The following is a 60,948-nucleotide window of genomic DNA, read 5'->3' on the forward strand; positions in this document are numbered from 1 at the left end:
TATGCAAGTTTTGAGTTTATAAATTGGGAAATTACCACAAATGTTTATTAGTAAATTAATCAGCAAAGCTTATCACATCAAATCAGTCATTTGAAAACTTTCTTGTGAGAAATAATTTCAGCAAAAATCTCTAAAAATTAGCAAATTGCTTCTGGTTTCAAAAGACATCGCACCTACACTAAATCAATCGGCATAATCTGATTCAACATTTGAAGTTCGTCTCGGGATGGAGAACGGCTCGGGTTATGTATATAACCCTTGTTCCCTGAGAGGGAACGAGCACTGCGTCAGAACGACGAAATGGGGATGCTCCCTAATCATCAGCGACTCTGAAGTCTGAATAGAAACTAGACCAATCCGATTGGCGTGCGTGATGACGTCATTGTGACGGCGTACCCGGAAGTATAAAAGGGGAGCCGGCGCATAATGGCGGCAGTTTTTTGCTCTGAAGCATGCGCTCCAGGCGTGCCGAGGTGTGGCGGCGCGACGCAGTGCTCGTTCCCTCTCAGGGAACAAGGGTTATATACATAACCCGAGCCGTTCCCTTTATCGAGGGAACTTCACACTGTGTCGGAACGACGAAATGGGGATGAGTACCCACTAGGCCACACCGAGGGTAGCGCCTGCCCTAGTGTGAAGCCGGAGACCGGGCACAACTAGGACTGGAGCACCCTAGCGCCAGGCGTCGCAGGGAGATCCAGGCTGTAAAATCTGATAAAGGTGTGCGGGGTGGCCCACCCAGCCGCCTCACAGATATCCTGCAAGGGGACCCCAGAAAGGAGGGCCACTGAAGAGGCCATGCCTCTGGTGGAATGAGCCCTCACGGCCAAGGGTGAAGGCACGTAGCCCGGCCTAGGATGTAAGATGGCTTTCACTCCACCCGGGGCAAACTCCAGGCAGGTTGGCGTTACCGCCAAGGCCTGGAGATCTCCCACTCTCCTAAGAGAAGTAATGGCGAGGAGAAAAGCCACCTTAAGGGTCAGGTTCCTCGGTTCCGCCAGCTCCAGCGGCTCGAAGGGGGCCTCAGCCAGCCCTCCGAGAACCACTGCCAGATCCCAGGTTGGAACTCTGGACCGAGCCGCAGGCCTCATCCTCCGAACCCCACGGAGGAACTGTACAACCAGCTGGTGCCTACCCAAAGGCACATCACCCAAAGGCGTGTGGAAAGCCGCAATGGCAGCCACGTAGACCTTGAGTGTGGATGGGGTTAGACCCGCAGAGAAGCGATCTTGGAGGAACTCCAGCACTGAAGCCACTGGGCAGTTAACTGGGTCCACCTCACGCTCCCTGCACCAAGTGGAAAAGACATTCCACTTGAGGCTGTACAGTCTCCTTGTAGACGGAGCCCTGGAACTGAGTAAGGTCTCTACCACTTCTGCCGACAGGCCAGCCTCTAGGTACCTGGCCCCCTCAGGGGCCAGACCCAAAGGTTCCAAATCTCTGGCCGGGGATGAAATATCGTGCCCGCCGCCTGAGACAGGAGATCCCTCCTCAGAGGAATCTGCCACGGGTGACCTGCCAGCAGAGCTATGATATCCGAGAACCAAACTCGAGTCGGCCAACGGGGCACCACCAGAAGTGGGCTGACCCCCTGTTGACGAACCCTCTCCAGGACTCCCGGGAGCAGAGCGATCGGGGGAAATGTGTACAGACGCAGCCTCGGCCACGTCTGCACCATGGCATCCAACCCCAGCGGGGCTGGATGCGTGAGGGAAAACCACAGTGGACAGTGGGACGTCTCTCGAGACGCAAACAGGTCCACTTCCACTGAGCCGAACCTCTTGCACATGGCCTCCACCACCTCGGGGTGGAGCCGCCACTCCCCGGGCCTCAGCCCCTGCCTTGACAGGATGTCTGCTCCCTGATTTTGGACCCCCGGGACATACATTGCCCTGATGGACAACAGTTTCCCTTGGGACCACAGGAGAATTAGATGCGCCAATCTGCACAGAGGGCGCGATCTCAACCCTCCCTGGTGATTGAGGTACGCTACGACAGCCGTATTGTCTGTCCGTACCAGGACATGTTGGCCGCGGAGGTCCGGGAAAAAGCTCCTAGAGCTTTGTAGACCGCCATCATCTCCAGGCAGTTTATGTTCCAGGAGGAATGACGGCCCTCCCACGGGCCCCTCGCAAGCGGCCGTCCATGACCGCGCCTCAACCAGTGAGGGAGGCGTCTGTTGAAACGGATTCCCGGCAACAGGACGCTCCAAACACTGGCCCCTGGGCAGAAACCAAGGTTTCCTCCATATGACTGGGGAACGAAGGCATCTGCGCGTTACCCTGATCATACGGAACGAATTCCCTCTGGGGGAATTCCCCTTGGTTTTCAGCCACCACTGGAGGGGTCTCATGTGTAGCAGGCCGAACGGTATCACGTTGGATGCTGCTGCCATGTGCCCCAGCACTCTCTGAAAGTGCTTCACAGTGGTGTGCTTAACAGTGAGGCCGAAGGGAAGAACCCGATATTGGTACGCCTTGCCCCCGAAAGCGAACCTCAGGCCTCCTGTGGGCAGGAAGGATGGAGATATGAAATATGCGTCTTTAGATACATCGTGACGAACCAGTCCTCGAACTGGATCTGACTCACGATGGGATAGTGAGCATCTTGAACCTGAATCTCCTCAGAGAACGGTTCAAGTACCTCCGACACACCCTTCCATCCTCTTTGGGAACCATGAAGTAGCGACCGTAAAGCCGGACTCCCTGTCTGGCGGAGGGATACACTATATAGCCTCCTTACCATCAGGGAGCACACTTCCTGTTCCCTAACCTGCCACTGGGCTGGGCACACCACTATTCAGGCCACACCGATGAACCCCGGTGGTGGAACACTGAACTGCAGTCTCTACCCTTTGCCCAAGGTACACAGGGCCCCAGCAGATATATTCGGGAGCATAACCATGCGCCGAGATATTCTACTAGGGGAACCAGCCTCTCAAGGCTGGTCTCTGGTACCCACCGAACCTCCTGCCCGACCCCCTGAAGCGGCCACCCGGCAGGGCTTAGTCGGGGTGGATTTTCGGTGTGCAAACTCGTTCGCTGCCCAGCCGAAGTCTCCCTAGAGGCGGCTAGAGTAGCATGCGTTCGCAGGAAGTCAATGTGGCCCGAGCGTCATAGACGGCGGATCGCAGCATCGACTTCCAGAAAACTCCACAGAGGAGGCGACCTCGATGGCTCCTCTGGAGAGGGGGCTGGCCAGCAGGCCACTGGGCTGGGCACACCACCATTCAGACCACACCGATGACTTCGGTATTGGAACACTGAACTGCAGTCTGCACCCTTTGCCCATGGTACACAGGGCCCAAGCAGATATATTAGGAGCATAATGACTATGCGCTGATATATCCTACTAGGGGAACCAGCCTCTCAAGGCTGGTCTCTGGTACCCACCGAGTCTCCTGCCCGACCCCCTGAAGCGGCCACCCGGCAGGGCTTAGTCGGGGAGGATTTTCGGTGTGCGAACGCGTTTGCTGCCCAGCTGCAGTCTTTCTAGAGGCGTCTAGAGCAGCATGCGTTCGCTGGAAGCCAATGTGGCCCGAGCGTCGTAGACGGCGGATCGCAGCATCGACTTCCAGAAGACTCCACAGAGGAGGCGACCTCGATTGCTCCCCGGGAGCAATAAATATACAAGCGAACACAATTTGGATGATAGGTTGAAATACCTAACCCCTCAAAGTCAGATAAATCCCATTTAATTGCACAGAATTAAATGCCACCAAAACACCCAAATAGTGAACACAACTGGGATGATAGGCTGATAATCTAACTCCTCAAAGTTAGATAAATCCCATTTAATTCCTCAGAAATAAATGCCACCATAATCACCCATCACGTGAACATGCTGAATGATAGGCTGAATAGACATATCTAACTCCTCAAAGTCAGATAATGTTTAATTTAAATTCCTCAGAATTAAATGCAGCCCTAATCACCAGACCATACTGTTTAAATATGTATTCAACTACTCGTCATCTACACGCTGCCTCAGCAACGCGAGATTCGAATCGTTCCCAACATATTTGGCTTTCATCCCTCGAGATGAAAGACCACAGGCGCGTGGCTGAAACACTCGAAAACGCACGTTTCTGTACGCTACGAGACATTTCTCAACGACCACAGCCAGCACCCTCAGGAGCTGACTGCAAGCCTCGCTAAACAGTATCACATGTACACATATAGCGTGTGTTCACTTCTGTTGCAGACCCTTAATGCACGCGCTGCCTCGGCAACGCGAGATCGAGCCTGCATTATGAGGTGGCGAGCTCTCGTTTGCTTCACTCCGTCGACGCTGAGCACATCTAATTCCTCGGAATCAGATCGCTCAAGCATCTGGTTCTCCCTCCCGGGGAAGAGCCGCATCGCGGGCTTCCGCACGGGAACGGAAAACACCGGGTTACTACAGGCAGCCCCCTCGGGGACTGCCTGAGCACCTTATTTTATGAATGAAGCAGTGTGTATGGTGTTTTAACGTCACCCGCCTCGATGCTGAGCACATCTAATTCCTCAGAATCAGACAGCTCAAGCATCGGACCCTCCAACCCGGGGGAAGATGCCGCCAAGCGGGCTTCCACACGGGGAGGAAGATCGTCGGAACTGTCAGAGGAGGATTGGGAAAGTGCCGCGGCAGTCCCGAAACCCTCTGACAAGTCCCGCTGTGAGCCCCATGATCTGCGACGCCGAGCCGCCTCAGCGACCGCGGGTCCAGAACCACGGGGCTCACGAGGCTGGCCGGTCTCATCGAACACGGCCAGCCGAGAGCGGAGCAGTCTGAGTGTCAGCCGCTCACAGTATTCACAGGCGGCTCCCTCGAGAGCTGCCCGAGCGTGCTGAACATCCAGACACTGCACACAAAGCGTGTGTGTATCCGAGCCCGAGATGTACCGAGGGCAAGGATGCACACACTGCTTGAATTCTCTCTCCATTCTCACTTTATTAAACTAGTCAAACACACTCTCAATCGCAACTGGACAAAACAACAGTAAATAGACAGACAATGTAACACAGAGCGCCTGCTGAAGAGCAAAGACTGCCGCCATTATGCGCCGGCTCCCCTTTTATACTTCCGGGTACGCCGTCACAATGACGTCATCACGCACGCCAATCGGATTGGTCTAGTTTCTATTCAGACTTCAGAGTCGCTGATGCTTAGGGAGCATCCCCATTTCGTCGTTCTGACGCAGTGTGAAGTTCCCTCGATAAAGGGAACGGAAATCATTTGAACATGCAAGCGATTTTATAGCATTTCGTAATAAGGTGATATGAGCTCATAACGACACACACACACGCCTGTCACTAGTCACGCTCGCACATTACACATTAAGTTTCCTTAAACAGTCAAATACACAGATTTATGTACAAATGTCCGTCTTTAGTGAGTATTCACATAAACACAGTCGGTTGTGTCTAACGCGAATGTAAATAGTGCAACGCGTGCAAATATAATGAGATCTAAATGTCATTGGTTGAAACGAACGCTGGAAATTGTGATATTCGATCTTATGTTAGGCTATGTGTGTGCGTTGATCAGTGTAAAAAGAAAATAAATGTCTAAATGAGATGGTTTGAATGATTCACTGACCTGTCGATCTCTTAAGAAGTCTTAAAGTCAGGATAGTGACAGATGCTTGGCTAGGTTTGATGGTTCTTCATCAGTTTTATAAGCAAAGTAATTACAAATTTCACTTCTACTCCTCTCTTTATTGATTCGTTTTGGGCATCTTGAGTGAGATTCAACTGCTTTATCCATTTTGTTCGTCTATGTTGTTGTCACATTTGCCGGTTGTTTCGGGTCAGTTTGGGTAGCGCGCTGCCATCTAGCGGTGAACTTCGGAAAAGCAGCATATACCGAAATGTGCCAAATCATGATATCGTACAGTTTTAAATAAAATATATACCGGTATTTTTCCAGTACCAGGATACCGCGCATCCCTACGTCACATTCTGTGATTCACGCCAAAGCCTCGCTCATTGAATCAAATGCTCGCTGAAGTACCGTTAGTTGGCAACAAGCAACGATGACAGACGCAGAGACACAAAGATAACGGTGTTATGTTTCTGACAGCACTTTGTGTTTTCTGTTCTTAATCCCTCAACAAAACTTAAAGGAAGCTCAATCATGATTTGCATGAATTGCATTTTGCTATCGTACGTTATTGCGCTCTCACTCAGTGAACATCTGTGCTCACCTGCACTGAATGCGGTGATGGACAGCTGTCCTCATTCCACTGGTGTTTGGATGTGTTTTTTTTTTTTGTTTTTTTAACTCACTTTCATTAATTAATTTATTAAAAGTAACTCAATTTTGTAAGATCCTTTTCATCTAAGTAATTCTAAACATCACGAGGCAGATGACATTAATCAAATACAGTCGAGTTATTAACCCGCTCCACAGCACCACCCAGTGGATTTAGTTATAACTGCGAGATTTAGAGGGTAAAATTTTAATTTTATTTTTATTTTTCGAATATTAATTACAAATCGAATATATTCGTGCTCACCCCTATTTTTGGAAGTTGAAGTGTAGTGATATAAAATTTGCAATGCAATATGTAAAATGGCAATGCATTTCAGTATTTAAATTGACATTTTCCATACCATGTGTGCAACATTTGGAACAAAATGATAATTCAAATTAAATAATATAATTTACATTTGCTATTTCCTACACTTGTTTTAACATATAATTTAAACATAAATTGTATATTGTAATACTTTATATAAGTTGCAAAATTAAAATTAAAATGAATTACAGAAATAATTAGATGTGTTTAACATGTTCAAGCAAAAACTGTAGCAAAATGATCATTTAAATGTTATTTTTCTAAATTGCATTTAAACTTCCATTTAAGATACTTGCGATTGCATTTTGATTATATATCCCGCAATGAATGTAGCAAAATTCGATGTGGAATTGAAAATGCAAAACTCCATCTCGCCTAGAGCTAGAGCCGGCCCTGCCGCTGTCATAAAGAGAGGAAAAAATACAACCATACTGATATAGCAAACAAAAATAATAGGCAGTTTGTCTAAGATTCTTTGAGAGTAAAATAATCTCTGTTGTAAACCAAAGCTCATTTCAGCGCGACCATGCTCATGTAAAGGTGCCACCAACCTCTGGGCTGAGGGCCTCAAAACTCTCTCTCTCTCTCTCTCTCACACACACACACACACACATTCTCTCACACACACACACACACACACACACACACACACACACACACACACACACACACACACACACACACACACACACTAATTAAATGCATATTTTTTTTATTTGTACGAATGTGTCATTTTTCATTTCAGACCCCTGTACCCAGCCAAACCCCGTTGCTGCCGCCACATCTCACTCTTAACTCAGTTCAAAACTTGAGAGCCCTGCTAACGTTAGATAACATTTTAAACTATTTGTTCCTCATGACGTTTTCTCATATGAAACTCACACTAACACATTGTTGCCATGCTTTTAAATCTTTTCAGAGCAAAGACGAAGGTGCAATGGCAGCAACATGGCTACAATACTATGAGTACTATGAGTAGAATTAACGTACTCGGTTACTTTCGTAACCTCGGTTCCCTGAGAGAGAGGAACGAGTATTACGTATGGGAAAAACTCCTTTTCTCGAGAATAACTCCTTTTCTCGAGAATGTGAAGCAAAACTTTTAATAAAGGTATCTATGTAAAGCGCAGTGAGCTGCACGGCCATAGCCCAGCGCGAGGAGCGCTCTGATTGGCCGGGCTGCGGCAACTGCAGGAACCTATGGTGAGGCGGCTGAGAGGAACGAACCAATGGGGGGCGTTCCAGAAGCCCGCCGAAAAAGGTGCTTATATTTGCATACAGGAGGCTATATAAGACCCTAATTCGCCATAGGTGTCAGGTTTTAAGATCGACTGAAGCGATACCTGAGAAGCATAAACACGGCACGGAACGTAATACTCGTTCCTCTCTCTCAGGGAACCGAGGTTACGAAAGTAACCGAGTACGTTCCCTTTCGAGAGAGGTTCCTCGTATTACGTATGGGAACACAATGTAAAGCGCTGTGTGTGCTGACTGACCCAGTATACCCAAAGCACATGTTATAAACACCCGAGACACCGACAGAGGCGGCTTATAAGGGGAATGAAGAACCGGAAGAGTCGGTTCGTTTGAACAGCTGATCGGACATAGTCGGATCTATGATGAATGAATAGTGCTTAAGGACTAATGTGTACAGGCCAAAATGTAAGGCAATCTGTTTTCCAGGGTCAAGATAGAGCCTAGATGGAGAGAAGCCCTGCTTGTAGAGCTGGAACCTCCAACTTGTAGAATCTAATAAAAGTGGACGGAGAGGCCCAGCCTGCCGCCGCACAGATATCTTCCAAAGAAATGTCACACGACCAAGCCCAAGATGAGGCCATGCCTCTAGAGGAGTGGGCTTAAATGCCTGTAGGACAGGTTAGGTCCTAGACCTATATGCTAGTGGGACTGCATCCACTATCCAGTGTGAGAGACTGTTTCATGACAGCACAAACTTTAGTGCGGCCACCGAAGCAATGAAGAGCTGATCCGACTGCCTGAAGGGGGCGGAGCGCTCTAGATACAATCTCAATGCTCTGACTGGGCAGAATAGGTTTGCGTCTTATTCTCTCTGAGACGCGGGTTAAGCAGTGCAAAGACCTGCATACTGAAGGGGTTGATAGCACTTTCAGCATAAAACCATGCCTCGGTTTGAGCACAACCTTGAAGTTGCTGGACCCAAACTCAAGACAGGAAGGGCTCACGGAGAGTGCAGGTAAGCCACCCACTCGGTTAACCGAGGCCACAGCCAGCAGAAAAACGGTTTTGAGTGATATGTGCTTCAAGCTCGTGTTCTGAAGTGGTTAGGAGGGGGAACCCTTCACGGCCTCCAAAACCATGGCGAGGTCCCAAATAGGGCCCGAGGTAGGGGCAAGGCGGGCTGAATCTCCTGGCCCCTTTAAGAAAACACACAATAAGATCACTTTTCCCTAGTGAATGTGCCGCGATCGGAGCGTGGCTAGCTGCTATGGCGGAGACACACACCCCGAGTATGGAGGGGGGACGACCCGCATCCATTAGCTCTTGGAGAAAGCGAGCGGTTCCGCCAGTTCGCATGAGTGTGCGCCGATGTTTCGCGTAGCACATTGGTTAGAAAACCACTGACCACTTCAAAGCAGAGCTACCAGATAGCAGGGGCTCTAGCTTCCGAAATAGTGTTCATAACTTGTCAGAGAGGTTCCCGGATACCGTTGATGGGCCATACGTGGAGGGCCCACAGCTCGGGATTGGGATGCCAGACCTTCCCTTTCATTGGCAGAATAGGCATGGGGCTGTGTCTGACAGCTGAAACAGTATGGAGAACCATGTGCGGTTCTTCCAAAGTGGGGCTATTAAAAAGCACAGGCTGCAGCTGGATCGCGATCGGAGGGAACATATAGAGGGAGCCTGGGCCAACATGGGCCAGGGCATCCCGGCGTTTGCAGAAAAAAATATTGGGCAGCGTGTGCTGTGCGAGCTGAATTGTTTGCGGGTAAAGGGACCATCCCCCTGGGGACATGGGTCCTCTGGATAACATGTCCGGACCCTGATTCAGAATACCTGGCACGTAAGCCGCCCTTAGGGAGCTCAGATTGTGCTCTGCCCATAAAAGGAGATGCTTAGCCATGCAGTGAAGAGAGTCTGATCTCGGCTGCCCTAGCGATTTTATGTACATTATCAAGACGTGGTGGTTCTTATGCCGTAAGTCTTGAGTCTATGACAATGACTGTACTGATAAGCCTGCCCCTCGAAGGCGAATCTCAAGAATGGCCTGTAGTGGGGGTGGGGGGTTATCGTAACGTGAAGTATGCGTTTTTCAGATCTATTGAGAAAACCCAATCCCCGGGGCGAATGTGCGCGAGGATTTGTTTCACCGTCAGCACCTTGAAACGAGCGTGTCATAAGTGCTTTGTTCAGATGCCTGGAAAATGGGCCTGAAACCGCCACCCATTTTCGGCATGAGGAATTAGCGACAGTAAAAACCTGACTCGCTAGCGTCGGGTGTACTGTTTCTGCCGCTCTCTCCTTTAACAGTCTCAATGCCTCAGCGAGAAGCACGTGACTGACACTGCTTCTTACAGAGGGCTCGACCACGGCTTGAATCGCGGGGTCTGCGAGCAAAACTGTAGCGAGAACCTCGTTTTATATGTTCAACACCCAATATTATATACCAGGAATGGCCTGCCAGGCCTGGGCTCGTGAAGCCAGGGGTTGAATTAGATTCGGGGGCTGGCCGCTTAGTAATAGGGGCCTGTTAGCCGGGTTGCTTGTGCTGTAACATTGCTTGTAACACTGTGGGGATAGTGTTAGTTTTGGCGGTGCAGGCTTTGCAGTGGGCGCACGCCTCACATTTATATTGTGTGTGCGAGAGTGAACTTTGTGAAAAGTGCTTGGGTGCAGGAGTGCAGACTGTAAAGTGGGCACATTTCCTACATAGAAAGCTCTTTTGTGTGTAGTGTAAACAATGTGCAGTGGCGCACAACCTACGTAGAATACCCACGGTGCAAACCAGTGAGCAAATCCACAGGGGTAAACGCACACAGCATTAGTGTGCAGACGAGCGTGTTTAACACAGGCTAGTTGACTGCAATATTTCATCTCCAGTCACTTAACTTAAGGGAACTGGAAGAATGTAAGGAAGTGCGGGTGGTATGTGAGCCATTCCACAATGCCGTTATGCTCTAGTCTAGACTGAAAGCGCGCATGCAGACAAGCGTGTTTGACCACAGGCTAGTTGACTGCAATAAGGCTAGTTGACTTTATATGGTGTAATCCGGCCGCGGCGGGATTTATTTGTGATTTTGTGAGGCTGAATTAACAGTGCTTATGTAGGGGTGCACACTGTGTAGTGGACACTTTGTCTACAGTGTAAAAGCCTTTCCAGCCGCCTGAATAAAGGGGACTGGAAGTGATAGAGTGAAAAAAGGGCTTAGCTTGGCAGCCATTTTCCGACGCCCTTATGCTCTGACAGTGAGCGCGTGCTATGACGTAAGCCGCGCTCTAGTCAGCAACGCGCTGTGGAAGGGGCGCGCGCTATCATGACAAGGCAGCCATTACAACTTCCTTGGCAGTAAGCGCGCGCTGCAGCGACATTGTTCTTGACATACCCAACAGCCCGAGCTCGCTCGTCTAACTTACTCTAGTATTCTCTGTCCGCAGCGCTTCAGCACGGCGGCGGTAGAATGAGCACGGCGAGAGCTTCGGCTCGAGTTTGTTTATTCACTCTAGTATTCTCTGTCCGCGGCGACAGCGCGACTGAACGAGAATTGGAAGCATGAGGAAAAACTCTGTCCGCGGCGCTTCTAGCACGGCGAGAGCTCCGGCTCGAGTTAGTTTATTCACTCTACTATTCTCTGTCCGCGGCGATAGAGCGACAGGACGAGAGAATTGGAAGCGTGAGGTAAAACTCTGTCCGCGGCGCTTCTAGCACGGCGAGAGCTTCGGCTCGAGTTTGTTTATTCACTCTAGTATTCTCTGTCCGCGGCGATAGAGCGACAGGACGAGAGAATTGGAAGCGTGAGGTAAAACTCTGTCCGCGGCGCTTCTAGCACGGCGAGAGCTCCGGCTCGAGTTAGTTTATTCACTCTAGTATTCTCTGTCCGCGGCGATAGAGCGACAGGACGAGAGAATTGGAAGCGTGAGGTAAAACTCTGTCCGCGGCGCTTCTAGCACGGCGAGAGCTTCGGCTCGAGTTTGTTTATTCACTCTAGTATTCTCTGTCCGCGGCGATAGAGCGACAGGACGAGAGAATTGGAAGCGTGAGGTAAAACTCTGTCCGCGGCGCTTCTAGCACGGCGAGAGCTTCGGCTCGAGTTTGTTTATTCACTCTAGTATTCTCTGTCCGCGGCGATAGAGCGACAGGACGAGAGAATTGGAAGCGTGAGGTAAAACTCTGTCCGCGGCGCTTCTAGCACGGCGAGAGCTTCGGCTCGAGTTTGTTTATTCACTCTAGTATTCTCTGTCCGCGGCGATAGAGCGACAGGACGAGAGAATTGGAAGCGTGAGGTAAAACTCTGTCCGCGGCGCTTCTAGCACGGCGAGAGCTTCGGCTCGAGTTTGTTTATTCACTCTAGTATTCTCTGTCCGCGGCGATAGAGCGACAGGACGAGTGAATTGGAAGCGTGAGGTAAAAACTCTGTCCGCGGCGCTTCTAGCACGGCGAGAGCTTCGGCTCAAGTTTGTTTATTCACTCTAGTATTCTCTGTCCGCGGCGATAGAGCGACAGGACGAGAGAATTGGAAGCGTGAGGTAAAACTCTGTCCGCGGCGCTTCTAGCACGGCGAGAGCTTCGGCTCGAGTTTGTTTATTCACTCTAGTATTCTCAGTCCGCGGCGATAGAGCGACAGGACGAGAGAATTGGAAGCGTGAGGTAAAACTCTGTCCGCGGCGCTTCTAGCACGGCGAGAGCTTCGGCTCGAGTTTGTTTATTCACTCTAGTATTCTCTGTCCGCGGCGATATCGCGACTGAACTAGAGAAGAGGAAGACTGAGGAAAAACTCCGTCTGTCCGCGGCGCCTCCTCAGCGCGACGGTATAGTGACGAGAGCTTCGGCTCGAGTTCGCCTATTCACTCTAGTATTCTCTGTCCGCGGCTGTAGCGCGACGGAATGAGAGAAGAGTGGGAACAACTCTGTGGCAGCGGCGGAAGAAGAGCCGCGGCGGCGGCAGAGTGAAGAGAGCTTCGGCTTGAGTGTGCTCATGTCCTCTAACATTCTCTCTTTCCGCGGCGCTATTCAGCGCGACGGGACGAGAGCAGAGGGAGAGTGAGAAGAGCTCCGTCTTTCCGCGGCGCTTAACGACGCGGCGGAACGAGAGAGTCCTCGAGTAGAACAAGCCTGTAAGCTCTAGAAGTGGCGTTGCAGCGGCAACACACACACAAACACATATAACACTCAACATAGACACAGTTTAAAGGATATATAACGCCGGATGGCGTAGCTGGAACGGCAGAGAAGGCGGAGAGGGAGTCCGTCGTCCTCAGCTGCAGGTTCCGCTGGTGCCTTTTCAACGGCGGTGCTTCTTCCGGAGACCAGCGAAGGTATCGCTGAAGGAGATAAAATCTGACACCTATGGCGAATTAGGGTCTTATATAGCCTCCTGTATGCAAATATAAGCACCTTTTTCGGCGGGCTTCTGGAACGCCCCCCATTGGTTCGTTCCTCTCAGCCGCCTCACCATAGGTTCCTGCAGTTGCCGCAGCCCGGCCAATCAGAGCGCTCCTCGCGCTGGGCTATGGCCGTGCAGCTCACTGCGCTTTACATAGATACCTTTATTAAAAGTTTTGCTTCACATTCTCGAGAAAAGGAGTTATTCTCGAGAAAAGGAGTTTTTCCCATACGTAATACGAGGAACCTCTCTCGAAAGGGAACTATTAATAATGATAACGTTATGAACAGTTACATAACGTTCATACAAATATAAGTTTGTTCTTCAATTTTAATTTTTGAATGAATTGCTATTTTTGCAAACGTAATTATGACCATAAATGTCTTTTAGCACAACTTGTAAGTCTTCTGAAGCAATATGATTTTTTTAAAAGGCTTAAAGTCCAAAGTCCAGTCTGTCTATCATTCAAAGTCATGTTGTATTGCTTCAGGAGAATACTGGTCAAGTCTTGAAAGTTGTGGTTATAGTCGGCTTTCCTAATATAAACAGAAACATTTCCTGTGTGTTATATTTTCACTGGCAGTTATTCTGAAGTTGCCTTGGGTTTGTAAAGGTGTCAGGTAATTGGCAATGCTAGATTTGCAGTGGTTGAAAGAAGTCTTGTCATGAATCATAAAAAGAAATGTCCATAAATGTTGCTTAATTGTGAGTTAAATTACCCTAATAATTTTGTATTTTGTCTTCAAGGACAAAAATGGCATGTATGTCATATGAACTACGATCCTGGCAGGTCTATTACTATTTAAAAGGAAGAGTCAGCAGATGTTTTCAAGACACAAGGTAGGACACATGTCAAAACTACATTACATTTATTTAGAAACATGTTAACCTTTCAGCTGCCATCAGCATAAACGCATGGTGTGGTTACAGTGACTGATAGTTGATCATTCAAGTTGTCTTAAATGGATAGTCCACTTGCCAATAAAAAATCAGTCATGATTCATAAATTACTAACCCTCATATTGGTTCAAACACATAAGAATTTTATTCATCCTCAGAATTATTATTTTTTATTTTTGAAATTCTTAAATTTTTGTCTGTCCATTGAAAATCTAGTCTTCAAAACGTTTAATTTAGGCTTTCATTCACATATACATTGAGCACAGCAAAAGCTTGTTTGACACACAATAAACCAACCTCAGCTCAAGCTTAAAGGAATCGTTCACCTTGATTTACTCCCCCCTCAAGTCCTCCTTGGTGTAAATGACATTCTTCTTTCAGACAAATACAATCAGAGTTATATTAATACATGTCCTGGCTCGTCCAAGCTTTATAATGGCAGTGAATGGCAGCCCAAAATTTGTAGCCCAAAAAAGTGCATCCATCCATTTTAAAAGTGCTCCACACGGCTCCGGGGGAATAATTAAGGCCTTCTGAATTAAATCGATGGGTTTGTGTAAGAAAAATATCCTCTCGTGATTCAAAACGCTTGTGCAACGCCGGACGTCATCGTCGCATCATTTATGTTTTTTACGCTGCGTCCGCCGTCAACGCCGTGGCAGCTATGCTTTTTTACGCTATGTCCAACGTCATTGTTGCGCCGGAATAGTTATTTTCTTTATAACGCGTTAAATATGGATATTTTACATAAACCCATCGATTCACTTCGGAAGTACTTTATTAACCCCCCAGAGTCATGTGGATTACTTTTATAATGAATAGATGCACTTTTTTGGCTTCAAATTTTGGGCAGCCATTTACTGCCATTGTAATGCTTGGATTAAACAGGACATTTATTAATACAGCTCTGATTTTATTCATCTGAAAGAAGAACGTAATTTACACCAAGGATGTCTTGCCATTATCCATTTAAAATTTGTTAATTAAATCTGTCTTGTTTCACCTGGTCTACACCGGATGTGAGCAGTGCGAAAGAACAAAAGAGCCCCTTATAGTCCGTTATGTTGTCTACACTGGATGCGGCGTGATGTGAGCGACAAATCTTCGACAGTAATCTGTTACCTCCTTCTATTTATGACATACTGACATGAAAAACAAATGTTTTGCAATGTGCGCATTATCGCTTGAATTCAATGCAATTCGTCATTCAATTCAAGGTCTAGAACATTCAGCTGATACGCCCCTGAAAATGTTTTTCCCCCAATTAAACCTTGCTGACAAGCAACTTAACCTCTTTACAAAATTGAACTACAGGGTTTTAAATAAGCACATGCCCAATTAAATCAACAATAATCCGTTCCTTATAACAAAATTATTTTTATTTATGAAAATTGGTGTCCTGCCCTGACAAGGGTTATTTTTATATGTGGTGACAAACTAACATATTTTTTTTCAATGCATATAGAAAAATGAGCTTGACCAGGCGCAGAAGGCAACAGTCACCATCCTTACTGTCGAGGAGGAAGAGGGAACGTTACCTTTAAACCCACTGGATGCTTTGATTGTCTTTAAAGATGAGGTGGTAATGTCTGCCAAGTCAGTGCAAGTCAGGACAGTGCAATACACTTAGAGTACATTAAAGATCATACAGTGCTTTTGGTTTTTGAGGAAACGTACCTTTTTACATAAAAACATTTTTATTTTATATGTTTTGTTATTTAAATGTTATGACTTTTTTAAACATGTTTGTGCTGTTTTATTTGGTGAAAAAGTCTGAAAAGATAATTTTAATGTTATATTTTTGAACATATGGCATACTGTATTTATGATGTAAATGTTATATTTCAATAAATTACTTAAGAATACCCTCCTGTTCTGTCATCATTTTGTACCGATGTTTGGTTGTGCTTAGTCTTATGTAACTTAATCACTTTGAGTTTGATGAACTTAAACCATTTGCCGCAATCTGTTTCCTAAAACCATTTAAGTTACCATGTACACTGTAAACCCTAATGTTGTCTTTACTTAAACAAATCAAGTAAACTTGACTAAATATTACTAGTTTAGTCTAAAAACTCAGTCATATAAGTTAGTATAACTTATTAACCTACAAAATGCATAAACTTAAGATTTCAAGTTGTATGAACTCAAAATCATAAGTAATTAAAATAGCTCACTCTGGTCTTGCTTTGATGTGATTGGCCATGCAAGGAGTTCTGTCTAGCAACAAGAGAACTAATTCACTGATTGGAGGACATTTCCAAAAGGCGGTCCTTTTCGCCTCATCTATTGCTTGTTGCTGATTCAAATTAAGATGGAGACTTTTTCATTGTGTGCAATCTTAAATTCGGTAAGTAAAAATTTGTAAGTTACTAAACCTAACAATAATACGTGAACTAACTTATAACCAGATTGACTTTATTTCTGTTTTAATGAACATAATAGTTTTGTTGGAAGTCACCATGATGGAGATAAGTGTTTTCTTTAGTTGGGCTCTTGACAAATGATAATGTAATATTAGTGTTTCTCTGGCTGCTTTGTGTTTGTGAGACACATATGTTAAGTAACAAAGAGCCAAGAGAAAATATCATCAAGTTGTGTTGTTAATTCAATGATGATGATAATAACATCATCAAGTATAGGCAGAATTCCTGATCTTGTGCAGAGTCCAATGCTTTGGATGTCGAAGCAGTTATTAATAGTTTTGAAATATTAATAATACTAGAATCTTCACTATTGTGCTAATATAATTTTTTTTATGTGCACAAAATGTTTAAATCTATGGCACTAGCTAAACACATACACACATCACTAATCTGCGTATGAATCTCTACAATGGTGACAAAAATCTTTTTACAATGGTGAAAAAATTCTGATAAACAGATCAACTCTGAACATAAAACAAGCTACAAAAACATCAGAACAAAACAGCAAAGGTAACAGCAAATAGTAAGAATTCAAAGAAAATGTGTCACAATTCAGACGCATAATTTATTCATGCTGCAATGCAAGTTGGGACCAATGGGGAAGTTTTGATTGGTTGTACCCAGCATGCTGCACTGAACTGGTGTAGCCAGTTTGGTGAACTTAACAATTTAAGTACAGTGAAAGTGAGCACCAAGTTAAGTAAACTTAAATATTCAAGTTTTAGGAGACTCCATTACTCAATTGAATTGAGGGAATCACTTTCCTCAAATCATTTGAGTATTCTCAACTTATTAGGGTTTACAGTGTAGTTGTTAAGACTTAGTTAGAATTGTTACCTGAATTCAAACTGAATTAATAAAATTAACTTAAAATCTTTAAGTTCAGTTTACTCTTAATAATTGAACAACACAACACTAAAATATAAGTTAATTTTACTCAGTGTATATGAGTTTTCAGTACTCATACTTAATGGTTTTAAAACTTAATTGGTTTGAAGCAATCGGTTTCCTCAAATGGTTTGAGTTACCGTAACTTGTTGGGTTTTACAGTGTAGCGATTTAATTTGACTTATAATGCTAGTATTTGGCGCACAGAATATGTGGTGCAGGCACCACCCCGAAGATCATATGTCGTCGAGGATCCAAGGCGATACCCCTGGTGGATGCCTCAACTTGTGAAATAAATGTGAAAGAGGAAGCAGAGTGTTGCAAAGTAAAGGACATACTTGTGTAAGGGTGTCAAACTGATCCTTGGGGGGAAGCGGGGTCAACTACAAAGGAGAGCACCTGGCATCCTGATGCGGAGTGAGAGATACCACGGCCTGGGTGAGCAATGCAGGGTCTGCCGGCTCCTGGAGAAAACGGAACACGTCTCCGACTATGCAAGCAGGAGGTCACAAACCAATCAGAGGCGAGGGGAGAAAGCTTAGCACTTCTCCTTTTTCTCGTGCCGAAGGAAGTTGAGGTTGAAGTGTTGCACATCAAAACAAATTATGTTTTGTTGTGCGACGACTGTAACAGGGTTGGATAAGGAGAGCGAGTGAGAGGTGGGCAGATGCGCTTGCGCTTGCACAAGCTCTCCTTTTTTGGCCTCAGGAGGGTTTGCTAGACCCTTTCAGGTCAATGCCTATGGGGTCACTGGTGGGGAACTGGACGACCACGGGCTCCCCAAACCGTGGCTGGTGGGAGATGAACCGGATCACTCCTCCTACTGGCGAACTCCTTCCTGTGCGGGGAGTGCTCTCTGGGCTGAGAAGGGGAGGGGTTAGAAGATTCCCTAACCCTTCTGGGCACAACCTGCTTGAGAACAGCTCACTGGGACTTGGCAGCTCAAAATTTATCAACCACATGTTGAGCATCTCCCCAAAAAGCCCAGATTGAGAGACCGGGGCATCCAAGAGGAGGATCTTCTCTTTATCAACGATGTCCATAAGGTTGAGCTACAGATGGTGATCTGCAGCCACCACACCCACCATAGAATGCCCTATAGTTCGCGGTATGTTTGGTGGCTTTTAAAGGGGGGGTGAAACACTCAGTTTCAGTCAATCTCATGTCAATCTTGAGTACCTATAGAGTAGTACTGCATCCTTCATATCTCCGAAAAGTCTTTAGTTTTATTATATTTATAAAAGAAATATAGGCTGTACCGAGTCTTTCCGGAAAAAAACGAGTGCCTGGAGGCGTATCGAGTGGGCGGAGCTAAAGAATGACGAATGCGCACAAAGCGGTGACGTCCTCAAGCGTCAGCATCTGGCTATCTCAGCTAATAGATATATGATCCAGAATCAAATTCGGAGGCTGAAATAAATTGAACAGGAGAAAGAGCAACAGCAGGACGTCTGTCTCTGTGGTATGTACTGTATTTAGTGGCCTGTCAACATTTCTGTGTCTTTACTCGCAGTTTATGAGGACATGATTCGGTTTATGGACTATTGTATGCGACTAAACCTTAGCAGTAGCAAGCAAAACGGTTTTGCGCGTCAGACTAGTGTAACGTTATACATAGAACAACAATGGAGTAACTGTTAGCGCATTTGAATGACGAAGCACGCGATCGTGTCCTTTACTGATGTTTACTCTCGCGACGATAGCCAACAGCACAGACATTTGAAGCAGTTTTACTCACCGGCTGCTTCCAAAGCAGGACCGAACCTTTATCGCTGGGACCGCTCCGTCAAAAACACACTTCTTTGGTATGATTTGGTGAAGTCCTGTGACAGCAGTGGCGTGGAAATCCACTTTGCAACGCGACTGAAGCGATGTTGTGAAGCTTCCCGTTCAAATCGGTTCAAATGCAGCGCTGCCTTCCGGGAATGCTGTGCTGAACCGTTGAAGTCGCTTGATGTCACCCATAGGAATAAAGTGGAGCACGGCGCGCAGCATAAGTGTTCACGGACGAGTGAATCTGCAGCTGAGCGAGTGTTTATGGGCGTGCATTTCCTCTCTCGCTCTAGTCACGTGTGCGCCCTACCGGGAGAAGAGCCCGTACGGCCCATACAAGGACCTTCCGCTCTATCGACGTCAAGCCGACCCATACTCGAAAAAAACTCTCCGAAACTTGTGAGAAACCGGAAGGAGTATTTTTGACACAGAAATACTCCATCAAACGTCCAACATTAGATTTTGAAACTTTGTCTATGTTTAGGATGGGAATCCAAGTCTTTAACAGTGTACAAAGCCCAGTATGCATGAAACAGCATTTCACCCCCCCTTTAAGGTCAAATTTGTGGCTTTGCAAAGCTCCTTGACCAGCGCCCATGTAGGACTTTCCGAGAATAGTGGAAGTAGTTGTCCTGCACAGTTTAGTGGGAAGTAGGGAGCAAGATTTCCAAGAAGGAGTTGAAGATGGAGAAAGACATGCTGGCTACAAACCTTCGACCGCTGGGATGGCAGAATTGCACTGCTCCGTAGAACCAACAAGGTTGGTGAAGTCAGCGGCTGCTGCATTAGTCAAGCAAGCAGAAAAAGGCTGCTTCCAAGATCTGAGTGATTATGCAGATCACTGAAAAGGGGCAGCTTTCTCCACACTGGCTTAGAATTTGGACCATTTAAAAATCTCTCGTTGAGTTTAGACAAATGTGTCTCGCAGGGCTCCTAGGTCCAGTCAATAGCAAGCTTATCTATAGAGTGCGAAAGAGTAGGCAGCAGAAGGCCATGCTTCCTGGCCGCTAGGTGGGAAAGCGTTGTCATCTAAAGCAGGCCCGAAATCTTCTGAGTTGGACGCTGTAGTGTAAACCGCATCCTCTAACCTTAAAAAAAACGTCTTGTGCTCCTCCGGGTTGGGGCATAAATAATCATCAGAAAATTATCAGAACACCGTGCATGTACTTGGCAGAGGGAGGGAGAGAAAGTGTCACAGGCCGGAGCGGACCGCCACTAGCGCGAGTCCCGCTCCTCCCCCCAGTTTCCACCCCGAGGAGGTCCCAGAAACACGCCAATGACCAGACAGACGAGGACAGGGTAGGTTAAAAACAATGTTTATTAATTTAAAAAGAGATTTATAGGAAAGGGGAGAAAGGGATACTAAAAAAAGGGGGAACCAGCCCTCTAGGACTGGGGCCTTGGGATCTGAGTCGCTTCTGACTCTCACCGGATCTTCCCAGCTCTCTCTCTTCTTCGTACGAGCCTTGGCTTACAGGTGAATATACAGACGGTACACTAGACTCTTAGTCTTGGGCGTACCGGTGGGTACACAGGCGGTACACTGGGCTCTTAGCTTTGGGCATACAGGTGAGTATACAGGCGGTACACTGGGCTCTTAGCTTGAGACGTACAGGTGAGTATACAGGACCGTACACTGGGCTCTTAGCTTTGGACGTACAGGTGAGTATACAGGACAGTACACTGGGCTCTTAGCTTTAGACGTACAGGTGAGTATACAGGACCGTACACTGGGCTCTTAGCTTTGCACGTGCAGGTGAGTATACAGGACAGTACACTGGGCTCTTACCTTTGGACGTGCAGGTGAGTATACAGACGGTACACTAGGCTCTTAGCTTTGGGCGTACAGGTGAGTATACAGGCGGTACACTGGGCTCTTAGCTTTGGGCATACAGGTGAGTATACAGGCGGTACACTGGGCTCTTAGCTTTGGGCATACAGGTGAATATACAGGCGGTACACTGGGCTCTTAGCTTTAGGCATACAGGTGAGTATACAGGCGGTACACTGGGCTCTTAGCTTTAGTGGGTTTACACACAGCGGACTTCCAACCTTCCTCACTAGGACAGACTTCTAAGGAACACGTTGACGTTGACTTCCCACACATAGTAGAACAGTCCCACGATGACGCAGAGCCCTTGGCTCAGTCCTGAAAGCACTTCACAGACATACGATTATCCAGAGACAGCACATAAGCTCCTTCTACACAGCAGCCAATTCAACTTCCCTTCTTTTTATACTCCACACACTTTTCACCGCAAGCTCTTACTTCATACAGTTGCCCCGCCGCCACCAGGTGGGGAAAGAGGTTGACGAGTCACAGTCGGGTGGATATATATATATGCAACAATCGCCCATCGTCACCAATTCGCTTCCTCTAATGCAGGGCTTCCTCTTCGGCCTGGGGAGGGATCGCTGACAACGTTTGCACAGCACAACACTATAATTCTTCAGGTGGACACACATCAAAAAGACTCACCCACTGTACTCCACACACACTCACGGTGAATTAGGGTCAGGATCACCACGTTGGGCCGGGAAATAGGTCCTGGATCGTGGAAAGGGTCGGTGCAGAGGATGATCATGGAAACGTCAAGACCACGACCTTTTAGCACACTCCTTCCTCTTCTCAATACGTTCCCAATGACTTCTCAATGTAAACAATCTCTTCAAGGCAGTAATAATACATATCAACACAGTTGCTTCAACAAGGGAATGCTTCAAACACTTAACTCCGTGTTTTCTTCAGCCCAGTATTCTATTTTCACTTCGCCCAGTCTGTACCATCCACCTCAATCCGTCCCTCCAACCCACCAATCGCTCCATCTCGCCCACGGCATTTGCCGGGATAAACTTCACCCACCCTGCAGCGTTGGCCGGAATCAACTTCACCTCTTGCTGTTCTCCGGTTACCTTATTTATATGCCTCCTTTTCTCTGAATTGTCCAACCATCAATCGCCACGTCCATTCGCACACCTGTTCTTAATAATACTCCCTTTCAGTTGCCCGGAGTTACCGGAACTGGTCGCGTGTTTCATGGAAAACGGTCCGGGCGGAAAAATCTCCGCCATTTAAGGTTCCGCCATTTTAGGTTCCGCCACATTAAGTCACTCTGTGACAAAAGGACAAGGAACATCTGCTCACTCTTTGCATCCTTGAGCTCCACATCCAAACTCCAGGTCGAGGATCCAAACGAGGCCTCAGCGGCTTCGGGAGCGCAACAGTGAAAAACGGATGACTCTTTCTCAAAAAACGCAGAGTCATCCGTTATTTCCCCTTACTGTAAAGGCTACAACATACTTCGCAAGAACAAAGAAAAAAGTTCACGCTCCCAGGGCTGCAAGAACAAAATTACATCATTTTATTCTCGCAGCCCTGGTTTGGGAGTTCTCTCAGCTCGTTCTCGACACATCGCCTAAGCAGAACATTTTTCTTGCAGGTGTCTGAGAACTATTGAATGTGGGTGTGGTTAATGTGGAGAAACGCAGATGATCGGCACCTGCTTTTCTCGTGAAGTATGGAATGTACTGGCAAGAACAGGCGTTGTTCTCGTTCTTGCCACCTCGAGAAAACGAACAAATTTGCAGAGTATGTCCCAAGCTTAAGGGTCATTACACGCAATAAAGTGAGAGCATGTGGTAGGCAACGACGAAACTCCATGGCACGTCACCGCAAGGAGAACTGAGTTCCGCTATTCAGAGTGTAGATAAAGTGTAGCTGAGGAAAGCTGACAAAAATCCGAATTTTGGCCCAGAAATTTTGAGACCTAAGGGCTAGAATGGCTGCTTCGGGAAGGCAGAGAAATCGGAGCAGCAGATGCGCGCGCCAGTATAATATGAGGACGTAAGCGTCAGGGTGAATTGGCGTGATTCTATAAGGGCTTCAGGCAATCGGCAGAGGGCGTTCCCATTGCGTCATAGCTACGCAACGTTGAGTGAACCTATGAAAGCAAACTCACCTTCATCATACTGTTGAACTAGAGAGGTTGTTTGCAGATGATGAATGATATTGGCTTCACCTGTGAAAGGTCAATGTATTGGCACATCTGATCAGTGTATATATCCGACTGACATGCTGTATGTGCAAAAAAACCTCTGCAAATGATCCAGAATCCAGCAGAATAATCTGTCTTCAATGAGCCAAATAGACTGCTTCTACTGTCAGTCTTGTTACGGTTACAAATTAACCAAATCCTCAGGGGATCCCCTTAAAAGTTTAAGAAACTGTACTTGAAGATAATGATAATAGATATTAAATAATTAAAAGGCAACAAGTGTAAATAGTGAGAAAACATATCTTAGAAATGATTGTTTTAATAATCTTTTTCCATGCTTTAAAATACTTTGATGTATTGACTAACATAGCATGCGTACTTGACTGCAATTTAAACTGTAATTTGTTGTTCAATACTTAAAGTTAATATACTATACATGTTTTAGTATACTGTAAGCTACAATACTGTGCATAGCATTTTACATTTTTTACATTTAACTTCAGTACACTTGCACAACTACTTTTTTACTGATATTAAATATGTTAGTGATAACTTAATCTTTGATCAAACAATTGTTGAAATTTTCGTCAGCACCTGTTCTATGAATTGATCTACAAGAATGTCACTTTTCTACATAACATTCAATGCTTTTTAAATCAAGATTGGGTTCTAAGTCACTTAAGCACACAAGCAGACATACTATTAAATGCATTGCTAAAAAAAATCTAAACAAAATTATGTCTTTTAAGACAAGAGAAATAATTATGAAACTACCTATAAATATGTACTTAAAGGGATAGTTCACCTACAAAATGAGCCTATGATTTACTCACCAAAACATAAGTCCATAAAAGTGCATTTATCCATTATAAAGCGAAGCCAAGCGTTTGTGTAAGAAAAATATTTAAAAAATAATATTTAAAACTTTAAAACTTAATAACTAGCTTTCGACATTGCACACTCGTCAGGCGTAAGCATTTTGAACCGCGAGAGGCACTACACTTTTTCCAAAAGTTGAATACGGAAGGTGATCGGCCGGAAGCTAGATAATTTACTTTATAAAGTTTTAAATAAAGGACAAATTACATATTTCATCCTAGTTGTTTAAAGATGGCTTATTGATGTATCAGAATGCTGTCAAGTCTGCTAAAAGCCACATATTTTTCTAATCTGATAATGGCAAATCATTCTAGACCTAAGGTTTTATTTTCAGATATAAATTCTGTAGCAAATCCCCAGTAAATACTATGTCTGCTGCATCTGATGACTTATGTGAAGGCTTCTTGAGATTTTTTACTGACCTAAATACTAATTGTATTTGACCAACTTCAGTTTTGTGTCAATTGCAATGGCATCTCCTAAACATTTCAGTCGGGTTTTAAGTCTGCCCTCAGTACTGAATCTGCCCTTCTGAGAGTGTTAAATTACATATATATATATATAAACCACTGGTGACTCTGTAAGTAGTTTCAGTCTTACTTCTTTGACCATAAATTTTTAGTCAAGTTAGGCAATTTTTCATAATCTATTGCTCATCTAACTCATGGTCTTCTGCAAGGCACCTATCTTGGCACCTCCATTTTAAGACATCATGTGTTATCTTTTCATTTTTATGCAGATGATACCCCAATTTATTTACTAATTAAGAAAAATTAACCTTCTGCCTGTTCTTCCGTATTATTTTGCTTAGATGAGATAAATTCCTAGCTAGCTCAAAATTGTCTATGTTTGAAGGAGAACAAAACTGAAGTCATCAGCCCTGATCTGGGTTGACTATCTGCATTTAAATCTCCACATGAACCGAATCAGGGCGTTCTGCTAGATGAGTCTTTAAAATTAAATACATCTCTTCTGTCATCGGATCTAGCTTTCACCATGTCTGCCTGCTATCTAAAATTAAACCTTTCCTGAATCCTAAAACCAGATAGCCGTGCATGCCTTCATCTCTTCACATAGACGACTGCAATTCACTAGTATTTCTATTTCCCAAATTGCCCGTGTTCAATTAGTTCAAAACGCTGCAGCTAGATTCCTTCATTATAGTTGTAAAAGCGCTCGCATCACTCCAATTTTGAGGACCCTTCATTGGCTGCCTAAAGTATTAAAGTATTAAAGTTAGAATTTACTTCAAAATCCTGTTATTTGTTTTTAAATCTTTCCATGATTTAGCCCCCAAATATTTATCTGAATTGCTGCAATCTCATACTCCTTCCAGTAAAGTACTAGCTCAACCAGAACCTCCTCTTAGGGTGCGTTCACACTTGTAGTTCGGTTAGTTTGGTCCGGACCAAAAAACAAAAACAAAACATAATAGTCCTGGTCAGCTTAGCGTTCACACTGGCATTTTTAACAGCGAACCTAAAGTTACCGAACCAAAGGCATAGGGAGACGGTCACAACCCGATTGGTCGGCTTATATGACGTAGACGCATGCTTACCGAACATTAAAAACAATGCTGTGTGCTCGATTAAACGCGGTCATTTTATGCGGGTGGCATTATTTTTACCCGCTGAGAACTCATGAAGAGCTCATAAAATGTTCAAAACATTCAAAACAGCACTGGGATTTCCTCCGTTGTGCAGAAGTTTTATGCAAAAGAGACGACGCATTTCTGTCGTCTGTACCTGCTAATAATGGGCAACACAGGTCTTTTGATGAGAAGAACCAGATGCTTTTTGTGTGTTTTTTCTAGCATTTTCGAAACATGCTCATCTGATCAAATATTGATGAGGCACTCCCTTGTTGCTCCACTTTTGCCCTTTAACATTAACGTTACTCATTTTGGATACACCGATCTTTCCGCGTCGTCAAATCAGCTGACTATGCGTCGCATCTTGTGACATTATGTCTGTTTTTTGGTTAGTTTACATGTCTTTGGTCCGTGTTGCATTCATATATCAATCGAACCGCACCAGAGTTCATTTGGAAGCGGACTGAGACCCGTCTTTTTAGTGGTCTCGGTCCGCTTGTTTGGTGCACACCAGGGTTTGGATGGCAGCGTTCACATATGTTCAAATGAAACGCACTAAACGAGCAACCGCACCAGGGTTCGTTTTAATCAAACCAAACATGACAAGTGTGAACGCACTCTTAGTCCCACATTCCAGACCCAAACGCAGAGGGGATAGAGCGATTTCTGTGGCTGAGCCATTGATGTGGAACAATTTACCTCTAGAAATTAGGTTAGCCTCCTCCCTGACCACTTTTAAGTCTCTTCTAAAAATGCACGTGTTTTCCATAGCTTATCATTCATTTTCTTTAGTTTTCAAAAACTAAGCAACATTTACTGCTATTATAAAGCTTGGAAGAGCCATGACATTTTTAAATATAACTCTTGAATGTCACATACACCTAGGATGATTTGATGGGCAAAGTTTCATTTTTGGGTGAGCTAACCCTTTAATTGAACTGAGCTGACAAGCTAACAATAATGTTGAATTTTTATTAATTGACATTTTCACACTTTTGGACCTTACTGTATGAAAACTTGTTTGTATTTTATCTATACATTACAGGATTTACAGTCCATACACAGTCAAGACAAACATTTACTTTGATCATTTTCCATCACAATAGTTTAACTGGTCATTCCTGTATGTCATACAACATTTGGAGAGAAAAAAAGAAGGATGGAATCTGATTTTCTGTTGTGATTATGATGTCAGCTGAAAAGGAATGTTGCTCTGCAGACAGGAACACTGATAAAAGAGAAAGAGAACACGTTTGTTTTTTGTTGGTGTTGTTTTTGGTAGTTTTTTTTTTTTATATTGTGAGCACAACAAGAACAGGACCCTGTAAAGAAAGCACATTTATTTTTCCTCCCGCAGATCCCTCTCACTCCCAATGGTAAGAAATTGTGATGGGAAAAACAGCTTGAACACAGTGAGCTGTTCAGGGACTGAAGACCACTGCATTAACCAACCCAGGCTCATTGGAAATACGTGACTGTCTACATTTTTGCAAAACCCCAAATATGTACCTCCAGGTATGTTTACCTGCACTTTTGAGGTAAACCGTCCACCGGAGGCGTTAAGTGGTAATATTTTTTTCTCCATTCCAGATGCGCAACATGACATCATGGCTGATCTCACAGAATGAATATTTATGGCCTAATTTTATATTTTGGAGTAACTAACTCCACTCCTACCCTAAACCTACCCACTCTCAACATTATAAAACACGTAACAGTAACAGGCAAATAAATGTACAGTCACAGGTATTTATTGCAAAAACTGACCAAAAAACTAAAAGTATTAACTCAAGTTGTATTCCAAGTCTTCTAAAGTCATACGATATCTTCATGTGAAGAACAGAGTTGATCTTAATGTTTTAGTCGTTGAAATGATGATCGCGCTCCTTTGCGAACCAAATGATACACACAAGTTGAAAGACGCGATCGGTCACGAGACACACGAGAGCCAATGACATTTTACAATCAAAGCTGACGTAATGACGCAATTGGTCACGAGACACGACAGCCAATGCTGTCAAAGCTGACGTGACGTTTCTTCCAGCGGCAATATTTGAAATGTATTAATAATCTTTGGCGGATGGAGTCAACGTTCTGATCGCTTTTGGGGATTTCCTTAACACAAATCAATCTTTGGCCTCGGAACAATTGGAATATTTGTACTGTCTGAATAAATTGTGCCTGCAGTCGTATCTGCCTGTTATATCCTGTTTTATGGGTAGGTTTAGGGAAGGGATTGAGTTACGCGTTCAAAATGTGTCTGAATATGTGTGTCTGTCCACAAGGTAAATGGATTTATAAACATACTAAATTGTTTTTTAGAAAATGTACAAATGCTGAATGTTTTTTGTTATGGGTAGGTTTAGGGGCTGTGTGTGTGTGTGTGTGTGTGTGTGTGTGTGTGTGTGTGTGTGTGTGTGTGTGTGTGTGTGTGTGTGTGTGTGTGTGTGTGTGTGTGTGTGTGTGTGTGTGTGTGTGTGTGTGTGTGTGTGTGTGTGTGTGTGATGGGTAGGTTTAGGAGTAGGGGCACTGTAGGGGGATAGAATGTAACGGCGTTGATAAACACGCTAAAAAGCGATTAATGCGTCTTGATAGCATGCCAAAATGGCATACGAATTGGCGTGTCATACGCCATTTCATGAGATCAGTCTGGAATGGAGAAAAATGATTACCACTTAGCGCCTCCGGTGGACGTTTCACCCCAAAAGTGCAGGTAAATGTACCTGGAGGCACATAATTAGGGTGTTGCAAAAATGTAGGCAGAGTCACGTATTTCCAATGAGCCTGCAACAGGTGACGAAGAAGATCAAAGTCATGATCTTTTAAACTCTCATAGGTTACAATATTTAATACAGATCACATTGGCAGCTAACACTAACTTGTTAAAACATTTGGCCCATTATCACCACCACAGTAAAAAGGCATTTTTGATAAGTGAAGTTTTTATTTAAAAAAATTCGGGAGGAGCACATGCAGATAATTAAACCTGACTAAACACAAGTGGAGCACGCTCATATAATTAAACCTAATTAAACACAAGTGGAGCACATCAAGCTAATCAACGATAAGAGGGTTGTATAAATACAGCTGATTTACCTTCTTTCGTTGACCATTTTCATTTTAACATCCCTCCACCACCCCATCTCCTCACTTGATTCTAACAAACTCTTATTAAATTTCAACACAATCTATAATATACTCCAGTCCAGTTCTAGAGTATCTCTATCACGGGGGGGGGTACTCTGGGTTCGGGCCAAATTCCGAGCCCGGCGCCCTCCCCCGGACAGCACGCCAAATACGCATAATCTTTACTTTATTTAATTTGATGTAAGTGTGAACTAGTGAAGTTGAGGTTAGGTTGATCGTAGATGCTAGCAAACGGGAAAAAAACATGCAGGTTCCTTACCTCACACCAGATCTAAATGCGATTTACTTCTGGTCTTTTCACAATCGGATAGCTATATGGTCAGAGCAAACTAATCAAATGAGCAGGTGTAAAAAGGCCATAACTCTCCCAGTTGCGGTGAAGGGACGCTCACTGCTGCTGGTGGACACTAAACACTGACCGTTGATATGAAGGCCTGTTGCCCTGTTGATTACAAAAAAAAGATCTAAAAATTATGTTTATCATTTTTGATTGTTCAGTACGGTTCATATTTACATTTAAAAAGCAGACATAAAAGTACCTAAGCATTGTTGCAGACCATGTGCAGTGCACCTTTTCATGGAAACAGTATTCGCTGGTGGCTGTGGCTCTTTCAGCAGGATAATGTGCCCATACCACAAAGCAAAAAATGGTTCAGGAATGGTTTGAGGAGTACATCAATAAGTTTCAGGTGTTTATTTGGCTTCCAAATTCCCCAGATCTCAATCCAATCGAGCATCTGTGGGATGTGCTGAACAAACAAGTCCGATTCATGGAGGACCCACCTCGCACCTTACAGGACTTAAAGGATCTGCTGCAAACATATTGGTAACAAATACCACAGCACACCTTCAGGAGTCTAGTGGAGTCCAAGCCTTGTTAGGGCTGTTTTGGCAGCAAAGGGGGGATAAACATAAAATAAGAAAGGTGGTCATACTTTCATACTTTCATACCAAAGTGTACGCTGGAAATCTGGTGTACGCACTTTTGATAAATGAGGGCCAATGTAATGCCTGATCGGTGTAGTTACAAAGAATTTAACATTTTAAACCACTCATTTAAATGCAAATAGTTTTAGGGATTGATACAATTTCATAAAAAATATTTAATAGTAGCCATTAAACCATTAATGCTTATATCAATTAGAAATTAATAATTGATTTAGTGTTAAAAAATAAGTCATACTGACTTCTACAGAAGCATTTCTTAACCTCAGAGCTCATGAATTTCACGTCATCAGTCAAACCCAGTCTTTGAATTTGTATCCTTGAATCCTTTCAATGATTAAATGATGCGAGACAAACAGTCTGTCTGAGTGAAAAGAGAATGTAACCTATAGACTAGTTCCTTTACATTTTATCATCACATCAGTTGTACCTTTATTATGTGCGTGACAGTCGGCTACAGTTATTTAGCAAACACATACCCCCTGCTGAAAACAAAAGCTATACCCTGACACACCTCGTCTGCCCTGAATGAACTCGATGAATCTCTGTTCAGGCTTTTTTTAGCTGGTTTAATGCTGGTCTAGCTGGTGGGTCAACTTTGCTGTTTGTTGGAAGCAAATGTGCTTTTTTAACTAAATATCTCTATCTAAATATCTATCAACACAAAAATATATAAAGCATATGCTTGTGAGGGGAACAGTAGTTTATGGGCATGCCGTAATTGCTGGTACATATATCATTTCCAAAGGTAATTATTATACACTGTTATTGTGAAATTACAATGATTTCTTGCAGTGGCATGGTTAAAGACCACTTTATCATGTGAATTCACATATTCACAATTGTAAGAAAATGACCCAGCATGCACTGTAAAATAATATGTTTTGATCCTTTAAATTCCTGGCAGTTTTTTTTTTTACAGTGATGCACATGGAGAACAGGAAATTAAAATAAAGTGCTACCATATTATGAACAGGCATTTGGGTCCATGTAACCTGTTCATAATATGATAGCACTTTATTTTAATTTCCTGTATGTGTGTGTAAATATATATATACAGGGAGTGCAGAATTATTACGCAAATGAGTATTTTGACCACATCATCCTCGTAATGCATGTTGTCTTACTCCAAGCTGTATAGGCTGGAAAGCCTACTACCAATTAAGCATATTAGGTGATGTGCATCTCTGTAATGAGAAGGGGTGGGGTCTAATGACATCAACACCCTATATCAGGTGTGCATAATTATTAGGCAACTTCCTTTCCTTAGGCAAAATGGGTCAAAAGAAGGACTTGACAGGCTCAGAAAAGTCAAAAATAGTAAGATATATTGCAGAGGGATGCAGCAGTCTTAAAATAGCCAAGCTTCTGAAGCGTGATCATCGAACAATCAAGGGTTTCATTCAAAATAGTCAACAGGGTCGCAAGAAGCGTGTGGAAAAACCAAGGCGCAAAATAACTGCCCGTGAACTGAGAAAAGTCAAGCGTGCAGCTGCCAAGATGCCACTTGCCACCAGTTTGGCCATATTTCAGAGCTGCAACATCACTGGAGTGCCCAAAAGCACAAGGTGTGCAATACTCAGAGACATGGCCAAGGTAAGAAAGGCAGAAAGTCGACCACCACTGAACAAGACACACAAGCTTAAACGTCAAGACTGGGCCAAGAAATATCTCAAGACTGATTTTTCTACGGTTTTATGGACTGATGAAATGAGAGTGAGTCTTGATGGGCCAGATGGATGGGCCCGTGGCTGGATTGGTAAAGGGCAGAGAGCTCCAGTCCGACTCAGACGCCAGCAAGGTGGAGGTGGAGTACTGGTTTGGGCTGGTATCACCAAAGATGAGCTTGTGGGGCCTTTTCGGGTTGAGGATGGAGTCAAGCTCAACTCCCAGTCCTACTGCCAGTTTCTGGAAGACACCTTCTTCAAGCAGTGGTACAGGAAGAAGTCTGCATCCTTCAAGAAAAACATGATTTTCATGCAGGACAATGCTCCATCACACGCGTCCAAGTACTCCACAGCGTGGCTGGCAAGAAAGGGTATAAAAGAAGAAAATCTATATGGCCTCCTTGTTCACCTGATCTGAACCCCATTGAGAACCTGTGGTCCATCATCAAATGAGCGATTTACAAGGAGGGAAAACAGTACACCTCTCTGAACAGTGTCTGGGAGGCTGTGGTTGCTGCTGCACGCAATGTTGATGGTGAACAGATCAAAACACTGACAGAATCCATGGATGGCAGGCTTTTGAGTGTCCTTGCAAAGAAAGGTGGCTATATTGGTCACTGATTTGTTTTTGTTTGGTTTTTGAATGTCAGAAATGTATATTTGTGAATGTTGAGATGTTATATTGGTTTCACTGGTAAAAATAAATAATTGAAATGGGTATAAATTTGTTTTTTGTTAAGTTGCCTAATAATTATGCACAGTAATAGTCACCTGCGCACAGATATCCCCCTAAAATAGCTAAAACTAAAACTTCCAAAAATATTCAGCTTTGATATTAATGAGTTTTTTGTGTTCATTGAGAACATGGTTGTTGTTCAATAATAAAATTAATCCTCAAAAATACAACTTGCCTAATAATTCTGCACTCCCTGTATATATATATATTCAGATATATAGATATATTTATGGTGAGTAAATTATGATATTATTATTTTTATTTATTTTTTAGATGAGGTTGTAATATTTTATTATATCTGCTGTTTTTACTTCATTGTCCTCCTGTTAAACTTTCATTTTCTCATGAAGATCCTCCCCTTTAGATAAACTATAAAATGAGTGATGAAATGGCACGTTAATTCATTCACCTCCTGATCAAAGATGGATCTGCAAATCTCAGCTTTTCTTCTCCTCATTCTGTTCACTGCAGGTAAAAAGACAAATCATGTTTGTTTTTAATGTTATTGAATACTAAATCATGAATTATCTTATTGATTATAATCTCTATCTTTCTCTCTTTTGATTACTAAAGGAAACTGTCTGAAATGTAATGTGTGTGTGGCAGACTCTTGTGTAGAGACGACATGCTCCAGTGGATTAACCAACTGCGTTAGTGCAACATATACCAGTAAGTCCAGTATGATGGATTTAGGAATGTAACAGTATCAAATTTTCATGATGCGATAATTGCTGAAGCTTTTATCATGGTATGCGGTATCTTGTAACAAAAAGAGATGAACATTTAAATACAATAAAATAATACACAAAAATGTATAAAGTTAACAAAATTTTCAAACAGATTAAGGTGCAAAAAAATGTTTAGGTAACACTTTTATACTCTTTATAATGTTATTTCATGCATTAACGAACATTTACAATGAGCAATATATGCTTAATACATAAATTACTCTTTGTTAAGGTTAGTTAACTGATAACGTTAGTCCATGTTAGCTCAGGTTTTGATTTTAAAATTATATTGTTGAAACCAACATTAACTAAAATTAATAAATGCATTGGAGGTATTTTATTGTTAGTTAACGAATGTTAACAAATAAATTAACAAATGCTAACGAAAGTGTTACCGAGCAATAATGAAAAGTCAGTTTTCAATCAATATCTAGGGCATGTTGTAGTCCAGATTAAAATGTAAAAATGTTGGTAACACTTTATAATAACTCACGCTATGAAGCATTAATTAAGCATTAGTAAATATAGTTAGTTCATCATTTATAAAGCATTAATACTCATTAATAGGCAGTTTATAAATACAACTATAAATGCTTTATTCTTGATTTATAATTATATCGATAATGTGTTTAATAATTGTATTTTCATACTTAATAAATTATCAATTTATCATTTATAAATTAAGTATTACATTATTTACAGAGCAGTTATTTAGGAGTTGTCAGGTTCATATGATCATTTATAAAGTGTAAGTAAAGGGTTAATAAACTATTAAAATGTACATTTGTACATCTTACTATTTAGACATATAATAATAGTTACTTAGTGTGTTAATAAATGCTTTATTAACATGTATTCCTACTGTAGTTCATTAATTCCGGTAGTTATAAAACATAGTTGCCAGTTAACTCTTTCTGTGAGCTCATCTAAAGTGAGGTCTATTTATGCCTCCTAAAGTTTTTACAAAGACTCAGTTCTCTTCTGCACTGCTGTTTTGACACTGCAAAATATGTTATTATTTTATTATAATAATTGTATTTGTTGTATTTGCTACTCCTGTAATCCACTGGTACATTTTTATTCAGCAAAGTTTACACTTTACATAAGGCTGTTTCAGTTGACATTGAATAGGTTTAATTTAATTTAATTTATTAAATCACTAGATGTACAGCCTCCATTTTTGCATTTTGAAATACATATTTCTATGTGCTATATTCCTCTGTGTTGTGTTCATTTCTTTTTTCTGTTCAGAAGAGAACTGAGTCTTTGTAAAAGCTTTAAGGGGCATAAATAGCCCTCACTTTAGATGAGCTCACAGAAAGAGTTAACTGACAACTACTAAATGATTTATAACTACCGGAATTAATCATGAACTACAGTAGGAATACATGTTAATAAAGCATTTATTAACACACTGAGTAACTATTACTATATGTCTAAATAATGTGATGTAATGTACATTTAAATAGTTTATTAACCCTTTACTTACACTTTATAAATGATCATATGAACCTCTGACGACAACTAAATAACTGCTCTGTAAATAATGTAATACTTTATTTAGAAATGATAAATTAATCATTTATAAAGTAGGAAAATACAATTATTAAACACATTATAGATATGCTTATAAATCAGGAACAAATCATTTAAATCTGTATTTATAAAATGCCTATTAATGTCTATTAATGCTTTATAAATCATGAACTAACTATTTACTAATGCTTAACTAATGCTTCAAAGTGTGTAGTTATTATAAAGTGTTACCAAAATGTTAATTTTGACATTTAAAAGCCTATTTAGTCAAAGAAGTGTTTAGTGCTGTGATGAATGCCATAGAGCCTTTTCACATTTCCGGGTTTCTCAGAGCGGAAGTCATCAGAAGCCCTATTCAGACGGTAATTGGTCCATCAGTGATAAAACTTGTGTATTTGGATGATGATTTATTCCCTGTGGAGGAGCGAGTTTTGTGATCATCCGCTCCTGGGAACACTGCTCATGTGGTCGTCAGTTGAATGATTGTCTGCTGTAAAAATGTCATATGCTTGGAATAATAAGAAGAAAAAAAATCATTACACAACCTTGGTGTTTGTCTAAAAACAGTAGGTAATTCGGTCTGAGATTTTTACGCTGGTGGTGGGAGAAAAACACTGACATTCTGGATTCATATGGCAATAAAATCCCAGACTATCCCCTGTAAATGATGAAAATACCTTATGACCCCACGAGAAACAATTACCCTCCGAATAGGGCTATAGTTAACTATAGTTAACTTTTATAGCAGTGAATGAGAGTATACACCTACCTTAAGGATTATTAGGAACACCTGTTCAGTTTCTCATTAATGAAATTATCTAATCAACCAATCACATGGCAGTTGCTTCAATGCATTTAGGGATGTGGTCCTGGTCAAGACAATCTCCTGAACTCCAAACTGAATGTCAGAATGGGAAAGAAAGGTGATTTAAGCTATTTTGAGCGTGGCATGGTTGTCGGTGCAAGACGGGCCGGTCTGAGTATTTCACAATCTGCTCAGTTACTGGGATTTTCACGCACAACCATTTCTAGGGTTTACAAAGAATGGTGTGAAAAGGGAAAAACATCCAGTATGCGGAAGTCCTGTGGGTGAAATGCCTTGTTGATGCTAGAGGTCAGAGGAGAATGGGCCGACTGATTCAAGCTGATAGAAGAGCAACTTTGACTGAAATAACCACTCGCTACAACCGAAGTATGCAGCAAAGCATTTGTGAAGCCACAACACGCACAACCTTGAGGTGGATGGGCCTCAACAGCAGAAGACCCCACCGGGTACAACTCATCTCCACTACAAATAGGAAAAAGAGGCTACAATTTGCACAAGCTCACCAAAATTGGACAGCTGAAGACTGGGAAAATGTTGCCTGGTCTGATGAGTCTCGATTTCTGTTGAGATATTCAGATGGTAGAGTCAGAATTTGGCGTAAACAGAATGAGAACACGGATCCATCATGCCTTGTTACCACTGTGCAGGCTGGTGGTGGTGGTGTAATGGTGTGGGAGATGTTTTTTGGCACACTTTAGGCCCCTTGGTGCCAATTGGGTACCGTTTAAATGCCACGGCCTACCTGAGCATTGTTCCTGACCATGTCCATCCCTTTATGACCACCATGTACCCATCCTCTGATGGATACTTCCAGCAGGATAATGCACCATGTCACGAAGCTCAAATCATTTCAAATTGGTTTCTTGAACATGACAATGAGTTCACTGTACTGAAATAGCCCCTAAAGTCAGCAGATCTTAACCCAATAGAGCATCTTTGGGATGTGGTGGAACGGGAGTTTCGTGCCCTGGATGTGCATCCCACAAATCTCCATCAACTGCAAGATGCGATCCTATCAATATGGGCCAACATTTCTAAAGAATGCTTTCAGCACCTTGTTGAATCAATGCCACATATAATTAAAGGGTTAGTTCACCCAAAAATGAAAATGAATTTAATGAATTACTCACCCTCATGTCATTGGACACCCTGTAAGACCTTTGTTCATCTTCGGAACACAAATGAAGATATTTTTGTTGAAAGCTGATGGCTGAGAAAGGCTTCAGATAGGCCTCCATTGGCATTCAGTACATTTCCCACTGACCCACTCACAAGACCCATAAAGGCACTAAAGAAATCGATACAAAGTCCATCTCACTACAGTGGCTGTACAAAAATTTTACAATGCGACGAAAATAGTTATTGTGCGCACAAAAATCAAAATAACGACTTTGTGTCGTTACACATGGGTTTTTTTCATGTATGTTTTTCATGTCCCCAACACTTTTTTAAACATCTCCATTTGATTAGCAATTAGTTTGTTTTAAATAAGAGGCGATCTATCGCTGGAATAAGTTGTTTTTTAAATCATGGTGAGTGCTCTTTTCATTTTGTTTTCCGTTAACAATTATTATTCCATAATACAATTAGAAATTTAAAAAAAAAGAGAGAAATCAATTAGTGGTCATTTTATATTACAAATGTTGTCTTCTTGTTCTGCTTTGCAGCTGTTAGTCCCAATAACACTTCTACAGTGAAGGCTAAAATGTGTGTTCGACCAAGTGATTGTATAACTGGGTCATACAACATCGGCGTTTCTAAGGCCTCTACTTCCTGCTGTAGCACAGACCTGTGCAATGTCCAAGATGCTCCAGGTATTGTACTTTACATTAAACAGTTAACAGTAATAAAACTTTTACCAAGAAAAAAACAAAAAACAAGAAATAAAGTGAGTGAACACTAGAAAATTATTCCAATTTTACAAAAGATTGAGACTAATTTTCATTGGAACAACGAGCACCTATGTTGTGTGTGCAATAAGCCAGAACAATGTAAAGATAGTCATGTGCCCTTTATAAATCATTAGCTAATGATTAATTAAAGTAGACAACAGGAAGCTGAAGTGCATGGCTTTCACCCCTTGAGGTAATTAACACATTAATTTACATTATTAGTTAATATAATACGTTATTAAGGAATTAATACATTACAACATTTAACTAATAACTATTTAATGATTACTTAATCTGTTAATCATGTAGAACCTTCATTAGTTGCTGATGCAGTAATCATTAATAAATGGGTTAGTTCTTCATTAGTAATACATTCACTTATGATTATCTGTGCATTAATTAAGCATGAATTAATGCATATTAATGCACCCTTATTGTTAAGTGTTACCAAAGCTTTTTTTTTCTTTTCTTCCTGTAGATCCCTCTAATTCCCCGAATGGAAAGAAATGTTTCTATTGTGATTTGAATAACGACTGCTCAAGCACATTGAGCTGTTCAGGGAGTCAAGATCGCTGCATTAAAATAACAGGTGAGAAAGAATTATTATTTTTATCTTAAGTTTTCATATACCCCTATCCAGCTGGATTCCAGCTGAGACACCTCAGCTTTCATTCATTTATCCACTTTTGCTTTCTTTTCTATTCATCAGGGACTATTGCAAATCAGACATTGGTTGTAAAAGGCTGTGCCTCTAAATCTTATTGTGATGCCGGAACATCAGTTAGTAATGTTAACCTCGCTGGGAGCATCTCCTGCTGTGAGGGGAACCTGTGTAACGGTGCTCAGAGCGTCACTCAGAGCTTCCTGTTCCTCTGCGGTTCTCTGCTCTCCTACTTCCTGCTGCACTGAATCCAGCGGCTCTTCTCATTCTACAGATACGCTGTATTGACTATATATTGTGTTTTTATCTGTACTATATTTCACCTGGTGTGAGGAATTTAAAATAACATACAAAATCTGATTAGTTGAAGGAAATATACATTTAATGAAATATTTAATAAAATATTACGATCACTAAAATAAAATGTAATGATCTCCCTCTGCATTTGTTTCTTTATTTTTAAAATATGATTATCTATTATTAGTCAGAGAAGTATACTGGCACTACTGGAAATGTAGTTCAGTATGGTTCTTCGGCTTGTAACAATAGCAGAAACCTTTATGGTGCTAAAGAGAACCCTTTTTATAAAGTTCCATAAAGAACTCTACTCTCTTAAAAAATGCTGTTAGAAACAAAACAAGTTGGCTTGAAAATTGACAAACCCGGCAAACTGGTTGTTTTAACAAAGGTTATGTTACATTTTTGCTCAACCTGCTGGGTGTTTTATCTCAACTATTGCTTAAAAATTATTGTATTGCTTGCTTAAAATGAAAGTATGTTAGAAATTACACTCTAAAAACTGCTGGGTTGTTTAAACCCAATTTTGGGTCAAATATGGACTAACCCAGCAATTGGGTTGTTTTAACCCAGCGATTGGGTTGTTTTAATCCTGTGGTTGGGTTAAATATTTGCTTAAGACAATCAAATCACTGGGTTAAAACAACCCAACTGCTGGGTTAGTCCATATTTGACCCAACATTGGGTTGTTTTTTACTCAGAATTTTTTAGAGTGTAACATTAATATGTTTAATAAATGTTATAGTAATAACTTTAATGAACAATAATTAAACAATTAACATTTGTTAAAGTGCTTAGGCTATAAATGTTCAGCTTTTGATTATCATTGTTGCCTCTATATCATTATGTAAGATATATCATTTTGGGTTCATTTTAAGCCAGCCATAGTCATTTGTAAACAATAGTTGGGTTAAATAAAACTGCCCAGCACATTGGGCAAACATTTTACCCAACTCCTGGGTTAAAACAGCCCAATTGCCTATCATGCCAAAGAACTTGTAACTTTTATTCTTGGAACTGTGGCACAATTTACCCAGCAGGTGGCAGCACATGATCTTTTGTACCAAAATAACACCTCTGCATACACTGGCATCAAACAAGAGACTGCACATGGTGGGGGGGTTTTCTAAGTGATCTTGTATGCATTGTCACTGTATTATTAATGTATTATGTTATTGGTTGCAACAACTTGTGAATCAAATTGTGGAATAATAACAACTGAACAAAATAAAACTAAATCTAAACTTTTATATTTATTTTATTTCATAAATGCATATAAATGTAAATGCCACTGAAGATAAGATTGACATTGTTACTCTCACACTTTGCCCCATCTAAAAAAAAATGGATCATACCACAAGACACGTTTTAAACAGGAAGTTGCATCATCTAGATCTTATGCAGGCCATGAGAAGTCCAAAAGTAAGTCCTGTCATTTTTCTTTCTGTATATTTGCTGAAACTGTAAGAAGGTAAATGTCAAAGTACTATCCTGTTACCTAAAATATTTCTTAGAGGTTATTTGTTTATTATTAAAAAAAATATTAACTTTAGGTAAGTCACTAAAATTTGCTCAGTGTCAGTTATGCTATTAGCATGAACACACAAAAAAGATTTACTTCATTTTTCTTTGGTAAGTTTTTACACACATATTTAAGTAAATTTCACATATGGAATTAAGTAAACTCTACTTAACTATGTTATATTAGTAATTTTAACTTGGCCAGTAAAAGGTTGAGTAATTTTCTACTCTGTTGAAGTTCAAGAAAATGTATACTCTGTATTAATGAAACAAAACCACATAATTGTACTAGACATGTGTGAACTTAAAGGTTTAGCTCAACCGAAAATGAGAATTCTGTCATTAATTACTCACCCTCATGTCACCCGACACCCATAAGACCTCCGTTCATCTTCGGAACAAAAATGAAGATATTTTTGTTGAAATCCGATGGCTCAGAAAGGCCTTCATTGAATGTCATTTCCTTTCTCAAGACCCATAAAGGCACTAAAGGTGTCATTACAAAGCCCTGTAACGATGGGCTTTGTAACGACGAGTGTCTTTTATGGGTCTTGAGAAAGGAAATGACATGGTGGCCGGATTTCAACAAAATTATCTTCATTTGTGTTCCGAAGATGAACTGAGGTCTTGCGGGTGTCGGATGACATGAGGGTGAGTAATTAATGACAGAATTCTCATTTTTGGGTGAACTTTTAATATGGGAAAAATAAATACTCTGAACCCCAAGTGAATTTACAAAACTGAGATCCTCACTGTGACACTGCTTAATGATACCGGATGAAATGTTAAACCCGCCAAAATGTGCAAGCTTTTAAGTTGTTGAAGGATTTGAGCTCTGTTTTGATCATTGTTCTGAATAACAACAGGTGTTGTGCTGGATTTGCATCCATTATTGTATCAATTCTTTGAATTGATAGAAGAATGTCACTTTTCTACATTACTTTCAGTCCTTCTAAAATCAAGATGTAATATACTAAAATGTATTTTAAACTATTTTCATCTCATTCAAATAACATGCAACAAAATTTTGCAAACATTACATTCAGTTTACAGTTCCCTCTGCAAATATTGGCACCCTTGGTAAATGTGAGCAAGGTGGCTGTGAAAATAAATCTGCATTGTTTATCATTTTGATCTTTCATTTACAAAAAAATCTTTTAATGAAGTAAAACAATTGAAAGTGGGGGAACCTCATATTATGATTAAATGATTTTCTTCATGCTGGCCACAATTATTCGCACCTAAATACTACAACGTCCTTTTCCCAAAATAACAGCTATGAGTCTTCATCTACACTCACTAAAGGATTATTAGGAACACCTGTTCAATTTCTCATTAATGCAATTATCTAATCAACCAATCACATGGCAGTTGCTTCAATGCATTTAGGGGTGTGGTCCTGGTCAAGACAATCTCCTGAACTCCAAACTGAATGTCAGAATGGGAAAGAAAGGTGATTTAAGCTATTTTGAGCGTGGCATGGTTGTTGGTTAGCCTAGAAATCTAGACGCTCCCTTTCTATCAGAACTGTTCAGGTTTTGATTTTGTTTTTATCTCTTGGTATTTGCTAGAATCCATGATACATATCTGAACAAGATGTCCAGGACCTCCAGCTAAAAAATAGGCTCACATTAAAGATCCAGCTGTATATTTAACCCTGGGCACGGAGCACTTTTTATCCCTGTTTGCACCATCTGGTGGGTTTACTGTCAAAAAGCTCTCTTTTTAGTTTCATCTGACCACAGAACAATATGGTCTTCATCCAGCTCAGTTCAGTTCTCATACAATGGTGTCAATGCAGGCAGATCAATAATATAATTGAATTTTAAGTGTCCCCAACTAAGCAAACCAAAAATCCAGTTTACCAATAAACCAATAAAGTTGTCATTAATGTTAGACTGAACGATAGTGAAGGCGCTCTAAAAACGGACGTGCACAAGAAAACTCGTCCGGAGTTTTATATCATCAATGAATGACGCGTTCGGTGACAGTGAGCTACATTACACGCGGGACTGAAATGCTGGCTACAAAGAAATCTCTAGCACTCATTTTGGTAGTTTGTCTTGAAAAACCGAGGTATTTGTTTGTCGTCGTAGGAGAAGTCACACTGCAGGATTGTGTGCCAAATCTTCTGACACTGCCAGAATTTCGGCTGAGGTCAAATTTGATCGCAGCGCTCATTAATCGGCTGCTGGTGAACATGTCAAACTAACGACCAAAGACGTCAGATTTTAGCCTATATCAGAGGAATCTTTTAGAATTTGCTAAATTTGTCTCAGACGGCCAAATCGTGGCCAAAATCACAAAGTGTGCACCCGGCTTAAGGGATCCACTGGGGTCCTGTTTAGATCTTTATAGATCTGGATCCAATCTGGATAAACAGAGAGACTAATATAAGTGTAGATGCCATTCTTATCATAAACATTGTCATCGACTAATATTGATAACCTTGATATATGAGAAAAAGCGGCTGTGAAAAAAATATCAGTATTGTTTATTCTTTTGCTCCTTCATTCAAAAAATTAATTTCAAACCTGTAACAATTGAAAGTGAGGGGAAATATGAAATAACATTTATTCTCCAATGCTTACTGCCCACAATTTATTGGCACCCCTAAAAATTATTATGAGTAAAATATCTCTGAAGTATATTCCCATTCATATTAAAAAATTTAGCACATGACTAGGAGCATAAATTTGTCTAGCCATGACTTCCTGTTCCACGAGTATAAATATGAGGAAACACAAAGGCAAAATTCCCCCAATCATCCATCAGAATGAGTAAAACCAAAGAATATAGTTCTGATGTGCAGCTAAAGATTGTTGAGCTTCACAAAATAGAAAGTGGCTATAAGAAGAAAATAGCCTAAAGATGATCTGAATCTGCCTGGAAGAGGAAATGTGTCTAATGCACGGTGAGGAGGAGAATATGAGCGGACAAAGACTCTCCAAGGATTACAGCTGGAGAATTGCAGAGATCTTCAACAACCCCTACATCACCACATGTTGTTTGGGAGGGTTTCAAGAAATATCCTCCTTGCTCATCCAAAAACAAACTCCAGCATATTCAGTTGTCAGACACGAGTGAAACTTAATCACTTAGGGGGGGGGGGGGGATTCTCCAGAGCTGCTGTATAGATAAATGAACAAAATTAATTGACTTGTCATTTTTACAATGGAAATTAAGTAACACTTAACTTACTTAAGCTGGACAATTACACAATTTTCTTCAAGATCTGGTGTACAGCCAAAACAAACTTTGTTGCATTATTTTCACTGTAAAGCTGCTTTGAAATGACATGAGGGTGAGTAAATGATGATAGAATTTGAATGTTTTGAGATGAACTATCCTTTTAAGTTAACTTTTTTAAATAAAGAGCAAGACTAATGTCCATGCTAGACCCCCTCTGATGAAGTTGTAATATTGGTAAATAATTGAATATCTACAGTTTTTCCTCTTTCTGTTGAACTTTTATTTCCTCATGAAGATCCTCCCATTTTAAAAACTATAAGACACACACTGAAACAGACACATTATTTCATTCACCTCCTGATCAAAGATGGATCTGCAAGTCTCAGTTTTACTTCTCTTCGTTCTGTTCACTGCAGGTCCAAATACTAATGTTTGTTTTTAATGTTATTGAATACTAATCCAGATCACTGATGTCTCTGTCACTTTTTATTACTAAAGGACACTCTCTCAACTGTTATCAATGCATAAATCTGACGCGCTCATGTGGACCGACGACATGCACCAGTGGATTTACCAACTGCTTCAGTGCAACATATATTTGTAAGTCCAGAATGATGGATTGAAATGTATTGTTATAGTTGGCTAATAGAGATGCTGCAAAATGCAAAAAAAATATAATATAGATATATATATATATATGTCAGTTGTCACACTTGTTTCTGGACAGAATTTACAATTGCATGAATAAAATGTTCTATATAAAAAACTGAAATTGTAATTACATACTATAATTTGTAATTTTGAAACAAAACAAAAAATTAATCAAATATAATTATATGCAGTTTGTCTTTTGGTTCTGCTTTGCAGCTTCTAGTCCAAATAATACTTTTACATTGAAGGCTAAACTGTGTGTTCGACCAAGTGAATGTGCAACTGGATCCCTAAGCATCGGCGATTTTAAGACCTCTTCTTACTGCTGTAACACAGAGCTATGTAATGCCCAAGATGCTCCAGGTATTGTACTTCACAGTCAACAATAACTGAGAAATAATTATAGTTCAACAGTCTTTTGGGAATTTTAACGTCAGCCGGAAAGGAATTCACCCCACTGGTGATACCGGTATTACCGGTGTTGTCCCATGTTATGTGTGGTCCCCCGGTGGGAAAATTCTCACCTCTCACCTGTCCCTAGTCCAGACAAGAACAACAAAAAACAAGAACTGATCTTACGATTGTGATCACACTGGAAAGTTATTTTAATTAAAAAAAAGATTATTGTTATATTTTTATCCTTTATATAACATGAATTATACACCGAGACGATTGCTGTGTTAACTTCTGGGGAACCCGCTCTTCTCATTACGTCAACACAACATACAAAACTTGTACGCTCTCTATTGCACAGTAATATTAAGTGCATACATCACATATTCCTCCCCACATACTGCTGTTGTACACATTTCAGTAACATTGTTACATACAAAAGCCGAATCTTAATTTCTATCTATACATATCATAGCATGCATTTACTCCTGTGTAATATGGTACTTTTGGTACTATACCAAAAAAGGGAACCTTTTTTTACACTATAATCATTCAAAGAACTGTGTTGTGCTTAAACGAATTATTTTAAACTAACCTTATTGTCGGCTTAATGGTACGTTCAGGGAATCTCTTTGTCTTTTTGCGTGGAGTGCGTAGCCGTTTCACTTGGAAGTGAATCCACAGCTTGTACTGAACTAATCTGAATTAAATCAAGAATAAGTGATGTTTCTTCTGACCTTGAATGTTCAGAAAGTCAGATTCCCCTCAGGAACATCAATGACCTCTGGTCCAATCTCATCTCCATAGTCACAGGCACAGTTTACTTTGTGCTTTTTCAACCACAAAAAAATGTTAGGCTTCGACATAGGCGAGATTGTAACCTGCGGTGCAGAAACAACAGGGCAGGCGATTCCTTTGGGGTGGCATGCGGTGTGTTTGGTATGCCAGTAGAAAGGTGTCTTGCCTTTGTTAAATTGAAGTTGACCCAGTTTAGAACAATGTAGTGCCCGCTTAAATTTCTGAACCAAACGTTCAGTCAAGCCATGTGTAGCTGGGTGAAAAGGTGCAGAACCTGTTCGTGTCACTCCATTAATCTTGAGAAATGTCTGGAACTCATCCGCGGTGAACTGAGGCCCGTTATCACAGGCTGGAATATCCTTTGTATTTGAGGTGTTCATTGTCCTGCGATTCAGGATCAGACTCAAACATTTATGCATGGGCCAGGGCTCGCAAAGCCCAACGACCTGGGCTGCGTTTCCCAAAAGCATTGTAAGCTTAAGTGGATCGTAGAACAATTGCCACCAATGGTCTCTACAAACAACTAAGGCTTACAGTGCTTTTGGGAAATGCAGCCCTGGAAACATTCATGTGTTTTCCAGTCAGGCTACCAAAACGTATCCTGCCAATGGGCTATCTCAAATAGTGCAATAACATTCCTTTCTTTAGGTGCGTTGTTCTAGCTTGACAAGCCGGACCCACATCAAGATGTTTGGTCTGGAAACTCACCATTGACAGCTCAATCCGAGGGGCGGGATAAACGGTTGTCGTTCAAACTCCCTCTGCACGCGATAGGATAGTGCTACACCAACCAGAGCAACGAAGGTGAAACAGAGCTCGCTGACTGATTAAACATTCGCCGTATCCGGTCGGCTAAACTCCGAACACATCTTCCCTTTTTTGACTTCAGAGCCATTCTTTGTTCTTTTCTCAGAGAAAAGCTTAACTCCAAGTCTTCCAGAGTCGCGGTCAAAGCTGATTCGAAAGACCGCCGTTCGCCAGTTTCTGTGTTTACTAGAAGCACGCAAACGCAACTCAGCCGTCATCATTATGGCCCCGCCTACCAACTCTATACACGATGTGATTGGTCCGGCAAGAGTTAGGGGAATACAGCTCAGAAGGGTATTGAGAGTTGCAAGACACTTGCGGGCAGATTAAATTTGCTGCCGCTAGGGTGCGTCTAGATTTCTAGGCTAGCGTTGTTCACTATCTTGACTTGATATTTGAAGGAAAAACACAATCGAAGTTTTGAACATGCTGATTTGAACATTTTATTTGTTTGTAGTTAGGTTTTGCAGATGCTTGTGCTTGGCGTGTGTGTGTGTTAGTGATGCAGTTTGTGGTTATGTACACAGATCGGGCAGGCCAAGTAATAAAAAATAACATTCCAATTAATTGCTGGTGGATGAGAGATAAATCATTGTGTTTGTTTGATAAAGACATTTTGCGAGCCCTGTGGGCAAATCTTTCCAATCATGAAACAATTCCCCGCATGTACTCACGGGGAAGCCGAAGCTCGTTATAATATGCAAAACTGTTATCCAATCATAGCAGTGGGCATTTTCTTTCAAGTCTTCAATGCGACACGCCCATAAAAACACTTCTAGGAGCTAGGCTCAAAACCAGGGTAAAATAGCATATATTACTTATTCATTGTGATGTTTTTAATGTAAAAAACATACAAACGTCATAAATTAATGCATAAAGTTGTTTATGCAACCGGCAACTGTGTTTGTGTACAATAAGACAAAACAATGTTTTTTTTTTTTTTCCTGTAGAGCCCTCTAATGTCCCGAATGGAAAGAAATGTTACTATTGTGATGGACAGAACTGCTCAAAAAATATAATGAGCTGTTCAGGCAGTGAAGATCACTGCATTGCAGGTACGGAATGAAGCGACTTTTAAAAAAAATCTTATGCATATGATAGTTTTCATATAACACTAGCCAGCTGAGACACCTCAGCTTTCATTTATGAATCTACTAATTTCTTTTTTATTCATCAGGGACTTTTGTAAATCAAACAGTGGTTGTAAAAGGCTGTGTCTCTAAATCGTATTGTGATGCCGCAGCATCAGTTAGTAGTGTTGACTTTGGGAGCTTCTCCTGCTGTCAGGGGAACCTGTGTAACGGTGCTCAGAGCGTCACTCAGAGCTTCCTGTTCCTCTGCGGTTCTCTGCTCTCCTACGTCCTGCTGCACTGAATCCAGCGGCTCTTCTCATTCTACAGATACGCTGTATTGACTATATATTGTGTTTTTATCTGTACTATATTTGACCTGGTGTGAGGAAGTAAAACAATATACACATCTGATTAGTTAAAGTAAATATATATATATATATATATATATATATATATATATATATATATATATATATATATATATAAAGATCACCTCTGCATATGTTTCTAGGTTTATTCTTAAAACATGAAATTTGTTCAATCTATTGATCAAAGGTTATTATCATGATATTATTATGAAGAAATTTTTATTTAACACCACTGCATCAGATATTTGATTCAAATTGCCTCAAGTTAAACTGACTTGAAACAATTACTCTTTGACTCGTGGTGTTTTCATTTTGAAATGACGTTTCAATCAAGTATCCCAATAAAACAGGACTTTCACTTAACCATCATGCTTTGCACAGAGCTGAATTGGGAGAATTAAAGGTTAAAGTAATAAAGTTTTTTTTAGCAAGATGAGAAAATTAAGACAATTGAACAATTGTTCATGTTTGATTATATTGCTATTTAAAAAGTTGTACTTTTTACACATTGGTCTATTACATTACATATATGTGCTATTAAATACTTTTGAAAGGCTGTAAGTTTTATAAATTGGTATATTTTGCTAAACAAAGCAATTTCTGAAATCAAGTTTGGAGTAATGCTAAAGTACTCCAAAAGATCCATTGCAAAATGTTAAAAAGTTGCTACTTTTTTTAAAGGTGTCATGAACGGGCATTTTTTAAAAGGTCAACTTATGACATTCACATGGTTTTTACATTCAAAAACATCATAATGAATAAGTTATAGGCTATTGTCCTACCCTTTTCTACCCTATGGAACGTTCGGTTTTTATGGACGAGCCGCGCTGAAGACTAGGAAGTAAACGCCCACGGCTAGGATTGGATAATATTTGCATATTTAATGAGCTTCAGCTTCCCTGTCAGTACATGTGGAATTTTTTTGAAAGCATGTGGGAAACAGCAACTGGATTGATTCGCCCACAGGGCTCCCAAAACATCTTTAACAAACTATAATGATTTATCTCTCATCCACTCGCGATTGATTGGAATGCTGTTTTTTTATTACTTGGCCTGCCTGATCGGTATAACTGCAAACTGCACACACACACACACACACACACAGACCTGGAACGTTAGGCTATGCGAGCCCTGGCCCATACATGTCTGAGTCTGAGTCTGTTGAGTCTGAGTCTGTTGATATATATATATATATATATATATATATATATATATATATATATATATATATATATATATATATATATATAAAACATTTGTACTCACATTAGTGTGTTGCTTCATTCATTCATGTAATCTCATCCTGTCTGCAAGTCTGTCTCTTGTTTACAAATCGAATCCGTGGTGAAATGAAGGAATGCAATGTCTTCCCCACGGGAGCTGGATATTCATTAAAAATAAAGTTCATCCATGCATTCATCATTTTGGAATCCAAATGAAGCTTAAGTGGTATGTTTATAGAAGTTCAATCCGGTTTAGCTCTGTAGGCCTATGTCATGTCAGTGGCACGAGTCGTGAGCGGGGCCACAGAATCAGGCGTTGTTCATCTTCTGTTGAGGTGGTGTTTAACCACACAAACTTCAAGGTGAGGCTCATTCTGAGATCGATCGCTTTCTGGGCCTGGAGTCTATAAAAGCTTTTCTTTGACTAACAAGGAAGTTTTCAGCTCTGAAACTTACAGGATATGCTATGACCTTTTATATATCAAAAGCTCAAGGGAAAGTTGATTTCTCAATTCATCACCCCTTTAACTAACAGTAAAACTGCATTTAGCATCATTTATCAGCAGGTGGCAGCAGATAATATTACCAAAATAACACTGCATCTGCTTGACATTAAACAGCTCAATGCAAAATGATTTGATTTTACAATTGTTGTCTACATCACAGTCATGTCACAGGAGTTGGTCTGACACTCCTATAGCCATGTTGGCATGTCTTATAATCTTTGCACTTGGCCCCAATAATGGCAGCTTACAGCTATATTTGAAAATTTTTATTGTATATCAGAGAGATCACCAGAAAATAAAAATTACAAACTGAACAGCTAAATCTTCTAAACTCATGATGATTGACTGCTTATTGATTAGCCTTATTGATAACACTGATACCAAACAGCAGGTCAACAAACGAATCAAGAGAAAACTGCTGTAGAACATTTTTAGGGGACAAAGATCAAATGATCATTGATTTTACACTTAGGTATGTTTGTGCTCAAATCTGTTCTTGTGCAGTCGACATGATTAATATTAACATTTATCATTACAGCAATCACATGGGTTGCTGAAAATGTGTTGTGTTTGTCTCTTATACAATCAAAAACCCCAAAGCAAACTTCTGATCAATTCAAATGTTATCAGATAACTTTATTCAGAGTTTCCTGTTTCATCAAAAACTGAACTTTGACATAGTCCCATTCAGAGCAAAATACTCAAAATTACAGCAACACTGACCGTGACATCGTCAGGGTTTGTTTCTTTGACCTATAGCTCATATGGATATTTTGGAAAAAACAACTTTTATATAACCTACACTATCTATCTAATAATCTAATATCTAATATATATATATATATATATATATATATATATATATATATATATATATATATATATATATATATGCCATAAAAAGGAAAATGTAGTTCATAAATATATTTTATTCAAAATTATTTTTACTTTAGGGGTAGTATGTACATGGATATAACATGCAGAAGTCCTGAAAAAAAAACCACAAAAAAGCAACAAAAAAAAATCTTAAAACAAACTAAATAATAATTATATATATATATATTTATATATATAAAAAATATATATATATATATATATATATATATATATATATATATATATATATATATATATATATATATATATATATATATATATATATATATATATATATATATATGATTAAAGCCTTGAGATGACTTTAATCAAATGACCCTTAAATCACCTTAACAAAAATAAAGAAAATTAATTTAAAAAAAACTAATAAAAACATATTTGAAATTTGGGGGCAAAAAAGAAAGGCAAAATAAATAAATATAGCTATGAATTTGTTTATGTATATGAAAATATATAGTTATAGCCTATACATTACATGTTAATCAATACAAACATACTAAAACTGCTGTTGCTGCTAATAATAATAATAATAAAACATGGAAAAAATAATGCATAGTTTGCCCCTGATGCCAAAAAAGTAAGAAAAATATGGGAGGAAACACATCTGGTAGAGAGGGAGAACATTTTATGGCATTGCCAAATCCAAATAAATAGGAGAAAAGTTAATCTTAATCACAAGCTAAACTAAACTAAACTAAAGTCAGAAATGCTCTTGCATCTTATCATGTCTGAATGTACAGGTTTGATTGTTTTGTTTTTGTTTTGTTTTTTGACAATAGCAATCATTTTCTTTTTAATAAGAAAATATACTTGTAATTATTTATTTATTTATTAATGTGTTTAAGTAATAATGCTTTTGCAATACAAGTCATGTCAGTAAAGCTCATTTGCATAGAGAGAGAGAGAGAGAGAGAGAGAGAGAGAGAGAGAGAGAGAGAGAGAGAGAGAGAGAGAGAGAGAGAGGCACATTGGCAGTGTGCTCACCTGATTGCGGGGCTGCTTTTCATCTTCTGCCGCATCAAAGGGTCAGTCCGCCCGCGGTGCTGAGAATGAAGTGATCCCCCGCATCGCGTCACCTGCACGGTTACATCTACATCTACATTAAAGCTTTTCATCCGCAGCATGACCATGAAGGACAGCAAACCGATTGCGCTGGACCGGCGCGATATTCATTCCCTGCTGGATCTGATCGGTGGCTTCGGTGCCGTAGTGGCCGTGGGGATCATTGCCATGCTGTCGGTCTGCGCCGCGTTCTTCATTTACCGATCCTTTAGAGGTCAGCGCGGGAAGGGTGTCGAGACTAACGGGAACGATACGGCGGTTGCAGCGGGAGAAGCGAACTCGGCTCGCACGAGGAAAAGAGAGAGGGATGATCGACCTACCGAGTCAACAGGTAAAACTGGACAATTGTTGAAACAGTAGCCTAAGCTAAATATTGGTGCGCACGTGTGAGACTTTTTTTTTTTAATAGCCTACCACACATTTGAAATATCACTATTATTTGTCAGATATCACTGTAATATGAATATAAATCACAAACCGTGACAGCCATTTACGGTTAATCGGCGAAAACCTGTCCCGATATTCAGAAAACTTAGCCAATCAGAGAAACGCTTTCTGCATGTCAATCATTTTGCTCGCTTAGCTACTGACAGAAATGTGGACAGGATTATGTTATTGATTGTTATAATCATGTTTGGTAATTATTTTAGCCTTAAAATCTATCTAGGTTATCTAGCTATCACACCCCACTTTCAATTTTGTGTAGGCTATTATTACGGACAATCTTTTTTTTCTAATAAATTCACAGGTGGCACAAATAATAATAATTAGGCCTAGTAGAATTATTGTTATTTTAAATCACCAAAAATGTGGAAATGTAGGCCTACGCTACTATTTAATGTTTTGGGGTAAGTAAGATTTATGGTGTCTACAAAAAATTTAAGCAGCACAACTTGTCAACACTGATAATAAAAAGAAGAAATATTTCTAGAAGAGAAAATCCGCATATTACAGCGATTTCTGAAGGAGCATGTGACAGTGAAGACTGAGTAATGATGCAAAAAATGTAGTATTTTGCAATATTACTGTATTTTTATCAAATAAATGCAAAAAATATATATATAATGTAAGCATTTTACAGGCCGGCATTTATTTGAACTGTTCTATATGTCTACTGTGTATCTTTTTCTGTCAGCTTGCAGCATTGAGATTTGTTCTTTAAATTCAGCTACTGTAAGAGGTCAATCGGAGATGGTTTTTCTTGCATTTATTTGCATAACAAATTGTTAATAGTCTTTTCTTTATTTCTATTAAACCATCTATACCGTTCTTTAGCAAAGAACCCAGGGCCATTTCTTGAATATGTCCAAAACCTGATTTTTTTTTTTTTTTACATTTGCTTGTATATAAAAATACCAAAATCACCAAAACATGTCTGAATGTTTGCATAACATCCTTTCCTGGCTATGATATGCCACAATCTTGTTGAAAGTTTTACAGTGGCTCTCTTGTTCAGCTGCCAAAATACAAGATGAACTGAATGTCATGACAAAGTGCAACGTTAAAAGCAGCTCTGATGCAGAATTTCATTTCAAAGAGCCAAAGCCTGAAATGAAACCATACTCTTGTCCTGCCCCTTAAGCACTTGTATTCTCTTCTAGAAATGTTAATCTAGTACTAAAGTCATACGCTCATTCTCACTGATCTGAAATGTTGTTTTCAGTGATCTAGCATTCGCGAGTTTATCTGACTTTACAAATGTTTAACATTTGCTCGGTTACATCGCTGCGTGATTACTGAGGAATATCGATTGATTTATTAATAGATGAATAAACATTGTGCAAGGCCCATCAGTAAGTAACCTACTTCTAGCTTTTACTGTAAACCGATAGTTTTACACCTGACAAAAAACATAATGCACAAATAACATTTTGAGTAAAAAAAGAATGGAAAAAAATGGAAAGAGAGAGAAAAGTTGAACTGTTCTTTGCTAAAAGATTTCCCGTATACATTTTTGATCACTTGAAAGCGTATGTGACGTGGCTAATGCTTTTTTGTTCTCTTTTAGGAGAATGTCAGGATGGAAAGTGTTTCAGCGAATCCGGTAACCTCTCAGACACAGACAACATGCTCCTTCCCACTGAGATATCCGAAAAGGACCTGAATGAAAGCACTCTTAAGGACATGGAGGAGATCACAGATGAGCTTCTAACGGACTTAGAACGCGAAATGCGAGACAAAACGGATTCTGATCCGGATCAGTGGGTAGAAACGGATCCTGATGAAAATACGGAATGTGAGGATCATATTCAGGATGATGATGATAATGGACGTGAGGTTTTGGCTGGTGGGAGTGTACTGTCGACGCAATTAGATAGCCAGCGTGAGGAATATCTCGACAAATCCGAGACAGGACTGAGTGTAGATGCAGATGAACCATCTGAGACTGAAAGCGCTCAGGAGTTCATTTATCAGAGACGCCATCAAGATCATGTCACTTGTTCTTCTTCAGACCAAGCGGTTAAACCATCCAATCCCAGTAAGATCCCATTAGAAGAAGACGACAAGACGTCAACATTGGAGGACGCGAACAAGATCTTCGACGATCCACATGACTGGCGTTATCCGCGAACAAATAACTTAGATTGCTGTTGCTGTGATAATAAGACTATGGTCAACCACAGCAACAGGTTTGACTTTCACAACTACTTGGGCTTCCACACTGATAATACCTTCCCCATTGGGTCTTCAACACAGGTGAGCCTCTCACATGAGTCTGGTGAGAAGAAAACCAATGAAGATAAAGCACCAAAAGAGGATAATCTTGAAAAGAATGAGATCAGCATAATGGATGCCATTATGGACAATAACGAGTGGCTCAATGTAGGTACACCAGAGTTCAGAGATCTTCCCTGGCTTACGCCAACTGCAACCACCCCTGAAGAAAAACAGACGCAGCCGGAAAAAGAAGGGCAAGTCAAGACTGGTTTAGCCAAAGAAGACGAAGGACCGGCGAATAAAAGAGTAGCGACTGTTCCGCCTTTATCGCAAGTGGTTAGCGTAACCTTCCGGATTCACTACATCACATACTCTCCTAGCCAGCTGGTGGCTGTTACCGGGAGCCTGCAGGAGTTGGGGGCCTGGGAGAGTTTCGTTCCACTCCACCGAGCCAAGGACGGGTTCTGGGCCAACACTATCACCCTCCCCATGGAGAGCCAGGTGGAGTGGAAGTTCGTCCTGGTGGAAGATGGAAGGATCTCTCGCTGGGAGGAGTGTGGAAACCGCTCTCTCTTTTTAACTAGCCAAGATGAAGAAGTCTATCTTGACAAGTGCTGGGGATGTTGCTGAACTCAGAGGTGACTATCTACAACACTCTTAAAAATAAAGGTTCTTGATTGGCATCTATGGTTCCACCAAAAAAAACCATGGAAGCTTTCCATTATGTACTTTGCACTAATAAAGAACTGTTCAGCAAAAGGTTCTTTGAGGGCCCCAAAATGGTTCTTTTATTGCATTGCTACGAAAACCACATTTTAGAACCTTTATTTTTAAGATTGCAGGGCTGCACGATTAATCCCAAAAAACAAAACAAAAATCACAGTATGACTGCAATATGTCTGCTCCACATGATCTCCATATCTGCATCTGCTCTGAGTTTGGGTCGCTTGACATTAACATGCATTTGGGAACGCAACTTTTGCCAAAAAATCTTACCATACTTATAATGAGAAGTGCTTTTCAACAAAAGACCAACTTTGAGGGGTTCCTGCAGTTTTTTATATATGTGGTAATTATTATTATTATTATTATTACAAGCACAGCATCCCTGACTTAAAAAAAAAATGCATTCTAAATAACAATCTCAAAATATCAAATATAGCAATTCATTTCCCCCCATAAATCGTGCAGCCTTACTGTCTTCTTCCAGCTCTATACAGCAATAATAATCCATAGTGCATTATTGAAATCCAGTATGTTAGATTATATTATAATATTGTTGATTATTAATGAATTATGTCAATAAAGCATGAGGCTGTGGAACTGTTACTATAGCAATAAGATTATAACATTACAAATATGCACTTTCTTACGTCAGTAAATGATATGTATGTTGATTATATCTAATTGTACTAAAAGTGTCTACCCTTGACTATTATCCTGTAACAGCAACGTACCAAAACGGAGAAAATCTACAACAAAAATTCTTTCATGTATAAGGGAAAATCCTAAAGCTTCCAGAGGATAAAGTGTATCTCCATTCTGAGAATGTCTTGTGTGCACTATTATTTCAATCTATAATGTTGCAAAAATTACACTGATTTTTTCATGATCTTATCTTATATTTTAATTTAGGCTGGAAACATACTCTATGCAAGTGCACAAATGCCAACGTGAACGCTTGCAAATCAGTGCCAGTGCACATAATAAGAAACCTCAGTTCTCAGGTGGAGTTTTCTTCTAGTATTTCTGAATTTGTTTTTCAGGTTTCTAGCTATGCACTAGCTGATGTCCAGTTTGAATTTCTTCAAACGTTTGCTCTGTCAGGACAGTATTTGATCTAGAATAGAAAACTGAGTCCATAGGAAGTCAATTAGTGATAATTCCTGCTATAGCGCCCCTTGTGTTGACACTGACACTGCGTCCCAAATCAAACACCTCCCAACTATAGAGTATGCGAAAAACGGTACGCCAGCAGAGTAGTTTGTCTGAATGCATAATATTCAAAAAACAGTAAGTCCCTAGATGACCTACTTCCAGTGAGATTCTGAAGTTTGCATTCGATAGAAACTTTGTTATCCTATAAGACCACAGGAGAGATTTTTTGAATGGCAGTGAAGCGACCGGGTAGGTCAAATGACAATAATAACAACATGACGGATATAGTACGTCCGGATTACATTCACACTACCAACATTCGTACTACATAGACTTTTTTTTCCGTACATAGCGTGAGAATACAGCGTAATTATTCTACATTTTGAAGAAAAAAATACACTCACCTAAAGGGTTATTAGGAACACCTGTTCAATTTTACTGGGATTCAGTTACTGGGATTTTCCACGCACAACCATTTCTATGGTTTATAAAGAATGGTGTGGAAAAACATCCAGTATGCAGCAGCAGTCCTGTGGGTGAAAATGCCTTGTTGATGCTAGAGGTCAGAGGAGTATGGGCTGACTGGTTCAAGCTGATAGAAGAGCAACTTTGACTGAAATAACCACTCGTTACCCAGTTATGCAGCAAAGCATTTGTGAAGCCACGAAACGCACAACCTTGAGGTGGATGAGCTACAACAACAGAAGACCCCACCGGGTACCACTCATCTCCACTACAAATAGGAAAAAGAGGCTACAATTTGCACAAGCTCACCAAAATTGGACAGTTGAAGACTGGAAAAATGTTGCCTGGTCTGATAAGTCTCGATTTCTGCTGAGACATTCAGATGGTAGAACATCATGCCTTGTTACCACTGTCCAGGCTGGTGGTGGTGAAATGGTGTGGGGGATGTTTTCTTGGCACACTTTAGGCCCTTTAGTGCCAACCGTTTAAATGCCACGGCCTACCTGAGCATTGTTTCTGACCATGTCCATCCCTTTATGACCACCATGTACCCCTCCTCTGGTGGCTACTTCCAGCAGGATAATGCACCATGTCACGAAGCTCGAATCATTTCAAATTGTTTTCTTGAACATGACAAAGGCCTCGTCCACACGAAGCCAGCGCTTTCCTAATCCGATCTTTTTTTTTCCTCGTTTCAAGAAATATCTGCTTCCACACGAGATTAAGAAAACTAAAAACGATGTAGTTTGCATGCCAGGCCAGTGTGTGGCGCTGTAATTCTGCCACAGAAATACACTTAAAATGGAGAAGAAGAGTTGTGGCTAGAAGGGGTATAGCAGTGGTCGGAGGTGAGCCAAAATCTCACAATAAAATAACAATAAATACATTTCCTACTTAACAGGTGTTTTTTACTAATGCCTACACCTACCCCAACCCAAAACATACCCTTACAATAATGCAGATACGTTAATTAAATGACGCAATATTGATGTGCGCATGCCCAGAGCCCGTAGTTGTATCCCTCAACTATTTCACCGTGCTGGACGTAGTGTGATGACATCACCGTTTCAGAAAATATACGGATTCGCTGTACACACAAAGACGGAAGATGATCGTTTTCAGATTTACCCGCTTTGGGACCCGGTTTCGAAAAATATCGGATGCATGCTTCTAAAACGCCGGATCCGTGTGGACAAAACGCTGATACGGTACAAAATTTATACGTATACAGCTAAACGCGTCACTGTTCGAGTTCACTGTACTAAAATGACCGCCACAGTCACCAGATCTCAACCCAATAGAGCATCTTTGGGATGTGGTGGAACGGAGCTTCGTGCCCTGGATGTCCATCCCACAAATCTCCATCAACTGCAGGATGCTATCCTATAAATATGGGCCAACATTTCTAAAGAATGCTTTCAGCACCTTGTTGAATCAATGCCACGTAGAATTAAGGCAGTTCTGAAGGTAGTCGAACACAGTATTAGTATGGTGTTCCTAATAATCCTTTAGGTGAGTGTAGTTCTCAAGAGCAGATCACCATAAAAATTCCTTGAGGATGACATCGCTGTGACATCGCTGTTAAAACCCCCTTTTGGAATCTTTATTTTTTAAGAATGTTGCTCTGTCTCGAAAGTATTTGATCTAAAAGAGGAAACTTATTACGCCCCTCGTGGTGACACTGAGAATGCAACATGTTGCATTTTGTATGGCTGACACATTTCAGCTTGAATTGCTAAAAACGTTTGCGTTTTCTTACTTGCATAGCGTATCTTTCAGGTCTGTGATATGATTGTCCTGTATGCGAATGCTTTGTGAACTGCTTGAGGCAATGCAGAACACCGACCAGCCAAAAAAAAGTCAATTTTCTTTGCAGCAGGATGGCATGCTACTCAGATTCTAAATGGACATAAAATCAGCTTAATCTTTCCAAATCTCAGCCTGGACTGTTTGCATACAGCCATTGCCTAAATGACAAGCTAAACGGCTGCTGTATCTTTGATTCTATTACACCATTTAAATATGTGACAATGATATCAGCATTCCTGCTGACGGTATCGCTGTAGCTTTTTGTTTGCCATCACTGTCAACTGCATGTAGAACACCCTAATTTAGTCCCTACAGAGATTTTATGCTTTTTAGTTTAAGTAAAAATGATTTTTTTAAAGTGTGAGTATATTTTTATTGTTTCACAATGACTGCCTTAAAACGAATAACCTTTGCTGCTTACACTTTTGACTAAACTTGTTTATTTGTCTTTTGGCTTCAACTGTTTTGTTTTTCTGTGAAATTCAGGTGTAATACTGTTTCTGACCTTTAAACGTGTGTTTAACTGTCAATCAGTAAATGTCACTCAGCAAATGACTTGATTTAATAAAGTAAATTATTATATTAACAATTTTACAGTTTGTTGCTCACTGTATATTACATCTTTCACTTAAAGGGTTAGTTCACCCAGAAATGAAATTGATGTCATTAATGACTCCCCCTAATGTCGTTCCTCACCCGTAAGACCTCCGTTCATCTTCAGAACACAGTTTAAGATATTTTATATTTAGTCCGACAGTATATGCAAGTGTATGCACACTATACTGTCCATGTCCAGAAAGGGAATAAAAACATCATCACAGTAGTCCATATGTGACATCAGTTAGTTCATCAGAATCTCTTGAAGCATCGAAAATACATTTTGGTCCAAAAATAACAAAAACTACAACTTTATACAGCATTGTCTTCTCTTCTGCGTTTGTTTTCAAACCTCAAATAAATATTCAAACGGCCATGAATCAGCGTATTGATTCATGATTCGGATCGTGTGTCAAACTGCTGAAATCACGTGATGTTGGCGATCCGAATCATGAATCAATACGCTGATTCATGGACGTTTGAATATTTATTTGAGGTTTGAAATAATAAAATTTCTTAAACTGTGTTCTGAAGATGAACGGAGGTCTTACGGGTGAGGAACGACATTAGGGGGAGTCATTAATGACATAAATTTCATTTTTGGGTGAACTAACCATTTAAGGACAAATACTGTTGTAACACACACACACACATAAACACACACATTATGATCACCTTCCTATTATGTTGGTGGTGCCAAGATGTTAGCAGCAGATCCTTTAAGTCAGACCAGCCCACCTTCTTCCATTGCTCCGTTGTCCAGTTCTGAGGCCCGCTGTAGCCGTTTTTGGCGGTGGACAGGGGTCAGCATGGGCACTATGACTGGTCTGCGGCTATGCAGCCCCATATGCAACAAACTGCGACTCCTTTCTATCAGAACCAGCATTAACCTGAGCAATTTGAGCTATGGTAGCTCATCTGTTTGATCGGACCACACTGGCCAGCCTGCGCTCCCCAGCGTGCATCAATGAGCCTTGGCCGTCCCTGTCACAGTTCACCACTGTTCCTTCACTTTTGATAGATACTGACCACTCCAGACCGGGAACACCCCACAAGAGCTGCCGTTTTGGAGATGCTCTGACCCAGTCGTCTAGCCATCACAGTTTGGCCCTTGTCAAACTCGCTCAAATCCTTACGCTTGCCCATTTTTCCTGCATCTAACACATCAACTTTGAGAACAAAATGTTTATTTGTTGCCTTGTATCCCACCGACTAACAGATGCTGTGATGAAGTTATTCACGTAATCTATCATTGGTGTGTATATGTATTGTATGTATGTGTAAATACCTATATATCAGGGCCTTTTACAAAATATCATGGATGAGGGTAAAGATCATGAGAAAAATAAGTAAAATTGTGAAACTAACTTTTGTATAAGATTTTTATCTTCCCAGCACAGGTCGAAGAGATGCTTACTGAAGAACTGTCTGTAAAGTTTGTACACAATTGTCAAAACTTACTAAAATCAATATTAGTTTCTTGGCCAAGTCTGAATTTGGGCTTGAATGCGAATGATTCTTGGTGTCCTTGACATGCGGACAATATGATAAACTACAGTAATCACAAACTCGACTTTGCTGTCCTAATGAAAAGCAAAGGGAAATGATTCATCTCCTCTTCACTGACTGTGTTATATTTCAGTGCTTATTGGCTTCAGTCCACTGCGGCACTATTTGCTGTTTCTCTCCCCAAACACACAGTGACTTTGGCCTCTGACTGGATCATGAAACATTCATGCGTTCAAAGGAAGTTTGAGTCGGATGTGATGGAACATTCTCAATGTAATGCAAGATTCTTCTTCTCTATGACATCATTGCAATCCTCATATTCTTTATATTCCACTCATACTTAGAATTTTCTATGTGTGACATAGAAACAGATCTAGATGAGTTTGCCAGTACACCACAGCCCTGTAAATAATTAATTTAGCCACAACAAGAGACGTAATGTAAGGTCGGAAAACTAACATACCTGGAAACGAGAGATAAAAAGGACTAAAAATGAAAAACAGTTGGCTTACTCTGTCAAAGCAAATGCAAAGCAGTCTGTAACTCGTAAACATCTAAACTGGAGATTGTATTGCTTTTGAAAGAAGTCCACCAAGCATTTATTTAATCAAAAAATACAGTATAAACTGTCATTAAAATAGATGTTTTCTATGTGAATATATAGTTTATTCCTATGATCAAAGCTGAATTTTCAGCATCATTACTCCAGTATTCAGTGTCACATGACCCTTCAGAGATCATTCAAATATGATGTTTTGCTGCTCAAGTAGCATTTCTTATTATGATGATTGATTACTGTTAACTGGTGCTGCACAATATGTTTATGCAAACCACAATAAGATTTTCATGATTCTTGATGAACAAGCATTTAAATGTAAACTAATTCATCTAATTTGGGTTTAGACGAAGGCTCCAGACAGAGATAGAAAGGGGGTCATCTCTGAATATCCCAGCCCTCCTCCGAGAGAACGGACTTCTGACTATAGTCTAAAACAGGTTTAGCTTCCAGTGACCTATTTATCTTTTCAGAAGTAAAGTTTAAAGTTAAACCAGCTTAAAAATGTCCGTAGTTTGCTTCCATATTAGTTTTCACTGGTCAGACTGGTCTATTTTTCGACAAACTACTCAAAGCTAGTTTAAGCATTTGAGGGTTTTCAATGCACATTTTAAAATGGGATGCTGATCCGTCAACACAGTGTTCCAGTCGTGCTAAATAGACAAAATAGCAAGAGCTATTATGCGAAATCTTTAGTTAAAAGCACAGAACTAAACTGTCAACATTTGTTTACATCTGTCTTTCATGCATTAAATACAATATTTTGTCAAAATCATGTCCACATTGACCCTTACAAAATAGTGAAATCATGGCACTGTTGGATTGCCATATTCATATTTGTCAATGATGCTTTAAAGACACTATAAAATACTTTAAGATACTTTAAAAAAGCCATAGTGTCACCTTTATGGTAGCGTCCAAACAAACCCCACACGTTGTCCATGGTAAATGAATG

The 60,948-nt window shown here is 40.7% G+C and overlaps 2 protein-coding genes and 1 long non-coding RNA gene across 4 annotated transcripts; all 3 read left to right on the top strand.

Moving 5' to 3' along the window:
* The first annotated feature begins 32,408 nt into the window (after positions 1–32,408).
* Positions 32,409–46,847, top strand: LOC137045804 (urokinase plasminogen activator surface receptor-like). 2 transcript variants are annotated; one of them, XM_067422698.1, is made up of 5 exons: positions 32,409–32,561; positions 32,664–32,759; positions 36,848–36,994; positions 46,343–46,447; positions 46,570–46,847. In XM_067422698.1, exons 1-5 carry the CDS (start codon positions 32,513–32,515, stop codon positions 46,764–46,766), a joined length of 594 nt encoding a protein of 197 aa, XP_067278799.1. In that variant the 5' UTR covers positions 32,409–32,512; the 3' UTR covers positions 46,767–46,847. The 2 variants fall into 2 exon arrangements, with proteins under 2 accessions (XP_067278799.1, XP_067278798.1); XM_067422697.1 differs by lacking the exons at positions 46,343–46,447; positions 46,570–46,847 and adding exons at positions 37,551–37,661; positions 37,782–38,164.
* Positions 43,113–43,881, top strand: LOC137045805 (uncharacterized). Its single transcript, XR_010898844.1, has 3 exons — positions 43,113–43,159; positions 43,242–43,343; positions 43,611–43,881. It is a non-coding gene; the product is annotated as an uncharacterized lncRNA (long non-coding RNA).
* A 3,575-nt stretch (positions 46,848–50,422) lies between the features above and the next one.
* On the top strand, positions 50,423–55,331 carry stbd1 (starch binding domain 1). The gene is made up of 2 exons (XM_067422696.1): positions 50,423–50,852; positions 52,530–55,331. The coding sequence occupies exons 1-2, from the start codon at positions 50,582–50,584 to the stop codon at positions 53,807–53,809; spliced, it is 1,551 nt and encodes a 516-aa protein (XP_067278797.1). The 5' UTR covers positions 50,423–50,581; the 3' UTR covers positions 53,810–55,331.
* Positions 55,332–60,948: the final 5,617 nt, after the last annotated feature.

The sequence above is a fragment of the Pseudorasbora parva genome, chromosome 18, assembly GCF_024679245.1.
Source record: "Pseudorasbora parva isolate DD20220531a chromosome 18, ASM2467924v1, whole genome shotgun sequence".
Taxonomy (NCBI): Eukaryota; Metazoa; Chordata; class Actinopteri; order Cypriniformes; family Gobionidae; genus Pseudorasbora; species Pseudorasbora parva.

What these genes read in the sequence shown, in the direction of transcription:
- stbd1 (XM_067422696.1), top strand. Translation starts at nt 50,582, where the DNA reads ATGACCATGAAGGACAGCAAACCGATTGCGCTGGACCGGCGCGATATT. An exon ending in TCGACCTACCGAGTCAACAG is followed by an intron (nt 50,853 to 52,529) that starts GTAAAACTGGAC and finishes GTTCTCTTTTAG; the next exon opens with GAGAATGTCAGGATGGAAAG.
- LOC137045804 (XM_067422697.1), top strand. Translation starts at nt 32,513, where the DNA reads ATGGATCTGCAAATCTCAGCTTTTCTTCTCCTCATTCTGTTCACTGCA. An exon ending in CGTTAGTGCAACATATACCA is followed by an intron (nt 32,760 to 36,847) that starts GTAAGTCCAGTA and finishes TCTGCTTTGCAG; the next exon opens with CTGTTAGTCCCAATAACACT. An exon ending in TCGCTGCATTAAAATAACAG is followed by an intron (nt 37,662 to 37,781) that starts GTGAGAAAGAAT and finishes TCTATTCATCAG; the next exon opens with GGACTATTGCAAATCAGACA.